Below are 59,550 nucleotides of genomic sequence, written 5' to 3' on the forward strand. Positions count from 1 at the left end.
GTTCCAGGCCCAGGACTCTATCCACTGTACTACCTAGCTGCCCTTGGCTTTTATTTTTCCATGAACTACCTATCCCATTTTTAAATTTTATTTTTCCAATTACATGTAAAAACAATTTTAACATTCTTTTTAAAAAAAAATTTGAGTTCCAAATTCTCTTCCTCTCTACCTCCCCTCTCCACTCCCTGAGACGGCAAGCATTTTGATATATATGTGCAGTCATGCAAAACGTGTTTCCGTGCTGATCATGTAAAACACAGATAAAAAAATCCCAACAAAAAGTAAAAAATAGTATGCTTCAATCTGTATTCAGACTAATTTCGTTAGTTCTTCCTCTGGCAGTGGATAGCATTTTTCATTATAGGCCCTCAGAATTGTCTTAGATCTTTATATTGCTGAGAATAATTCAGTCATTCACAGCCAATCATCACACAATACTGCTGTCACTGTGTATGATGTTTTGATTCTGCTCACTTCAGTCTGCATCAGCTCTTGTAAGTTTTCTAAGTTTTTTTCAAAGCATTGTGCCTGTCATCTTATAGCACAATAGTATTCCCTCACAATCATATACCACAACTCGTTCTCGTTCAGCCATTCCCCAATTGATGGGCATCCTCTCAATTTCCAGTTCTCTGCCATCACAGAAAGAGCTGCTATAAATGTTTTTGTACATATGACTTTTCCTTTTTTTTTTTTTAAATCTCTTTGGCATGTAGACTTACTAATGTTATTGCAGGGTCAAAGGTTGTGCACAAATTTATAGTCCTTTGGCATAGTTTCATAGTGCTCTCTAGAGTGGTTGGATCAGTTCACAATTCCACCAACAATGTATTAGTGTCCCAGTTTAACCACATTCTCACCAACATTTGGTATTTTCCTTTTCTGTCATATTAACTAATCTGATAGTATGAGATCATTTTGATACCCCTACTCAACTTTTCTTCTTTTTTGTTAGGCAGTGGGGTTAAGTGACTTGCCCAGGGTCACACAGCTAGTGAGTGTTATATGTCTGAGTCCAGATTTGAACTCAGGTCCTCCAGAATCCAGGGCTGGTGCTCTATCTACTTCGACACCTAGCAGCCCCCACCCCTACTCAATTTAATCATTTTTTCAGTTCATTGTGATTTAATTGGTATCACTGATAGTGAATCAGAATTGAATTCAGTTTGAGTTAGTTATTTTAATTAATGCTGTTAGAATAAGTTATTAATTAATCCGCTCCGCTATCTATTGATGATTATTTTAATTGTATTGGATTTATTACATAGATTCTTACCATTTTAGTTAGGACTGTTAGGATTTGTACTACCTCTCCTCCACCCCCCTTCTAAATGTACTGTGCTTGAAATAAGGTTCATAAAAGCAATACTCCCTCACTCCTATGAATCACTGCTGCCACTTCTAAGTGACCCTTTGCTATAAAACCAACTTCCTTGGTGCTCTAGGATTACTGTTGCTCAAACATTAGTGTTTGATGGCCTATGAAAAGCCCCTGCTGAGATGGCCTGTAGCTGATGACCTGTGAAAGGCCTGCTGACAAAGTAGTTATGGTTGATGGACATTGTCCTTAGCCAATAATGGGAGCTCCCCTGTTCTGAAGATTAGCCAATCAGGAGCCTCCCCAGGACCAGGGGACCTTCCAGGGACTCCCCAAGGTCTATAAAACCATCTCAGCCACTGAGCATCGGGGTCCTTGACTACGAGGAAGGTCCAGGACACAATTGCTTAGGCACTACTGGTTTCCCCTAAGCATTATCTCTTGATCATGCTTAATACTCTACCTGTGACTTTTTTTGTAAGTTGGAATTTTGTGGCCCACAGAGGTGTTGAGGTGGTACCTCAGAGTTGTTTTAACCGCATTTCTCTAATCAGTAGTGATTTGGAGCTTTTTTTTTCCTTCTTATGACTATAGTTTCAATTTCTTCATCTGAAAATTGCCTGTTCACATCCAGGTTTGGTTTATAAGTCCTTCACGATTTGGCCCCTTCCTTTCCAATCTTCTTACACTTTACTCCCCTTTACACATCATGCAATCTTGGGCAAGTCACTTAACCTGTTTATCTTGGAGGCAGATAGGTGGCTCAATGGATAGCTTGTTGGGCCCAGAGTCAGGAAGACCAGAGTTCAAATCCAACCTCAGTCACTTACTAGCTGTATGATTCTGGGCAAGTCACTTAACCTGTTTGCCTTAATCCACTGGAGAAGGAAATGGAAAATTACTCCTGTATCTTTGCCAAGAACACCCCACAGATAGCGTGGTCCACTGGATCATGAAGTCAGACACGAACCACACCCTCTGTGATGCAGCATCACCTACCACATGACACTCCACTCCCCTGACTCCATGCATCGTCACTGTCCCCAGCTGGAGTTGCTCTCCCTCAATTCCTTCAGGTCTCAGCTCAAATCCCACCTTTTTGCAAGAGGCTTTTCCTGGCTCCTCTTCCTGTCCCCCCACCTCACAGCAGACAGTGCCTTTGAGACTACTTCCCATTTGTCCCAGGTATCTCACATGTACATAGCATTTCCCTGTTCGTCTACTCCATTAGGTGAGCCCCTTGATGTCAGGGACCTCGTAATTGCCTTTGTCTGCCCAGCATGTAGTACAATGCCTTGCACAAAGTATGTGCTCCTTGTTCAATTCTGATTAACACAATGACCACACAGTTTCAAAGGACTTAAAATAAAACACCTCCAGACAGAGAAGCAATGGACTAGGTGCAGATAGAAGTTTATGTTCCTTTACTTTTTTTTCTGGACAAGGCCAATGTGGGCATGTTTTGCATGACTACACCTACTTATAATGGGTTTTTGTTTTCCTTACCAATGGGTGAGGGAGAAAGGGAGAGAATCTGGAACCGAAAAGAAACATTTTTTTGTATGAATTTTTAAAAAGTGCATATGAACTAACCTGGCACTACCTGTTCTTGTCAAAGATGTGTTGGCTCTTAAGTAATGTTTCTCTCTACACACTCACAATCCATCCACATCTTAACAGTAATTGTAATGTTTTGGTAATGCTATATAAATATTAGCTGTAACTGTAATTGTGCTTGTAGATATTCAACAGTCTCTGTGCCTGATACACATCAGGGGCTCAGCAACCACATCTATCGGCACCCTCTGATGGAGCTTTCCTGGGCCCAATGTCTCAGAACTCACTGAGGACATGTTCCTTTGATCATTTTTTATTCATTCCTTCGGTTTAGCAGAGAAAACAGAAGCTAACAAATACTCTTTTGCCTTTTTGCTATGTTGCTGAGCTCCCTCTTACCCAACATAGATAAAAAACATGACGACCTTTTTGGTGTCTTTGGTGTTCATCACCAGCCTGGGGTTCTTCCGTGCTTTGGTATTCTTGCTTCTATTACAGAACTTGCCATTCCTTGGTATTCATTACCTGCCCTGCTACTTTCTTAATAGGTTAGTCCAAGTGTGAATCTATACTGATCTCTTCAGACATTTCATTTTCCTCCTAGGAACCATTTCTTTTCATATTTTAAAGTTTTATTTTTTGAGGGCTTCCCATCCTTTCTGGAATGAATTCCCCTATATATTTTTAGGGAGTGGGATTATCTCTCTCCAATCTGAGCCTTTTGAAAACTGCTTTCCCCCAAATTAAGACTAAGTTTGTCAGACACCACCAGCTGTGCTTGGCCTTGAAGTTTCTACCTTCCTCCTTGTTGGACATTGAAGATTTTCCTATCGTGTGTTTCCTATTAAAGTGTGGTTAAAAAGGCCTAGTTTACATTTTCATAACATGTTCACTTGTGTTTCAGGTCATCATATAACTCCTTGGTTTAGTCAGTCCATTAGGTATTTACTACCTATCTTCCTCTTCTTATGCAAAAATATCTTTTCCCTCTAGAAGGGGAAAATCTCCTTGTGATTTAATATAAAATAATTTCTTTAATAATGAAATACAAATCTGAAGAAACGAGAAAGTGTCAATTAGATCCCCTCACCCTCAGTTTTTGTAAAGGGAACAAGTGGACATCTGGGAATTGAGTTAAAATTTGTAAGAAGGACCCATACGGAAGAACCACCATCGAATGAATGACTTTTTTTTTTTAATTTTTAAAAAAGAGCACTTTCCACAGCACACTGCAAGAATGTCACACAGCAATGGTTTGCTGCTCTTTGTAAAACAGGGTATGTTATAAAACCAAAAATTTTTAAATGTTAAAGGTTTTCAGAATTAGATAGTTTTCTTAATTTATACAATGCATTAAATAATCAGTCATCTTGTCAGAGTACTAAAAACATGGTTTCAGAAGTAATGAATTATTTATCAAAGACTGTATCTCTCTAGAATTCAGCAAAAAGCAACACAAGGGATTTCTTTTACTAAGAAGGAAAAAGGAATCATCAAGTTCATTTTTCAAATGCAGTAGAGTTTTCAAGTCTAAATAGTTAATTTTTACTTTTTATTTCTAGAAAAATGTAATTTATGTTAACACAGAACCAATATGGGTTTTAGAAGGTGTTCCAATTTTACCTAAGTTCTGAGAAAATAACAAAGATGCAGATAATGAACTTCATTGTTAGCCCGGGTATACAATCAATTTTCTTAGAATCTGAAATTAGTCAGTGCTGAATGTTCTGTTGAAACTGAGGTCAAACAGTCTCCTAGTTTATGTAAATTGTGGTACCCCTGAGTTGCATTATACCTAGTTTACTCACATGATTACTTCCAACTGTCTTCCAGCTAGCTTGCTTAGAGCCACTTCAAATAAATGGCTTTCAACTTCACACAGTTACAACTGAGCAAAGTGTAAAATGTACTATATTCTTAAAATAAAAATTTCACCAAAATATGTAAAACATGGTTAAATCTCAAATTCTGTCATCCCAAGTAATTTAAATTTTAGTTCTAAATGTAAAATGCAGGTACATATTATCCTTATCAAACTAAGCCTAAAAGTAGAAAAACCAGAAGTTAAGAAATTTGTAAAACATTCAAATTAAACCTCTCGGATATAATGTGACTTGGAACTATTCAGGAACCTATGATGCCTTGCCTTGAACAGATATGGGCCTGAATCAGATTTTCAATTGTACCAATGGACACACAGTTAATGCCTCTTTCACACAAGTCATTCCAAAACAATTTTCATTCATCACTTTCACTAAGGAAGACCCACATTTCTCTTTAGAACCATGGCCAAGTACTTCATTTGGGGAAGAAAAATTGAGAAAACTGAGAAGAAAAATTGAGAACAAATTCTGCTAAAACTCTTTTTTTCCCCAAATATAGCTGTCCTTTTTTCATACTTAAGAAATATTACCTAAATTTAAAAAAGTATGCACCAAAACACATATGCCCTGAATCATGCAAAAATCATGTCTACTTCAGCTGCAATAACTTAATGCAGCTGAAGAATTAAATTAGCCCAATCATATAAGAGGTAGTGACATTCTATTCTTACAGTGCCAAGCTAAAAACCTCACACATCTGGCACATGGGTCAACAAGGGAAAAAAAAACACAGAAGCACCATTGTACACTCCTCGTGTTTCCTTTTTTGGTATTTCAAGTCACCCACAATTCCACTTGCCACTGGCAGGTGATAATCACCACTGCACCAACATAGTTAGAGGCAGCAAGTGTTGGTGTTATTCATCACATATTATTGGTGGGCCTCCATCATCTTTTAAAAATGAAGCAGATTTCCTTCCATTCTTCTGAACATGATCTTCATTCATCTTCTCCAAAGCTTCTATCTACAAAATTAAAATTTCAAATGTAAAAGAGACTTCTTAAAACACTACATTTGATGTTACAGTTCAAAACTACAAACACTTCAGACAGGCCAGCATTTATGTAGGGCCAATTCCAGGTCACGCCTAATTACAGGACAGTAAAGGCAGTAGGGGTGGAGTGGATAACTGGACTTCTTAAACTGTGGGTTGCCAAAAAATTTGGCCACAGTAAAGGGTTTCTGAACAATCAAAAATTAATTCAAAATGAAAAGTGTAATGAATCCAAGGTGTTTCTGGCAGCGCTTGCCCATGTTGCAGCATGCAACTTCACTGAAGCCTTGGCTCTGAACATGAAGCATTCACACTTTGCACTGTGTTATCCTTGCTGTCATGTCACTCAATGCCAACCAACACTGCCAAAATGCAAAAAGGGGTCAAAAGTGGAAAAAGTTTAAGAAGCCCTGGCCTAGAAGACCTCAATTCAAATCCAGCCCCTGACCCATGATGGCTGTGACCTCTGGCAAATCACAACCTCTCTGTGCCCCAAGCAACTCTCTTTTATTTTATTTTATTTTATTTTCCCCAAGCAACTCTCTAAAGCTGCACAGCTGCACAACAGCTGTTGATTCTCACCAGGAAAATAATTTTTTTCTAAAGCAAAGAAATCAGAGGTCCAGATCACCACACCTCACTGCACCTCCACCCACTCACCCCCCATGATAAAATAGATGCTTAATTACAGGCTAACAGACTAATTATAACTGGTTAATGAATAAGACTGCTTCGTTTAATTCCCAAAGACTATGTAACACCACTAATCTTGCCCTCCCTTTTAATGATGTTGGCAAATAAGCCCACCTACCCAGCTGTGTGCACTGTATATTGAAGGTGGTAAAGCATTATTTGTTCAGTGTAGGAACTAGGTGGGCTTGTAAATATAAACAGGTCAATACATACTCATGTATAATCAATCACTGCTAGAAGAAAACCTTCACAGGATCTTAGATCTATTGGTAGGAGGGATCTCAGAAGTTATGTGGAAGAGACTAGGCAATGTTAAGTGTCTTGTCCAAAATCATAAAAGTCGTAAACATCAGAGGTGGGATGTGAAGCTAGGTGTTTGGACTCCTGTCAGTATTCTTTCCCCCATACCATGCTGCCACTCTTAAAAAGGTGTTACTAAAACAAGCAGCTGATTTTTTTTTTGTTAATTCTTTAAATTTTGTTAATTTTGAGTTCCAAATATCTCCCTTCCCTAATTCCCTCTCCATCCATTGAGAAGGCAAGAAATGATACAAATTATACATATGAAGTCATGTAAAACATATTTCCACATTTGCCACATATGAAAAAAAAAAGAAAAAGAAAGTAAAAAAACATGCTCCAATCTAAAGAGTTCATCAGTTCTCTCTCTGGAGTTAGACTGGCAGCTGATATTTTGAATATTCACAACCTGTCTTCCAATAGCTAAGCTATGCTACCTAACATTTTACATATTTACATTACAACTTATGGGATTTTACAAAAAATAAATTTGCAGAACAATGGTTAATTAAGTTTTCCCCTTAAGATACAGCTCTCAATTATCTAGGAGTTGATGAATGAGTCCATATAATATTAATACAAATAGCTGAGTGCTTACTATTAACTAGAAATATTAAGATATCGTCCTAACTTACAGCTGACCATTTTTTGGCAGAGAACTTGAACTGGTTCTTCCCACACTGACACTCCACTGTCCTCCCTGCATTTTCTCTGGCTGTCTGTCCCTCAGGCCTGAAATTCTCTGTATCCCTCATCTCTGCCTTCTGGCTGCCCTCTCCTTTAAGTCTCAGTTAAAATACCACCTTCTTCAAAAAACCTTTCCTGATCCCTCGTACTGCTAGTGTTGCACTGAGATCATCTCCAATGCATTCTGTATATCTCCTTTGTACATGGCTGTCTGCATACTGTCCTCCCCATTCAACTGTTTTTACTCTCCTTTATATTCCTAGAACTTAGCACAGTGCCTGACACAGTAGGTGCTTATTAAATGCCTGATTTGATATAAAGACTGTGTAATCATTTGATATGTCTATAAACTTTGAAACTATAAAATTATACATGTGATCTATTATGTTGTTTTCAAGTATGTAGTAACAGAAACACTGACTATCCACCCTAAAATAAATAAAATGAAGCAGCTGACTAGCTAATGTCTAAGGTTTCTAGTTCTAACTCCTATGAAACCTATGAATAAATGAGGAAAGCCTGAACTAGGGTGATGCCATCAGAAACAGAAAAAGACAGACTTGAAAGCCACGACTACAAAAGAAATGTGTTAGAACTTCCTAACTGTTTGTTAAGGGTTTAACAGATGGTAGAGGAAGAATGAGTGGTAAAGGAGAAGGAAGAGTCAAAGATTCTACTGAAGGTGTGAATTTGTGTTACTGGTGGAACTAGCGGAATACCACAGTCCTCCCAATGCCTTCCTTTATCAAGGGCAGAAACTGGATTTTTAGGCTTACTCCACTCAACTCTGCTGCTCAGCCTGGTTTCAACTCCACAGAACAAGATGCCCCCATGCTGAGTCCCCCAACCTTCCTTCCCCCACTCCCAATCCCTGATTTTCTGCCTCCTTTTATGTGTTGTCTTCTCACATTAAACTGTAAGTTCTTTTGAGGGCAGGGACTGTCTTTTTGTGAACTGTATCCCCTGAACACATAGCAGGCACTTAATGTTTATTAGATCAGAACAGAATGACAATTACTTCTAATGGGGAAATCTGGAGGGGTAGGTGGTTTCTGAGAAGAGTTGTTTTAGACACACAAAGCTTAAAATGCCAGTGATAGCCAAGAAAATGATTTGCCAGGCAGCTAAAAATACTGAAAATTAGGGAACAGGGCAAGGTTGGATATATCCATTTCAATCAACAGCATAAAGGTTAGATGGCTGAAGATTTAAGTCTTGAGGGATAAATAATTTAGGGGGCAGAAAGAAGGGAAGTAGGAGGAAGGAAAGATAAATACAGTATCCTAGAAGCTTTAAGGGAAAAGAGTTTTGAGGAAAAGATATTTACCAGTAGCATCAAATATCACTGCTGGCTATGTTTTGGTTATTTAGTTTCTCAAGAGAGCATGTGTGGAAGATTAAAAAAAAAAAATCAAACTTTAGATTTCAGACATCAACTAGTCAAATCCCCTCAGGTGGAAATGAAATTTCAATTTTTGTTACTTGTTAGAGGTCTTGACGGAGACAAAGTTGAAATTAAAGGACAAAGTGAAGGTTTTAAATTATCTAGGGCCTGCAAATATCTGTTCTGCCCTTGCCTATCATGACAAATAATTGCACAGCCATTGAAAACACTCACCTCCGCCAGGAAATCAACTTCATTATCTGCTGTTATGTTTAAGCCTGACACAGCATTGAAGAGGTCTCGTTCACCAAGGGCTTCACTTACCCCTCCTTTCTGAAAAAACTAGTAGACAAAGTACAAGATCAATCACTGAGATATTAAAATCAGTTTTTCAAGATGAACACGTTGGGTTATATGTACCTTCACACTACAACTGTAATAGTAGTATATTATTCAAGCCATAATATTCCATAAAAATTTAATTTCCTTTAGGCCTTATTTTAAATCTTTCTTTTTCCATGTCTAAAATATTTAATTTGACATATTACCTCCTTCCATAAATTATAGAAGACAAGTTTAACACACAAAAAGGCTTTGCTTTTCTTGTTCCTTGTTTGTTTGAATTCAAAACCCGCTCCACTAAATAGTATGACTTTGACTGAACTGACTTATTCAACAACTATCTGAATCTATTATCAGGTGAATAGAACTAGTCACTTCACTCCTAAGACTGTGAGGAAAACATTACCCATTTTAAAATGCTTTATAATTACATTCATTGTGAATAACATTCTCCTTTAACCCTAACCCATCATTTAATTCTCACCTGTGATACATTTCTGCAATCTCGAAATAAGAACTCCAGACCGTGAGGATGGGTTGGCTCCACAGACTGACTAACGTCAATCAACCAGACCTAGTTCAAAGGCAAGGCACAAACAGATTTATTCATCTATATAGGAAGTTTCCATTACAACTGTGCAAATGACATTAATGCACTATGAACTCCTCACCTTTCCAGCATGCCACAGCATGTTGTACTCGCTCAAATCAGCATGGACAAGACTGCACTCCTTGTACAACTGCTGCATCATCTATGGGGGAAGGACAAGCACTTAGGGAAAGGTGTCAAATCAGTTCTGTAACTAAATGGGGGAAAAATAATTCTGATAACACTTTAATGTTCCTATTGTCTTGCTGTTCAATTGTTTTTTGGTCATGTCCCACTCTTCATGACCCCATTTGGGATTTTCTTGGCACAGATACTGGAGGGTTTGCCATTTCCTTCTTCAGCTCATTTAAAAAATGAGGAGCTGAGGCAAACAGGGTTAAGTGACTTGTCCAGGGTCACACAGCTAGTAAGTGTCTGAGGCCAGATTTGAACTTAGAAAGGAAGAAGAGTCTTCCTGACCCAAGGCCCAGAACCTTCTATCATCCTACTTTAACATGAAATCCATTCCCCAAGTGTGACAGGTACAATATCCTAAACTCCTACTCCCAGACCCATGCAAGTTAGGCAAATTTTTCTTTTAAAAGTATTGAGACCATCCTCAAGTCTTGACTGGCTCAGGGCACCAAAGGCTCAAGCTGCCGACATCCCTCCTGGCCACCTGAGTGGCCAAAGCAGCCATAAAAAGTTCCAAGAATTACTTGGTTGATGGATCCCTTAGGGCAACTCAGGCAAGGGAGCTTTCTTCAGCTGAATCAATTCAGGGTGTCCTCAATGCTGTTCCCCGTTGAATATCCTCCTCCTGCTATGGCTAAGTAAGACTCTTTCTGTTAACTCTTGAATGATCTCTTGATGTTTCACTTTGTTCCAGCATTGAACCTACTCTGACAGGTGACTGGCCTGAGCCACACCCAGCCCAGAACGCTGTGGGAAATGCAAAAACAAAAGTACTCCCCCTCATTATTCAATTAGAAAAGTAACTGATAAAAGAATGGAGCACTGAAACACATTCTAAGTTTTGTTCCCTCTTACCTATCCCCTAGCTAGCCATTTTAAAAAACATATATGTGCCAAGGGGGAAAATCTTTGGTTTTACAAAAAGAAATTTAAAGTACCCCTTCTAAAAGTATCTGCAAAAGTAAAAACATTTTTATATTTTTGAGCTGTAGCATTTCCAGTATAAACAAGGGAATGAGATACTACATTTTTATAAATATACAATAATATTAAATTTTATTTGGTTAAGTTTGGAGGATAGAATGAATATCAAATTATTGTATCTCATGTTTCTCTGATGATACTAATTGCTACTGATTGAAAGAAAATATAAAACCAAGTATTCATTTATCCAACAATTTAGAAACATACACATCTCTCTATAACTTCAGATACACGAGCAAAAAACTTCCTCAAAACTAGTTTAACATCAGTATGTCACCTCAAAATCTGAAAATGTAGAAATGTAAAAAGAAGTTTCTATAAAAATATTTTTAAAAATTTCAACTTACACGGAGGGTTTGATAGTAGGCCTCTTTCAAGTCTTCACTACTGAGTTTTACTTCCTTTAGTTTGGGAGCTGGGACTTGATCTTTGCCAATAAAAGACATGACCAAAATGTGTTTCTTAAGCATTACGACTTCTGGGCAAGAGATACCAGCCTTTTGCATTCTGGATATGGGGAAAAAACCATCAAGGGCAGTGTCTTTTTAAAAATCAGACAACTATGTCTCCACAAAAATGTATATTAAAACAACCCCCCCCAAAAAAAAACTGCTTGGGGCAGCTAGGTGATGCAGTGGATAGAGCCTGGAGTCAGAAGGACCTGAGTTCAAATGTGGCTCCAGACACCTGACACTAGCTGTGTGACCCTGGGCAAGTCACTTAACCCCAACTGCCTCACCAAAAAAAACAAAACCAAAAACAAAACAACCCCCCCCAAAATTCCCCATCTACTTAGTATTTATCATCTTGTGCCTCATAAATTTTATCTTCTAACTTTTGCATTTATGTAAATATATACTTCAAAAAGTGAAAACAAGTCCCAACAAGATGAGAAGTCATCATGAAACATATTACATTTACTTGAGATCTATTATAACTTGTAAACTGCCCTGAGAAGCAGCAGGGTAAAGCAGAAAGAACTGTCAACAGATGTGGGGCCTCATTCTGGCTCTGGCACAAAACTGAACCTCTCAGAGCCCTGGTTTTCTTAGCTATAAAATAAGGGAGTTGGATACATGATCTCCAAGGTTTCATCTACCTGTAAATTGTTCACTGAAACATAAATCTGAATTATAAATACAATGAAAATTAACACTAGCAAAATGAAAATATTCTGTCATAAAAGTTTACAAATATTTTGTATTATATCTAACACAAAAGCTTAAGAAAATCTTCAGTATCTAATTTGGTACCAATGTAAATGAAAACAGATTATTTAGCCTGTAGAAAAGCAAGCTGAATTTTAAAAAGTAGCTCAGTGATTCAAAAATAATAATAATAAAATAAAGGATTTATACATGGGTAAAATGCCCAGTTACTCTACATTTTCTCAATGTAAAGAGAAAATTTTTTCATTTGGGTTTTGGGAACATTACAACAAAGAGGAAAACATTTCACTGTGGTATTTAAAGACTCTTGTCAAGAGAGTCAGGAAGTTTCCTCATCTAGTAGTCTTTAAATTGACATTCAGGATGCCTAAAACAATGGTGACAGACACCCAAGATCCCTTTTGGCCTTCTGATTTTGTGTACCTTGTCAGATTGTGCATTTCTTTTTCTGCCCACATAGGGATGATCTTTCGTGGATTCAATTTACTGAAGCGATCTTTAAACCTGAAATCATCCTTAATGTATTTGTCGCGATTCTTGAATTCATTAAGAGTTGTTTTAAATACTTTTAGGGCACATTCTGCAGGTATAACCTTACTATCTTCTTTCCCATCTTCCATGCTGATATATAAAGGGGAAAAAAGAGTCAAGTCAGTGCATATTTCCAGATTCTAAGTAAGGCCTTTTCTAACTGAATATTCTAAGACAAAACAAGTCTTTGAGCAGAACAGAACTTCAAAAGAACGTGACTATTTTGAGAAACTATCAAACCTTTTTTTCCTCAAAAAGGTCCACAAATCTTGAATCATGAAAACTGTGGTTTTAATAGACAATTTTCAGCTGCATGACAGTAATTTTTCAGCAAGACTCAGTAATATAATTTCCCCCTTAACGGTTCTGATAATAAACCCAAGAAACAAATAAATGATGTTTTAAAAAGAGGCTAGATTCTCATCTATTTGTAGACTAGGTGTGATAGATATAAGAGGAAGACAAAATGAACTTTCCAGGTATCTTCCAAGTCTGATTATATGAGCAACTCATTATCTGGTGTACCTAAAACTGACAATCTGGACCCCCTCAAGTCCTTTTTCATATTATCATCAGACTGGTAGAGTGGAAGATGCTGTAAATATGTGTATCTTGATTTCAGATGGCCTGAAGTTTTTCATGACGTCTTCACAAGCAAGTAAGGAAAATGTGGCTTGGGTAAAAGTCCAGTCACATGATTAGGTTAAAAGAAAATTCAACTGACTGAAAGCCAGGTGGAATCAAAGCCTTATTCTCTGTGACTCCTCAGACTAAAACACTCCCTGGCTACCTCTTTTCTATATCTATCCCCATTAGAATATAAGCTCCTTGAGGTCAAGGACCAAGACTTACTTTTAAAATTTGTATCCCCAATACTTAGCACAGTACAGACCTGACACATGTAGTCAGCTTTTATTATGGTTTTGATCCATTAATGGCTGAATAATCATAACTAAAAAATGATGAGCAATGTCAACCAGAAAGGATTTGTCAATGGTGTGCTAGTAGACTTTGTATTTTGTCCCAAACTGGTCAATTCTTCCATCAACTACTTGTATAAAGACAAAAGGGGCATGGAACAATGGCCTAAAAATAAAAAATCTTGCACTTAAGACTGATAATGAACAAAATATGTTTTGAGGAGTCATGAAAATAGTTCCCATAAAAAAGAACTTAGCTGACTACAAGACAGTGTGCCGATAAAGTGACACGGCTGTCAAAAAAGCTTGTTCTATCTCACGTTCACAGAACAAGGAAAGTAACTGTCACGCTCATCTGCCATGGTAAGACCATGCCAGAAGCACTCTAAGCACTACATTTCAAGAGATCACCAGAGAGCCAAGGGTCTGGGAACATGTATGAGAAACTGTTGAAAGAACCGGGAAAGTTAGACTGAATAAATGCCAGGAGCAGGTGAAATAAGGAAGGTGGTGATGAGGGCAAGAAGAGAACATGATAGCTGTTGCCTTCCAATATATGTGAAGGGAGTTACCCTACAGGCCTCTAGAAGGGAGAAATGTGAAGTATCACCTTCAGGCTTCCCTAGTATTGTTCCCTTACCTGAAAGGCCCAATACTTCTGTGATTTTCCTGTCCATTTTTCTAGTTTTGAGGTCAAATTACCTCTCCTCTTCCATTAATTCTTCTTCCTCAAGTCCCATAATACTTAAACTCTGTATCACTGGATTCAAAGTTTTTCAGTTTATACTGGGCCTCAAACTCATTTCCTCCAACCATATCAAAATGTGATTGGAAAATGCTTAACAAAATAAATTAAAACATAATACAGACTGTTAATTTGTGGTTTTCTAAATCCCAAAGGGATCTGTTTCTATTGAGTTTGACAGCACTGATTTATACATTTCTTTAATTTCACTACACCTGTCTGTCTTAACTGTTAAGGTAATTATAGTCATCAGTAAAAAGTGACAAAAGGTTCTACAGAGCACCTCTTGAAGTGCCACTGGATTTGAGATACCTCAACTTTTATCACCCAATTAAACACCTTGTTATACTTAACCTTCTAAAAAGGTTGCCTCGTTAATAGTATCTTCATAATTAAATTTCATGGGCTAACTAAGCCCATATCTTAATCTCTTGTATCCTCAATAGCACCTATTGTAGTAATTGCTTTGAAAAAGACTGATTGGCCAACCTGGGAATATAAAACAGCATGTTCCTTGTGTTTAATATTCCTTTTCTCTTTAACGTGAAAACTAAGTATTCCCTGTCTCTATTTATACTGAGAAAAGCAATATATTTGGGGCAGGGGAGGGGCAGCAGCCATATAACAGAATCCTAGTGTATCCTCTCTACTTCTTGCTCTGAGGAACAATCAAACCAACGCTACCATTTCCTCTGGAAAGAGACTTCATGGACAGCCCTTTTTTCCCAGCTTTGTTACTTCTCAAACCGTTAACTCCCTCCCCTGGTTACCATTCCTCTCCATGTTCTCTCCCCCATTAGAATGCAAGCTTAGTGAGGTGAGAGACTGTCTCATTTTTGTATTGTACACCCAGCACTTAACAGTGTTTGGTATATTGCCAAATACTTAATAATTTTCTTTGTTCCTTCATAATGTAAGAATTACCTAACTCTCCATAGTCCACCATTATCAGATAAGTTTTATCTGCCTCTCCTAGGTGTCATACAATTTACAGCCAACTAACTCTTCCAAAACTACTCTACTCTTTCCCATGCTACAGGGGCAAAAGCATGCTCTAAGCCAATGCATCTCAAAATGAAGGTATTGAAAGCTGATCCACACATATAAAATAGATCAATACTAGGACCTCCTTCTATCTATTGCCCTAGCAACACTTTTCCTGGAACCGAAAAAAGGCCTCCTACAAAGTACACTTTTGCCCCCATTCCCCACCTGAAGAATCATAGAAGCTGTCAGTAGTCACCTTCCCCATTTAGAGTCCAGTGTCCTCCATCCCCCAAAAGGAAACCTTTTGGATTTATTGGATTTGCAAATCTGTCTGCACCTTTTGGTTCAAGTGAGTTTTTTGGGAGGGGTCTCTGTGTGTGTGTGTGTGTGTGTGTGTGTGTGTGTGTGTGTGTGTACATGTACATATAGCTTAATGAAGTCAGAAAAATTTTCTAGCAAAGGTATTATGAACTAAAAGAGTTTTATATGTAACAGAGGCTTTCAAATATTTCTCTTTCCTTCAGTTAAAAAAAAAAGATAGTTTCTTATGAACATTTCATTTAAAAAAGGGATTCTTCTACTTTTAAATGCCACTTCAATTTATCATCATAGCATGAAAGTGAGCCCAGGGTCTCAAAAGAGCCTGCCACATTGAGCAAATAGAAGTATTTAAAATATATAGAGCACAGCTTTATAAATAACTACTACTATAAGGGGGAAAAAGGTGTCCTTGACCCATACAGTCTCTCTGAAGATTTTTTTGGGAATATTTTGCTTATTTACCTCCCTCCATATGCATGAAAGACAACAGATTCCTTTCCTGTACTAATACAGCCAGTGATTGTCTCCAGAATTCCAGAATTGACCATCTTGTACATAAGTAAACGTGTTTTAGGATCTACTGCTTTTTCCTGTAAAAATAAAGGATTACACATGCAAAAGATTACTCAATCACACCCCCCCCAAAGTGGAAATATTTTCATACTCTTTCAAGTGTGGTTAGATTTTTCTCTCTCCCACAGTCTGACAACAAGTTTGGTCACTTAATTTTCTTGCTACTTAAATGTATCTCCAATGTAACTCATATGTACTACTGAAGTTTGATTATAAATATAAAAAGCATTAATCAAATAAATCTTTTTTTTGAATGAAAAATCCTGAAATATTCATCAGTATATAGACTATAGATTTTACTTTAACACTGAACATGTAAAAATTACAGTAAATTAGGGAATAATAATCTAGAAAGTTAAGTGTTTTTAAAAAATTATTTGCAGTTTTGATTTGAAAGGCCCAATGTTGTTAAAAATATTTTGGTCCAGTCCTTCGATTTTGTTCACATAGGAACACTAAATGAGCAAATTCCCTTTACCAATTCAAACTGCCACCAGCTCTGCAACGCAGAGTGTCTTAGAGTTGCCTGGGGCATTGAGAAGTTAAGTGACCTGCCCAGGTTCACACAGCTATTTTGTGTCAGGGGCAGGAAGTGAACCCAGGTCTTTCTGACTCAAGAGACAGCATATCTATGATATGCTGCCCCTCCTGTTACAAGATACCACCAAAAAAAGTAAATATCCTAAAACCAAAGTGAAGTGTTTAGCCTATGTCTTTTCACCCAGGACGCAAGAATCTGAGAGCACTTACTGCTGTAGAATGTTCCTTTTTCTCATGGACACGGGCACTCCGACGTTCCTCAGAGTAGGCATGTTGTTTTAAAGCATTAAAGACCTGATTTGGTAGTTTTAAATCCATCCCAATTCCATCTCCTACCTGGAATCCAGGTGCAAACTACCAATGGAAATTTAAAATGTTATTATTGTTATGCTACAATATAAAGGATCACTAAGGCTCAGCCCTAACTACTAAGAACTTAAAATGAGACAGAAGACCTAAATAATGCAAACATTTCTTACAGTTATTTCTAGGTTTTCCTATAATATTTCCTTGGTACTAGGGTTTACAAGACATTAGAACCCATAGACATGACACATAAAGAAACTAATATTCACTTACTACCAACTATAATAATTCTTTCCAGAAAACCAAAGTAACCAACTGTAGCATTTTTCAAACCAAGATGAAATTGGTTTTCAAACTGAAAAGCTTAAGGTATAGAATTATCTACCAAGATACTTGTGATCCCTTAGTTTAAGCAACAAATATATCATTTTGATCTAAAGTTCCCTAAAATTCTCATTTGCATTCAAATTTTTGCAAAAGTTTCTTCTGTCAATTGAAGTGTTTAAAATAAAAATTATACTTTTCCCAGAAGTATTCTATATTTCTTCTTATTCAATTAAACATGCTTTTAGAACATGGCACTTTTTTATTTGACAGCTTGAGAGCTAAGAATGGCTTTTACATTTTTAAATCTAAGTGGCCTGGAGACCATAGCCTTATGACCCAGACACATATTCCATAACTTACATTTTCCATTCGTGCTGTATTCTTTCTTCCACACACTACTTCATCATGTTTGGTGGTAATATCTTTTCCTTTTCCAATAAAACCCTTTTTGGGAGTAGGAACAGGTTTAGCTATAGGTGACCAAGGCAAGGGAAATAAATAATGAACAATAACCTGAGATATTCAATATTTTAAAGCTAAAAGACAGGTAAACTAAATGGTAAATTTTCAGTCACTCATTTCTAGTCGATGAATCCAATGACAAAACATAAAATGGAAGAAAATTGAAAAAAAAAGCAAGGAGAAAGAATGTAAGAAGCTAAAAGGAGGTCTCTCCCTCCTCCCTTTTCACTGATGATCTTCCACCCTCAACATACACAAAGGGAATATAAACCTGGTACCTGCTCTGTAGGGATCATGGCGAGTGTCCTGCCAGTCAACTTCATCTTCAGAGCTATCACTGTCCTCATAAGGATGCACCATTCGATAATTTTCAAAGGAAATGGAAACTTAAAGACATACAACATTTGAAGATTTATTTAGCAAAATGTTATTCACATTTTCTACCAGCCAATGGAGTTCATACAATACAACAGTACCTTTGCTATCTCCATTGAACTTCTTTTCTTCACGCCGAAGTTGGGCATCATATTCTCTGTCAAACTCCATCTGCAGCATCTGAGCCAGCATTAGATCACTAGAAGTATCAATATTTTCTCCAGTAACAAACGGTCCTTCAGCAACACTATCCAAAATAAGAAAATATAAAACTCATAAAATCCTTTAAGTACAAAGATGATCCAATGTCCCCAGGAAAACCATTTTCCAGGACATAGTTAGCAATGGTGAAAGGGTAAATCTAACCATTAAATACAGCTTCCACATCACAGGGTTAGGGATGCAGCACCCCTGCGGATCTGGAAAATCCACATAAAAATTTTTGGCTCTCCCTTCCTACCAGAGAAGAAGTCTGAATTTTTTCTTTTATGGGGTATTTACAGTACCTTCTTATAAAATTTGGGTTGATATTATACAATATTATACATATATTTTATGCATTTCTGAGTTTCTAAACTTTTTCGTCATCTGCTGGCCTTGATGTGTTGTCTGCGGCTTCTGCAAAACTCACAAAAAAGTTCCCATTTAATTTCTTATGCCAACCTGCAACATAACGAAAGCACTATGGGGAAAGTCAAGATATGGAAGAGATAACTGTATTACCACTCCCTGTTCCCCCTGTGACCAATGACATAACATTTAAGAGACAGTTGGTCAGTTTGGGAGTGCAATGATGGAACAAAAAGCAAAATGGCCCACACGGAAATCCAAAGAAATGACAGCTTCACTAGTCTCCTACTCACAAAGGGAAACAATGAGAAATAGATTCACTACACATATTTTGGCCATAATTTGGCTCTACTGCACTATTCAGTATATAAAACTGCTTTTTAGAAAAAGAAGTTCATTTTTTGCTCAATAAGATAAAGTCTAAAAAGAACTGTTTATATAGTCACTGATTTAGAGCTGGAAGGCATACAGGCACACGTGCATAACATGTGGTCCAACCCTTTCATTTTATAGATGAAGGAGCCCCCCAAAGTGGCTTTCCTCAGTGCTTAGAATGGTACTTGGCACATAGTAAGTGCTTAATAAATGCTGGCTTACTTTCTAAGTTTACATAGGTAGAAGGGTAGAACAGGAATGTGAATCTAGGTCCTTTAACAATTTAAATAGAAAATTAGGGTTCTTGGCAAATTTAACTTACGCAACAGCTTCTGGAAAAGCAGTGGCTTCATCTTCTAATTGTAACTCTTTAGCTAATTGTTCACTCATTACATCAGCCAAGGAACATGATATTGTGTTTTGAGGGGTACCCCAAGGACACTATAAGACAAATAAAGTTTAATTATATTTCACAATTTATAATTCATTCATAATTTATAATTTTGTTTCTACATCACAGTACACTTTGCCAAGTTACACCAAATGTAGATTTATATCTTGGAGATTGAACAATATTCACATTTAATAAGATAACTGATGAAATTAAACACCTGAGTCCAAAAGCAAAATATTGTCTCTTAAAAATCAATTACAAAGTGGAAAAAGTAGCACATAATGTAATCTCTGCTGCTGGGGAGTCTGATGCTAGTGGAACACTTGAACCCCAGAGTTCTGAGCTCCAGTGGACTATACCAATTTTCACTAAATCCATCATCTATGATGAACAGAGGGACTACCCAACTTCCAAAAGTGGGCTAAAATGGCCCAGGCTGAAAACATTAACAGGTCAAAGCTTCTGTGCCAATAGGCATAGACTGGAGTACCTGAGGGGCTAATGTACTTCCAGACTGAGCAAAATAGGGAGACCCAGTCTCAAATCAATCATAATATTCAGGAAAAAAGAAGAACGCCAAATATGGTAAACAAAGATATACTATTATAAGAGCTCTTCAAAAAAGGGACGCTTGTAGTTCTTGATGGCTCTACCATCAGTGTACTCTCATTTCCCACCTGCTACTTTGGACTTGGCTCTGCTCCCACGAACATCATCATCAGGAATCTTATCATACTGCAAGAGTGTATCACCTCGAAATGATCCAACCATTCTGGAGAACAATTTGGAACTATGCCCAAAGGGCTATAAAAATATGCATACCCTCTGACCCAGAAAAGCACTTCTAAGGCTATATCCCAAAGAAAGCATACAAATGGGAAAAGGACCCACATGTACAAAAATATTCACAGCAGCTCTTTTTGTGGTGGCAAAGAATTGGAAATTGAGAGGATGCCCATCAATTGGGGAATGGCTGAGCAAGTTGTGGTATATGAATGTAATGGAATACTATTGTGCTATAAGAAATGATGAACAGGCTGACTTCAGAAAAACCTGGAAAGACTTATATGGCCTGATGCTGAGTGAAATGAGCAGAACCAAGAGAACGTTGTACATAGTAACAGCCACGTTGTGTGATGACTAATATTGATAAATTTAACCCTTCCCAGCAATACAAGGATCTAAGACATCTCCGGAGGCCTTGTGATGGAAAATGCTATCCACATCCAAAGAAAGAACGACAGAAGTTGAATTGCTATTTTTTTTCTCTTCTGTTGAGTTTTGTTTCCTCTTTCTGATGGTTCCTCCTATTGGTTCTAATTTTTACTTACAACATCACTAATGTGAAAATATGTTTAATAGGAATGTAAATGTGAAAATATGTTTAATAGGAATGTAAATGTATAGCCTATTATCAGACTGTGCATTGTCTTGGGGAGAGTGGTGGAGAGGAAGGGGGAGAAAAATTTTAAACTCAAAAGCACATGGAAGTGATTATTGATAAATCAAAATAAATTAATAAAATAAATAGAAAAAAAAAAGAGCGTATTACCTCACCAGTACCCTTAGTACCCTCTTCCTCTCTGACTGGGTTCTGTGGAATGAAGAGCTCCTCCCCAAACTTCCAAGTAAAGAGGGAACCCAGATCAACCATCTCTTCATTTCCCACCTGGCTATGCAGCTCTGGACAGGTACCTTCCTCCTCCAATCCCTCCCCTTTTGGCTTCCTTTTGAATACTGTCCTTCCCCTATTAAATTGTAAGCTTCTTGGGGGCAGGAACTGTCTTTTCTTTTTTCTCCACATTCGTATCCCCCAGTGCTTACCACAGTGTCTGGCACACATAAGCACTTAATAAATGTTAACTGATTGACATGCCCATTTTTCCATAGAAGCCTAAATTTACCTCTGCAATTTCTACTCATTATTCTTAATTCCACCCTTTGAGGCCAAGTAGAGCAAGTCTAATAATCATTCTATATAACAGCCCTTCAAACACACAAAAGCTCTCATCTTCAATCATTACCTGCACCTCCCCCCCAATTCCCACCCCTTCATTCCTTTCTTATCTAAGCTAAGCATGACCATTTCCTTCAACTAGTCCTCTTATAGAATGATTTTGAGCCCTTTAACGGTCTTAGTCACCCTTTCCTGGCCACTTTCCAGTGTATCAATGTCTTTCCTAAAATAGGGCATCCAGCCATAACTGAAGAGAACACTCCAGATAGAGTGTGACTACAGCAAAGTAGAGAAGGTCTATTACTTCCTGTAATGAGTAAGAATAGTGGACTTGAAGACAAAAAAACCCAAGTTCAAATCCTGCCTCTTAATGACATTTAATGGGCAAGTCATTTGGCCTCAACATATCTCAAGTTTCCTCATCTGTAATACAGGGATAAAAATAGTGCCTACCTCCCAGGGTTGTCATGAGAATCAAATGAAATAATGTATGTACAGCTCTTTGCAAATCTTGAAGCACTAAGTGCTAATTATTATTATTATTTTTGCTATTGTCACTGCTACTCCTCCTTCCCACTCCCAGATAACCTTGTCTCTCTTTAATGCAACCTAAGATCATGTTAGTTCTTCTGGCTGCCTCAATCACTATTAACTCATTCTGAGCCTCAAGCCTACTAAGATCTTTTTCAGACAAACTGCTATCCTGATATATTTCCTCCATCCCTACTCAATACCATTTTATTATATTCTGGCCAATATGGTAGCCTGTCAAAACCCTTTTGGATCTTGACTCTAATGTAGGGGTTCTTAAGCTATAGTCCATAGATCTGAATTGATTTCAAGGGGCCTATGAACCTAAACGGAAAAAAAAGATTACTTTCATTTTCACCAATTTCTAACGATAATTTAGCATTTCCTTCAATTATGAATGTAGGCAAAAAACATGATTACAAGAAGTGGTCGATAGCTTCACTAGACTACCAAAAAGGTCTGTGATATACAAAATGGTTAAGAACCCCTAATTTAATGTGTCATCTGAGCAACTGATAAATTTATTAAAGTATATAAATACATATATATGTACGTATATAAAATCAGTCAAGTTGTTGCCTTGAGCTCTTTATGTCCCAAACTAAACTTATCTTTCCTGGCCTCTGCCCCTAATTGGCTCTTCATCTACCTCTGAATCACACTCAAGCATTTTTTGGACTTCAATAATCTTAAGAGAATCCCATGCCCATCAGTTGGGAAATGGCCAAAGAAGCTGCATATAAGAAATGAAAAGCAAGGATGATTTTCAGAAAAACCCGGAAAGACTTAATATGAACTGTTGCATAGAGAAGGGAACAGAACCGAACATTGTACATAGTAACAGCAACTGTAAATGACTTAGCTTACTCTCAGCAATACAATGATCTAAGAAAATCCCAAAGGACTAATGATGAAGAATATTATCTGCCTCCAGAGAAAGAAGTGATATTGACTGAATACAGACTGAAGCATGCTATTTTTCACTTTCTTTCATTTTTTCTTTTATTCTAGCCTTCTTGTACAACATGACTAATATGGAAATAAATTGCACACGTATAACCTATATCTGATTGCTTACTGTCTAAGGGGGGGGGAGGAAGGAAGGGATAAGCGTTTGGAACTCAAAACTTTAAAAAAAAATGTTAAAAAAACAAAAAGAGAATCCCAACTCTCTCTGAAAGGATTCCAGACTCCTCTGCCTCTGGCACTAGGGCTTTCACCTTTAAGGCTGTATTCTGCTGATCTCTAAACCCAGGCCCATCTTTCCATCTGCCCTGATGCTGATATTCTACTTCTTCTCACCTGAACTAGCACAGTCCAAACTAAGCTTCCAGGAGCTATGTTGCAAAACCCCAGAAACAATTCTTCACGTGCCATCCAGCTATCTCCCCAGGCTACCTTGCCATCCACTTCTGACCTGCTTCTCCTCAGCCAGGTCAGTACCCCTTTTCTCATTACTCATATCCAGATATACAATCTGTTAATGTTTTCTTAATACATGTCATCTTTGTTCCTTCTCCATCACAACCACTTAGTACATATGGTCCCTCAAGATCAGATGACAGTCTCACTGCTGGTCTAATTGCTATTCTTTCCCGTTTCCAACATGCTCTTCATACCCACCACCGAGATAATTCTTCAAAAACTAACAATTTAATTAGATATAGATCCCCTGCAATGCTAGGTACTACCTAAGTATGTGTTAATGACTTAATGCAAATATTAAAAAAATAGAAAAGAGATGATTTAGAGGGATTGCCAGACTGGTCCAAGGCAATGTTTGCTTTTGACATTCTTCCACATTCATTTTCTCTCTTCTGGTGCTTTCAGACATTTCTAGGAACTCATTTCTCTCATTCTTACAATTAGCCGATTATCAACTAATTCTGCTCAGGAATAATCAAGACATTAGCTTATAGACCCTAAAAGGGGAATACACATTGGGACAACACCATAGCCCAGGGATGGGCCTATGGAATCAAATCTAAACTCAAACTAGCATTCAAAGTCATCCACAACCTGACTTCCCCTTACCTTTACAAGGTTATCTAATAATACCAACATATCCACAATGTACTACTTTTTAGTCCCTCACTTCCTTCAAAAGCTCAGTAGAACACCACCTCCCCTTGCATGAGGCCTTTCCTGATCTCCCTTCTCCCCACCTTAGTGCTTCTCCCCCTAAATTACTTAGTATAGAGTCGTACAAACGTACACATTGTTTTTCACAACAGAATGTAAGCTTGAGACCAAGGGCTGTAAAATATTTGCTTCTGTATTCCTAAGTCGTTTAAATAAACCCATGATTTAGTGAATATTCTCCAAAAATCTCCCTACCAGCCAAGATTACTGCTTCATTGTTTCTAAATTTAATAAAAACATTAAACATAAAGTTCCTTACTAAGAAATATTCTTCCTACTCATTAAATGGTAAGGGTTATATCCTACTGTGTACCCCCCATCTTTTACCCTAGTACCTAAGCACGGAAACAGCCAGACTAAAATGTAATTTTATAGATGTGACTGGAGACAAATTCAAATACATCACCTCCACCCCTTTAACGCATCTTAAAAAAAAATATTTGCTCTAAAACTTAGAGCAAATTTTGCCTTTCTTCACATTCTTTGTCAGCTTCATTACAGCAATTGTCTGGTTTAACTAGTATTTATTAACACTACTATACTCAATTATTTTTAAAGTCAGTAACTTATCAAAAGAAATACACAAAATTAACACACTTAACCATAAGCAGAGATTAAGCAACAAAGGAACTTCTGCTGGGGGGGGGGATGGAGCCTGCTCTTCTGAATCACTTTCAGGAAAACCCTCCATCACAAGTTTTCATTTTAGTTCTTACCGTCCCCATCTCCTCCACAACCTTACCAACTATCTTGCTGGCTTGGGTACCCTTCCTTTCCTCTAGCCAGGTCTGGAATTATTAAAAAAAAAATCAATTCTGTCAGAGTTCCTGGATTGAGATGTGTCAATATACTCTCTATGGCTCACCTCACCATCCCTGTGACTTTCTGGACCAAAATGCCCTTCTTTGGACCCTACTTTCCTAGCTGTGCTGTGCCCCACCCACATAGTGGAGCCAACAACACCTAGCAACATAGTGCTTCACTTTGAAAAGCAGGAATCCTCGGCTTTTGATTTGTATCCCAACTGCTTAGCAGGAAGCAATGGGCTGCTTAAGCTGTAAGTGCTTTTTCAGTCATTCATTCAAGCTCATACATAATACGCTGGGATAATACCTTTTTCTTCCAAACACAGGAAAGTAATGTTTTATGTAAAATACAATATCTGAAAGGCTTAAGTGTTTAATTTTTCTTTATATTACTTAAAAGACCGTTAGTGCTTTCCTGAAAAATGTAAAATCATGAGACTAAAAATACCATCTAGTATCACTTCTATATTACTAGTGGCCTTGATGAATAGGTCCAGATACGTAATGTAAAACTCACTCTATCAGTCAGCAAACAAAAAAACTCACTAACATGGTTCAGATGAAGCTAAGGTGATTCTCATTACTTTAAAAAAAAATTCTATAGACATTTAAATGAATACAAACTTATTTTCTTTAAACTCACCTGTAGCTAAACGATTTTTTTTAGGAAGATATGTAACCTAAAGTCCCATATAAGATCCCCTAAGCGACTACGCACTCAAGGTAAAAAAAAAGCAACTTCTGAAACCAGAATTTTTATCTATTCATCTACTTGTTGGCAACAAAATTCTAGAAACAAAAGCAAGTTTCAGCAAACTAAAACACACACATCACAACCAATATGAGGACAGAAAGAAATGGCGATTCATTCTCCTATACAATGATTCATTCTGGCTTTATTTAATAAGCACGTCTGACAACGGATCATGAAAAGAGAAAACGTGAAATGTTAAGTATTAGGTTTCAGCTCATAAGTAGACCACTGATGTTGAAAACTAAGTGAAGTAAACCTCAGTACTTCTTTGGCCCTGGATGGGGAAAGCCTAGTGCTACCTTTACCACATCGATGTTTAAAAAGAATTGTGAGGGGCCCCTCACACTTGCTGGGAGAGAGGTAGGAATAATTCTAGCAACCACTGGCCACTACAAACACCAAACCGCCCTCGGGAGAGCTGGTTTATAATTACCAACGCTTCCAGCTCCTTTTTCAAAAAGACACAATGGAGGGGGTAGAGATCACCGAGAGCTTCAAAAAGGAAAAAGGTAAAGTTGGGAAAGCCCAGAAGCCATCGCTTCGCAGTTTCGAGGAGAGGAAAAAGCCCCCCCCCCTACAGGAACACGAGGACCTCGGGGAATCGCGGTTTTCTCTCCTCACTCCAGCTCATCTCCACCCCCCCATCCCCGTCCCGAAGGGAAAGCCCCTCCCCCATTAGCCTCCCCATCTTTTCTAAAGATCAAGGACCCCACACACACACCTCCGCCCGACGGAAGACTTCCGATTCAGCGTCTCAGAGCCTCGAAGAAGGGGCTGCTGTTTGGGGGAGGGTCGTCGCCACCACCCCCAGGCCTCCTAACCCTCTCGCCCCTCACCTTGTTTGGCCCCCAAGCCGACCCTGGCCTGGGCTCAGAAGTGGTGACACCGACCAGATCCATCTGCAAGGGATACAGGTACAGAGCAGCGAGAGACAGGAAGAGAGAGCGAGCACCGTAGAGGTGTAGGATGAGGAGGCCGAGACGGCGGCGAGACCCGGTCAAGACGGCGGCAGCGGGAGCCGGAGGCGGAGGTGACAGATGGCGACGGCGGCGTCCGGAACTGAACCTCTTCTCTCCCGCCCTCACTCCGGCGACGATCGCTTCCCATTGGCCCTCCCTCCAAGCGCTTCCGCTTACGTTAGCTCGCCTCCCCCGCCCCACCCACTCGGGAGCGTGACCTCACTTCCGGCTCAGACTCTGGGCTGAGGGCGTTTGCTCCCTTCTTGTTTTCTAATCCCCAGGACAGTCTTAGGGGGAGGGGAAACGGTACTGGGGAGGGGGAAGGGTGTGTCAACTCTTGGCAGCTGCGGCCTGATGTCGTTGCACTCCTCTCTGTAGGTTCCTGGTGAGGGATATTAGTGACACCATTAGACCTGCCTAAGCCACCCACTGAAATTGATCTGAAACTGATCAGTGACTCAACAGCATCTCATTTATCCCAGTATTGATTTGGGGAAATGGGCCTCTATTAGAAGAGTCAGGAGGAGCTTTGGAGGTGATGGTTGTCGACCTTTTTGTTAGTTAAAGACGCAACAGACTAGGTGATAAGTAAATTCATATTGTTTATCCCCTTAAATTAGCCACATGTACATGGAGCCAGAGCTTTAACTCTGACTGACTCAAGCAATTTTAGGAGGACATTTAAACCCTGACTCAGGATGTCTGTGTTACTCAATATATGTGTGTGTGTATATATGTATGGATATATGTGTATGTATCCTCCATATGTTTTTAACATATAGCATGAGAAAGGAAGTTTTTTAGTTGAATAGGTCTTAAACACAGTAAGACCAGAGAAGTAGTCAATTGAAATTACAGACCCAGGATATCAATGTTTTCCTTACATAACATATGTCCATAGGATACCAAATAAGAAAAGTCCCACTATTTAAGAGAGTGTCCATCCCAGGTATCCTGTACCTAGTGATCACAAACAGAAAGAATGCTGGTCAGTTTCATCTGGCCCTGTAGTTGCTGGCAGAGGAAGGGGGTGTTTTTAGTTCACTCAGAGAGAAAAGATTAATTCAGGTTTTTGGCCCTTATTGGATCACAATTGATCTTAAATGGTTTTCATGGTAGAACACATTAAAAAATATTCGGAGGGACTAGAGCTGGACAGGAGCTAGGTCTAAGTCTGCATTTTGCCAGGGTAACCATTGAACTCTTAGCATGTCCTAACCAGAATTCATTCACTTTCTTGCTAAACCCACACCTCCTCCAGACTATTTCACTTTAAGGCACCACTCTCAAGGCATCCAGGTTCTCGACCTAAAAGTCGTCCTTTGCCCTTTGCAGTCAGAAGTCCTGACTTCAAATCATTTGATTATAAATCCAAGTTTTTTCCTCTTCCTATATTTTTATATATATATAACTTCGAGTAAATCACTTAACTTCTAGGGGATTACAGGATGACCTTTCAGGTTCCCAGTGGTTCTGAAACCATGAAACTTCCTCTTGCCTCAATAACTAATCAGTTGCCAAGAATCTGGTCTGGTTCTCTCCTCATTCCACCTCCATATTATGTCTTGAACAGGTCCTTGAATATCTTCAATCCAACTCTCACCTGGAATATTGCAATATCCTCCTAATTGGACTACTTATGTGCAAACTCTTCTCTTCAATCCATCTAACACATAGCTGCCAAATCAGAATTTCTTTTTCTTTCTTTCTTTCTTTCTTCCTTCCTTCCTTCCTTCCTTCCTTCCTTCCTTCCTTCCTTTCTTTTTCTTTCTTTCTTTCTTTCTTTCTTTCTTTCTTTCTTTCTTTCTTTCTTTCTTTCTTTCTTTCTTCTTTCTTTCTTTCTTTCTTTCTTTCTTTCTTTCTTTCTTTCTTTCTTTCTTTCTTTCTTTCGACCGCATTTGAACTCAGGACCTCCTAGGCCACTGCTCACTCTAGCCACTGCACCATCTACCTGCCCCCAAATCAATATTTCTAAAGCACTAGTCCTTCTATTCTGAAAATCTCAAGTGGCTTCCATTTGCTTCAGATAAAATGCAAACTGCTTTGCCTGGCATTTGAAAATCTCCGCAATCTGGGGGCAGCTAGGTGGAGCACCGGCCCTGAAGTTAGGAGGACCTGAGTTCAAATCCAGCCTCAGACCAAATACTTGTCACTTACTAGCTGTGTGACCCTGGGCAAGTCACTTAACCCCAATTGCCTAAAAAAAAAATCTCCACAATCTGGCCTCCAATCTTATTTCATATTGTTCCCCTTCCCACTTTGTAATCCTAATCTAATTGACTTCTAATCCAATGTAACTGATTAATTCTAATCAAACTGGCCTGCTTGCTGCTCACCAAACTTGTGACTCTGTTGTACCTTCTATGCCTTTGCAAAAGCTGACTGCTATGCCTGCACTATACAGTACTTCCTTTCTCTCCTCTTTCTGAACCCTTAGCTTTCTATAATGCTCAGCTCAGCTGCCATCTCTTGTACAAAGCATTTCCTGAAATTTTCAGTTGTAAGTAACCTCTTATTCCTCAAACTATTTTGTATGTACTAAATATATATTCTATCAGGAGAATGTTGTCATTGAGGGTAGGCACTGTTTCAGAGATTTTACGATCTTTTGTATTCCAGCCCTTTAAATAATGGCTTGCACATATCATATGCTTAATAAATATTTGAACCCATTGAATTGAAACAGGTTGAATCATAAAGTTACCAGACCAGATTCTCATGGTTTATCGAGGTCCTCTCATATTGGACTGTCATTCTTTTCACTAATTGTTGAAACACAGAATTGAACCAGGGACCTTTGTCCCTTTGTCAACTTTGCGGAGAATAACAATAGTCAAATAGTCCCTGATGACTACTGGACTTTTCTACCCTAGGCTCCTCTGCTTCAGAATTTATTTCAAAATCTCCATACCAAAATGTTGTAGAATATCAGCCAAAGCAGGATGGGGGTGGGAGTGAGTGGGAGAACAAGCCTGATGAATCACATTCATGGATTTATGGGGAGTGGGAGTGGGATTCCCCTCACTATCCCCAAGCAGATTGGGTGTGAGAGGAATTAGGATTGAAAGACATAGGAAAGTTTAGGAAATGTGGGTGGAGCTAGAAATGAGATGAATCTTGGAAAGCCTAAGGAGAAGTAAAAGAAAAAAGATGATCAACCAGGTGAGGCTAGTGAATTTGGGATGGAATTCATGTAAAGGAGAAAAAAAAAAAGAAACAGAAAGAAGGAAGAGCCTAGGCAGAGTAAAGCACAAAATGTGCAGAGGAATGCTCAGAGAGCAAATTGGAAAGGGCAAGAAATTGGAAATCAGAATTAAGATAGTTCTGGACTTCAGACTCGAAAAATTATACTTTTCACATATTGTCTTGTCAGCTAAGATAGCATCTATTCATAATCGCTGCCTTTGAAAAGGAAAAAAATGAGTGTGTTAGAAGATGTTCTCACTCAAAGAGTCAATGATGGAGTAAAGGGCCATTGAGAATTTTGATGAACTCTCTCATGGACATCATTGACAAACTTTTTTTTTTTTTAACAAAGGGTAGGTCAAGAATCTGCTGCCTAAACAAATCAAGTCAGTGTGCCTTTTGGTCATTTCAGCTATGGTGGGAAATTTGAAAAGTCTCATTATCTCATCGGGGTTAAGAGTTTAGAACCTCTTCCATTCATTTATTTAATAAATATGTAATGCGTAATCTTAATTTAAAAAAAAAAATCGGCTGCCGAGACTTCCAGTGTTAAGATGGTGGAGTGAGGAAGGAACCCTCTGAAATTCTCAAATTCCCCTCCAAACAACTAGAAGGCTACCTCAGAATTGATCTAGGAGCAGGGAAGCAGCTGACCAGCCCAGAAGGAAAGGTCAGTCTCACTGGAGTGGGAAGGGATCGAGGTCCAACAGCAGCAGGCATCACAGCAGGGGGCCTGCAGCAAGGCAGTCCACCAGTGGCCCCACTCCTGCAAACCAGCAGCCCCTATGCAAATGAGCAGTCTGTACAGAGCAATGAGGCCCCACCCCCAGCACAAGCCACCAGCAAGGCCTTAACCCCATTGCTGAACAGCAGTGAAGCCAGCGTTGAGGCTGGCCAACAGTGAGACCCTGCTGCTAGGACCTACCAGCAGAGAAACCCTGCTTCCATAGCAACCCAACAGCAGAGTTCCACCCCTGGAGCAGGCCAGCAGCTAAAGCCAACAACCAAGGCCAACAGGGAGGTCCCACTCCCCAATGCAAGCCAAAAGGGAAGCCTGCCCTCCAGGAAAAGCAGACAGCTAAGCCCTGAATGAAGCCCAGTGAAAGCCAGCAGTAAGACCGAGGCCCAGCAAAAAAGCTTGGGACAGTGCCCAACTTTCACATAAAAACACTAAGTCACCAAAAAAGGCAGAAAAAATGAGCAAAAAATGAAAATAAAAACAAAACAACAACAACAAAAAAAGAATTTGACCATAGAAAGTTACTGTGGTGATAGGGAAGATCAAGGCATAAACTTAGAAAAGCACAATAGTGTCAAAATTACTATATGTGAAGCCTCAAAGAAAAATGTAATTTGTTCTCAACCAAGTAAGAGAAGTAGAAGAAAAATTGGGGAAAGACATGAGAATAATGCAAGAGAATCATTAAAAAAAGAGTCAATGGCATAGGAAAAGATATAAAAAAATTTACCAAGGAAAATAACTCCCTAAAAATAGTATTGGCCAAATGGAAAAGGAAGTACAAAAACTCATTGAAGAAAATAATTCCTTAAAAATTAAAATTGAAAAAGTAAAAACTAATGAGTGTATGAAACATCAAGAAATAAGACAAAAGCAGAAAAGTTTAAAAAAATAGAAGAAAGAAAATGTGAAATTTCTCTTTAGAAAAACAACTGACCTAGAAAATAGATCCAGGAGACATAGTATAAGAATTGTTGGACTTCCTGAAGGCAATGATTTAAAAAAAAAAAAAGCCTAGACAACATTTTTCAAGAAATTATCAAAGAAAACTGCCCTGATATACTAAAACCAGAGAGCAAAATTGAAATTGAAAGAATCCACCAATCATCTCCTGAAAGACATCCCAAAATGAAAACTCCCAGGGACATCATAGCCAAATTCCAGAGCTCACAGATCAAGGAGAAAGTATTGCAAGCAGCCAAAAAGAAACAATTCAAATATCGTGAAGCTACAGCCAAGATTACACAAGATTTTACAGCTTCCACATTAAAGAACCAGAAGGCTTAGAATATGATATATCAAAAGGCAAAGTAGTTAGGATTACAACCAAGAATCACCTACCCAATAAAATTGAATATAATCTTTCAGGGAAAATAAATTGAAATTTAATGAAATAGAGGACTTTCCAGCATTTCTAATTAAAAGACCACAGTTGAATAAAGAATTTGACCTCCAAATACAAGACTTAAGGGAAACATAAAAAGGTAAAAAAGAAACAGGAAAGAGAATATCCAATAAGGTTAAATTGTTTATATTTCCATATGGCAAGATAAAATCACTATAAGAGCAATTAGAAGGGATGTATTTAGACAGAGGGTGTGGATTTAAGGTGACTTTGGTGGGATGATACCCCAAACAACAAAATAAAGGGGTGAGAAAGAAAATTGCACTGTAAGGAGGAGAGGGGAGGTTGAATGGGGCAAATTATACCACATAAAAGAAGCATGAAAGAGCTATTATAATGGAGAGGAAGAGAGGAGGTGGGGGGTAGTGGGCAAAGCTAAATCTCACTCTCATCAAAATTGGCTCAAAGAATGAATAACATACACATTCAGTTGGATATAGAAATCTATCTTACCCTATAAGGAAGTAAAAAAGGACAGAGATAATGGAAGAGGGAGGATGGAACAGATAAAAGGGAGGTTATATTGAAGAAGGCAGTGATCAGAAATAAAACACTTGTGAGGAGGAGAAGGGTGAGGGTATAAGAGAACGAGAGAGGAATGAATAAACAAGCGAAAAATAGCATGGAAGGAAATACACAGTTATTATAACTATAAATGTGAATGGGATGAACTCACCCATAAAATGGAAGTGGATTGCAGAATGGATTCAAAACCAGAATCCTACAATCTGTTGTTTACAAGAAACACATCTGAAGCAGAGAGAAACACACAGGGTAAAGGTAAGGGGCTGGAGCTGAATCTATTATGCTTCAGCTGAAGCAAAGAAAGGAGGAATAGACAAAGCAAAAGCAAAAATAGATCTAATTAAAAGAGGTAAAGAAGAGAACTATATCTTGCTGAAAGGTGCCATAAACAATGAAGTCACAGCAATACTAGACATATATACACTAAATGGTATAGCATCTAGGTTTTTGAAGAAGTTCAGTGAGTTACAAAAGGAAATATATAATAAAACAATATTAGTGGGGTACCTCAACTTTCCCCTCTCAGAACTAGATAAATCTAACCAAAAAAATAAACAAGAAAGAAGTTAAGGATGTGAATAAAAATTTGGAAAAGTTAGATATGATAGATCTCTGGAGAAAATTTAATGGGAATAGAAAGGAATATACCTTTTCTCAGCAGGACATAGCAACAACAAAGAAATTGACCATGCATTAGGACATAAAAACCTTAAAACCAAATGCAGAAAAGCAGAAACAGTAAATACATCCTTTTCATTACATTCTATAATGGACAATGGAAAGACAGATTTAAAATTAATTGGAAATTAAATAATCTAATCCTAAAAAACAAGTGGGTCAAAGAACAAATCACAGAAACAATCTGTAATTTCATTAAAGAAAATGACAACAATGAGACAACATCCCAAAATTAATGCTAAATGGTAATAAGTATCAAATATACCATAAATGGTACTAAATGTTACTAAGTACCAGCCAAAGAGGTACTTAGGGGAAAATTCATATCTCTAACTGCTTACATCAATAAAATAGAGAAAAAACAGATCAATGAATTGGACATGCAAGTAAAAAAAATTAGAAAAAGAACAAATTAAAAATTTCCAATTAAATACCAAATCAGAAATCCTGAAAATCAAAGGAAAGAGTAATAAAATGGAAAGTAAGAAAACCATTGAACTAATAAATAAAACTGGAAGCTGGTTTCATGAAAAAACCAATAAAACTGATAAACCATTGGTTAATTTGATTTGAAAAAGGAAAGAAGAAAATCAGATTACTAGTATCAAAAAACAAAGAGGTGAACTCATCACCAATGAAGAGAAAATTAAGGCAATTGTTAGGAGCTATATTGACCAATTACATGCCAATAAATTTGACAATCTACATGAAATCAATGAATATCTACAAAAATATAAATTACCCAGATGAACAGAAGAAGAAATAAAATACTTAAAAACCCCAATCTTAGAAAAAGAAATTGAACAAGCCATCAATGAACTTCCTAAGAAAAAATCCCCAGAACCAGATGGATTCACAAGCGATTTCTACCAAACATTTAAAGAACAGTTAATCCCAGCACTACATAAACTATTTGGGGAAACAGGCAAAGAAGGAGTCCTTACTAAATTCCTCTTATGACACAAATATGGTGCTGATACCCAAACCAGGAAGAGCCAAAACAGAGAAAGAAAATTATAGACCAATTTCCTAACAAATATTGATGCAAAAATTTTAAATGAAACACTAGCAAAACAATTATAGCAATATATAACAATTCATACCAGGAATGCAGGGGGGCTCAATATTATGAAAAGTATTAGCATAATTGACTATATTAATAACAAAACCAACAGAAATCATATGATTATTTCAATGGATGCAGAAAAAGCCTTTGACAAAATACAGCACCCATTCCTATTAAAAACACTAGAGAGGATAGGACTAAATGGAGCTTACTTTAAAATGATAAGTAATATTTATCTAAAACCATAAGCAAGCATTATCTGTAAGGGAGATAATCTAGAAGCCTTCCCAATACAATCAGGGGTGAAACAAGGAAGCCCATTATCACCGCTATTATTTAATATTATACTAGAAATGTTAACTATAGCAATAAGAGAAAAAAAAGAAATTAAAGGAATTAAAATAGCTAATGAGGGGACAAAACTATCACTCTTTGCAGATGATATGATGTTATACTTAGAAGATCTAGAGAATCAATTAAAAACCTACTTGAAATTATTAACAATTTTAGCAGTTGCAGGATACAAAATAAACCCACATAAATCATCAGCATTTCTATATATTACCAACAAATCCAGCAGTAAGAGATAGAAAGAGAAATTTCCTTTAAAATAACTGTAGATAATATAAAATTTATTTGGGAGTCTATCTGCCAAGACAAACCCAGGAACTATATGAACACAACTATAAAACACTTTTTGCACAAATAGTCAGATCTAAACAATTGGAAAAATATTAATTGCTCAGGGTAGGCCTAGCCAATATAATAAAAATGACAATTCTACCTAAATTAATCTGTTTTTTCAGTGCCGTACCAATCAAATTATCAAAAAATATTTTATGGAGCTAGAAAAATAGTAACAAAATTCATCTGGAAGAACAAAAGCTCAAGGATATCAAGGGAATCAATGAAAAAAAATGTGAAAAAATGTGGTCTAGCCATACCAGATTGCAAATTATATTATAAAGTGATAATTATCAAAATGATCTGGTACTGGCTAAGAAATAGAGTGGTAGATTAGTGGAATAGATAGGTACAAATTATATTATAGTAAATGACCTAGTATATGATAAACCCAAAGATCCAAGCTTTTGAACAAAAACTCATTTGACAAAAACTGCTGGGGAAACTGGAAAGTAGTATGGCAGAAACTAGGTGTAGACCAACATCTCACACTGTGCCAAGATAAGGTGAAAATGGGTACATGATTTACACATAAAGTGTGTTGCCGTAAGCAAATTAAGAGAGCATGGAATAGTTTATCAGGTTTATGGATAAGGAAAGAATTTAGGACCAAAGAAGATATAAAGAGCATTATAAAATGTAAAGTAGATAATTTTGATTATATAAAATTTAAAAAGTTTTACACAAACAAAACCAATGCAACCAAAATGATAAGGAAAGCAGAAAACTGGCGTGGGAGGTGGTTTACAAGTATCTCTGATCTCAAATACATAGAGAACAGAGTCAAATTTCTAAAAATACAAGTCATTCCCAATTGATAAATGGTCAAAGGATTTGAACAGGCAGTTTTCAGACAAAGAAATCAAAGCTATCTATAGTTATATGAAAAAAATGCTCTAAATCACTATTGATCAGAAAAATGCAAATTAAAACAACTCTGAGGAGCTATTATGACAAAAAAGAAAAATGCTGGATGTTGGAGTGGGTATGTGAAAACTGGGACACTAATGCAATGTTGGTGGAGTTCTGCACTGATCCAACTATTCTGGAGAACAATTTGGAACTATGCCCAAAGGGCTATAAAACTGTGCATACCCTTCAATCCAGCAATACTATTGCTAGGTCTATATCCCAAAGACATTCAAAAAAAGGAGAAAGGATCTATTTATACAAAAATATTTATAACAGCTCTTTATATGGTGGCTAAGAATTAGAAATCAAAGGGATATTCATCAATTGGGGAGTGGCTAAACAACCTGTGGTATATGATTGTAATGGAATATTATTGTGCTATAAGAAATGACAAGCAAGATGATTTCAGAAAAAACTGGAAAGACTTACATGAACAATAATTAGGAATTATTTTGCCCAACTATATGCCAACAAATTTGACAATCTTAGTGAAATGGATACATATTTACAAAAATATAAATTGCTCAGATTAACAGAAGAGGAAGTAAAATACTTAAATAACCCCATCTCAGAAAAAGAAATTGAACAAGCCATTGATGAACTCCCTAGGAAAAAATCTCCAGGGCCAGATGGATTTACATGCGAATTCTATCAAACATTTAAAGAACAATTAATTCCAATACTATATAGACTATTTGGGAAAATAGGTGAAGAAGGAGTCTTACCAAATTCTTTTTATGATACAAATATGGTGTTGATACCTAAACCAGGAAGAGTCAAAATAGAGAAAGAAAATTATAGACCAATTTCTCTAATGAATATAGATGCAAAAATTTTAAACAAAATATTAGCAAGTAGATTACAGCAACTTATCACAAGAATAATACACTATGACCAGGTAGGATTTATACCAGGAATGCAGGGTTGGTTCAATATTAGGAAAACTATCAGTCATTGAGCATATCAACACAAAACCAACAGAAACCACATGATCATCTCAATAGATGCAGAAAAAGCTTTTGATAAAATACAACACCCATTCCTATTAAAAACACTAGAAAGCATAGGTATAAATGGAGTCTTCCTTAAAATAATAAATAGCTATATCTAAAACCTTCAGCAAGCATTATATGTAATGGGGACAGGCTAGAAGCATTTCCAATAAGATGGGGTGAAACAAGGATGTCCATTATCACCACTGTTATTCAATATTGTACTGGAAACCTTAGCTTTAGCAATAAGAGAAGAAAAAGAAATTGAAGGCATTAGAATAGGCAAAGAAGAAACAAAGCTATCACTCTTTGCAGATGACATGATGATATACTTAGAGAATCCTAGAGAATCAAGTAAAAAACTACTTGAAATAATAAACAACTTTAGCAAAGTTGCAGGCTATAAAATAAACCCACATAAATCATCAGCATTTCTATATATTACCAACAAAGCCCAACAGCAAGAGATAGAAAGAGAAATCCCATTTAAACTTACTGTAGACATTATAAAATATTTAGGAGTCTACCTCCCAAAACAAACCCAGGAACTCTATGAACACAATTACAAAACACTTTTCACACAAATAAAATCAGATCTAAATAATTGGAAAAACATCAGTTGCTCATGGGTAGGCCGAGCTAATATAATAAAAATGACAATCCTACCTAAGCTAATTTACTTATTCAGTGCCATACCAATCAAACTACCAAAAAATTATTTTATAGAGTTAGAAAAAATAATAACAAGATTCATTTGGAAAAACAAAAGGTCCAGAATATCAAAGGAACTAATGAAAAGAAATGCAGGGGAAGGTGGCCTAGCAATTCCAGATCTTAAATTGTATTATAAAGCAGCAATCATCAAAACTGCTTGGTACTGGCTAAGAAATAGGGAGGTGGATCAGTGGAATAGGTTAAATATGCAAGACACAGTAGTCAATGACTATAGTAATCTATTATTTGATAAACCCAAAGACCCCAGCTTCTGGGATAAGAACCCACTCTTTGAAAAAAACTGCTGGGAAAACTGGAAAAGAGTATGGCAGAAACTAGGCATAGACCCAAATCTCACACCATATACCAAAATAAAGTCAAAATGGGTTCATGACTTAGATATAAAGGCTGATACCATAAGTAAACTGGGAGAACAAGGAATAGTTTACCTATCAGATCTATGGAGAACAGAAGAATTCATGACCAAACAGGAGATAGAGAACATTATGAAAAGCAAAATGGATAATTTTGATTACATTAAATTGAAAAGTTTTTGCACAAACAAAGCCAATGCAACTAAGATTAGAAGGAAGGTAGAAAATTGGGAAAGAATTTTTACAACCAGTCTCTCTGATAAAGGCCTCATTTCTAAAATATATAGAGAATTAGGACAAATTTATAAGAACACAAGCCATTCCCCAATTGATAAATGGTCAAAGGATATGAACAGACAGTTCTCAGATGAAGAAATTAAAGCCATCTATAGTCATATGAAAAAATGCTCTAAATCGTTATTGATTAGAGAAATGCAAATCAAAACAACTCTGAGGTACCACATCACACCTATCAGATTGGCCAACATGACAAAACAGGAAAATGATAAATGTTGGAGAAGATGTGGGAAAATTGGAACACTGATACATTGTTGGTGGAGTTGTGAAATGATCCAACCATTTTGGAGAACAATTTGGAACTATGCCCAAAGGGCTACAAAAATGTGCATACCCTTTGATCCAGCAATAGCACTTCTAGGGCTATATCCCAAAGAGATCAAACAAATGGGAAAAGGACCCACATGTACAAAAATATACATAGCAGCTCTTTTTGTGGTGGCAAAGAATTGGAAATTGAGAGGATGCCCATTAATTGGGGAATGGCTGAGCAAGTTGTGGTATATGAATGTAATGGAATACTATTGTGCTATAAGAAATGATGAACAGGCTGACTTCAGAAAAATCTGGAAAGACTTATATGGTCTGATGCTAAGTGAAGTGAGCAGAACCAAGAGGACTTTGTGCACAATAACAGCCATGTTATGCAATGACTAAGATTGTTAAACTGAACCTTTCTCAGCATTGTGAAGATCTAAGACATCTCCAGAGGCCTCGGGATGGAAAATGCTGTTCACATCCAAAGGAAGAACTATGGAAGTAGAATTGCTATCACTTATTTTTACCTTCTGTTGAGTTTTGTTTCACCTTTCTGATGGTTCCTCCTATTGGTTTTAATTTTTACTTACAACTTCACTAATGTGAAAATATGTTGAATGGGTATGTAAATGTAAAGCCTATATCAGATTGTGTGCTGTCTTGGGGAGGGTGGGGGGGAGAAAAAGGGAGAAAAATTTTCAACTCAAAAGCATATGGAAAAAATAAAAATTTTTAAAAAAACAGAAGAAAAAGAAAGATTTACATGAACAGATGCATAGTGCAGTGAACAGAACCAGGAGAATATTGTACACAGTAACAGCAACATTGTGTGATGAAGAATTGTGAATGACTTAGCTATTCTCAGCAATACAACGATCCAAGACAATCCCAAAGGACTAATGATGAAGCATGCTGTCTGAGAAAGAACTGATATTGATTGAATACAGACTGAAGAATGCTATTTTTCGCCTTCTTTCTTTTTTCTTTTATTAGAATCTTCTTGTACAACATGAATAATATGGAAATGTTTTACCTAATTGCACCTATCTGATTATTTACCATCTCAGGGAGGGGAGAGAGGAAGGAGAGAGGGAGGGATAGAATATGGAACTCAAAACTTGAAATAAAAATGTTTTTAAAAATTGAGAAAAAATCAGCTGCCAACAGATTTGTGCTTGCTGAATTTCCATAGATATGTAACCAAACTGTAATGTATTTATATTTTGTCATTTGGCTCCAGGATTTCAAGGAACAGAGACAGAGCCATCCACTCAGTTGAATTGCAGGTTTATTGTTTTGTTCCTTTGTTGTTTCAGTTGTGTCTGACTTTTCATGACGCCATTTGGGGTTTTCTTGGCAAGAGATACTGGAATGGTTTGCCATTTTCTTCTCCAGCTCATTTTATAGATGAGGAAAGTAAGGCAAACTTAGTTAACTGCCCAGGGTCATGCAGCTAGTGTCTGAGGCCAGATTTGAACTCAGGAAGATGAGTCTTCCTGATTCCAGGCGAGGTACTCTATCCACTATGCTAGGTAGCTGCCCACAGGTTTATTGTTATGATAGCATAAAAACTGATCTGGTGGACAAAAAATACTGAAGATACATGTTCCTCAAATGTTTTATAGATTTCAGATGTCTGGTTCTTATTCTTAGCTCAAACATTTCACAACTGTATTTGGAGAAAAAAATACATACGTGCATAAAGATTAAATAACAATACAAGACTTGGATTATAATACAAGAGATATCACAAGACTGAAAAAGGAAAAGGTTTAAGACGAAAGCAAGTTTGTTACATGTTCAGCTGGACTTCCATAGTGGAAGGGGAGACAGCCTGTGGTGGTGGTAGTGGAGGGAATGGGTTGAGAGAAATGGGAATAAGGGAGCAGTCAGTGGAGGATGGAGAGGAAATCCAGGGAGTCAGAATTTCCTCACTCTTGTCTCCCTGGCAGCTTTCTGTATGCATATACCCACTTTCTCTACAGATACTGAATACTTTAGTGGTTGAATGTGACCCAGGTTAGATGTAGGTTTTGACATATTTATTATTTATATATTTGCTTAAATATATGAGTACTTGTAATATTATTTTTTGTTGTTGTTAAGGAAATATGATGTTTAAGATCTGAAAGTGTCATTGCAATGAGTGGCTGGTTAGAAACTCATTGGTGGGAGCTTCAGAGCTAGAGGAGTAAATATTTCCCTTCAACAAAGTTACCCTGAGAATATGAGTATAATGTAACCATACGTAGTGGTGCTTTTCTGAGAGACTAGACCAGATAGCATAAGAGCAAGTTAGAGTGAGCCGTCCAATGCAGCCAGTAATCAGGTGTCCACGTGCCCAGGTGAGAGCTACCAGTGGGAGTAGCTACCTCATAACCCCTTGCCTATGATATTAAAAAGATGATTAATGAATGGTGAAAAAAAAAGGAAGTGGAGATTACAAAGAGCCAGCATAGCTTCACCAAGAATAGGCTGCTCCAGACTAAATTCACTTGCTTCTTTTTTGAGACAGTTACATTTCTGATCAGGAGAGTGGCTGTTGACGTACTTTGATTTTGTCAAAGTCTCTGATACTATTCTTGTGGAAAATATGGAGAGATGTGCAGTAGATGATAGCATAATTGTAAGGATTCAGGATTGGCTAAATGGCCAGACCAAGGGAGATTTAGCCTGAAGAAGAGGAGGCTTTGCTGGCACAATGTCTGTCTTCAGATATTTGAAAAGTGGACACATGGAAGAAGCATTGAACATATTCTGTTTGGTCCCAGAAGGCACAACTATGAGTTGTGTAGTAATGTACAAGTGGCAAAGAGGCAAATTAAGCTTGAAAAATCTTCCGCAGAGCAAGTCTGGCCTGCCTTGGAAGAAGTAGTCCTCCCTTCTTGGAGGTATCCAAGTCAATGTTGGATAACCATTTGTCAGGAAGGTTGTAGAAGGGATTCTTGTTCAGGAACAGGTTGGATTAGATGGCTTTTGGGGTCTCTGCTGTGATTTTTCATGCTTCTGCTAATGCAGCCTAAGACTACATTAGCTTTTTTGGTTGCCAAATCACATTGTTGGCTATCTTATCAAGCAGTATGGTGTAGAACAATTTTGTTGTTGTTCATTTCAATCCTGTCTGACTCTTCTAGACTCCAATTGGGGTTTTCTTGGCAAAGATACTAGAATGGTTCACCATTTCCTTCTCCAACTTATTTTACAGAGGAGGAACTGAAGACAGATTTGAACTCAGGAAGACAGTCTTCCTGACTCCAGGCCCAGCACTCTATCTGCTGTGCCACCTACCTACCGCAATGATATAGTACAAGTGATACCACTAATTAGCTGTATTGGGAGCAGCTAGGTGGTGCCATATTGCACAGAGGCCTGAAGTCAGAAAGACTCATCTTCCTGAATTCAAATCCAGCCTCAGACATTTACTAGCTTTGTGACCCTGGGCAAGTCACTTAACCCTGTTTGCTTCACTTCCTTGCCTGTAAAATGATCTGGAAAAGGAAATGGCAAACTACTCCAGTATCTCTATCAAGAAAACCCAGATGGAGTTACAAAAAGTTGGATACGACTGAAAAAAGACTGAACAACAAAAATTAACTGTATTTTGAATAAGTTACTGAAACTCTTCAAACCTCAGTTTCCTCTGGTATAAAATAGTGATAATAATACTTGTACTACCTACCTCACAATTTTGTTCTAAGGAAAATGCTTTGCTCATAATCAGAGCAATCACAGTAGGGTGACCAGCCAAACTTTTAGAGGGTGCTAATTAACACTCATTTACTTCAACAATTGGAAACCACAGAGTTTAGCACAAGAATAATGAGTAAAATAGAGAGGTAGTAGATGGTGTGCTTCCTTCCCCTGACAGCTCTACCTTAGCTGAGCTCTTTCCTGATCCAACCCCATAGCCCTTTAACGGCAGACGTTCAGCTGCTGTGGGGGTGATGATATGGGGCCTCTTTTCCCTTTCTTCTGCCAAGAGGGCTGTGTCTCAGGGCCTCTTCCCCATGGGACTTTATGTCCTGAGGCCTGAGGCCTGAGATCTCCCCTTAGGGTTCCTCTCTTAACTCCTGTCCAGCTTAACTCAAAAAGTTGATTTGAAGACATGTTGCTTTCTCTGAGCATGTACTGTGCTTTCCCTGGGTTCCCAGAATGGCTATGGGATTGAGAGCTAGAAGGAAATCTTAAAGCTCATCCAGTTGAATGCTATTATTTACAGATGAGAAAAGACTCTCAGAGCTTTACCTTTAAAGAAGAACTTTAAGTTCTATATAAATATTAGTTATTATTATTGTTGTTGGTACTGAAATCTTGTTATGCCTTGTCTTTGGCATTCTTCTGGCCTACTAATCTAGTAACTCCATCAAGAAAGGAAATTTGTTTAGACTGGTATGACCTGTTCTTGACGAATGCAAGCTGGATTTTTGCATAGGAATGCGTTGAGCTTGGGTGTGGTGGAGTTTCAAACCCTATGGCGTCATTCCCATCCACCTCTTCCAGGATTTCAAACAGTCCTCGATGGTATGCTGGCCTATGATTTATGCACCCCTATGCCTCTTGGTGATCATGTTTCCCTTTCATTTTTTTTTTATGCAATTGGGGTTAAGTGACTTGCCCAGGGTCACATAGCTAGTAAGTGTCAAGTGTTTGGTCTGAGGCCAAATTTGAACTCAGGTTCTCCTGACTTCAGGGCTGGTGCTCTATCCCCTGCACCACCTAGCTGCCCCTATGTTTTGTTTTGTTTTAAACGAGGCAATGGGGTGAAGTGACTTGCCCAGGGTCACAGAGCTACTAAGTGTCAGGTGTCTGAGGCCAGATTTGAACTCAGGCCTTCTCGAATCCAGGGCTGGTGCTCTATCCACTGCGCCATCTAGCTGCCCGAAGTTGGGATTTTCTTGGGAAAGATACTGGAGTGGCTTGCCATTTCCTTCTCTAGCTCATTTTACAGGTGAGGAAACTGAAGCAAACAGGGTTAAGTGACTTGACCAGTTCACATAGCTAGTAAGTGCCTGAGATTGGATTTGAGCTCAGAACTTCTTGTTTCCAGGCCTAGGTCTCTATCCACTGCATTACCTCGCTAGCTACCCCAGGAGACTTCTATGTAATGAAACTCTGGACTCGATCTTCCAATCCTAACTAATACTGCCTGTCAGGTCCTGAGAGTGAAGTTACTACATCTTCACCTTAGAGTGTGCCCCTGAGGGACAGTGGCATTTTAAGGCTATTCGTTCAAGCCCTTGTTCTGCTATATTCCCCTCAATGTCATTTGACCAGTTAATTTCTCCCTTATATAATATAGTCAGTGATTAGCACTCCAATGTAATTTTAACCAACTGATATCTCCTTGGCATCATATTGATAAACAATGTCAATTAATTTTTACAAAGGGATTTTTATTGTGAAGATACAGCAAAGCCAAAAATACAAAACCCTCCAGATCTGGGAGCACCCTCTCCTCTTTCCCCCCGTCCCTGGGAGGAGTGCAGCCAAGCTTAAAGTGATTGCTACAAAAACTTTCCTCCCAACAAGTTCACTTCTGGAGTTAGCATAGCTCCCTTGCTTGCTAAAAATGGCATCTCAGTCACCAGCTGGATCAGTTGCTGGGCCAGGTCAAGCAGGTCCTCTTCACTTTGCAGTTTCTGGACCTCTGGCTACTCTTCTGACTTTTTAAAGTTCATGACGTCCTAGGTTATGTCACCTGTGCTTAGTATAAGACTAAAACACCACAGACAAAAAAGCTGGGAGACCCAACAGTCTGACCTCCCCGCTGGAAATTCACTAGGGAAGGACAGAGGTTGAGTTCCTCCATGGAAACGTTGGGTATACATGCTTAGTTCTGGCTCAGCAGCCGATTAAAAGATTTTTCTTCACCACACAGTGAGAAGCCATGAAACAGTCACAGACCAATTCATGCCCCAAAGTGGAGGGCAGAGCCTTCCATTTTGCATGCTCAGAAGCAGGCTCACCAAGCCCTCCATGGGAGCTGGCAGAGTACACTGAACATACTCCAGGGACAGGGCCCCTGGTGTCCAGTTCCCCACTACATATAGGTTGAAGAAGCCATTTGTATTTTTGTCCTGGATTCTTTTCACTTTGTATAGATGTTCATGGCGGAAAAACAGGGTTTAAATAACAATACTGACTTTAAAATAATTTTCAAGAATTGGGTAAGAAGTCAGATCAAACTGGAATATACTTAGCAATATATTCTTTATTTTTTCTTTTATATTTAACCCAAACCAGTGATCCTTTATGCTGTGATAATAAACAGAGTACTAATAATTATGCTTGCTTTTCAAAAACATGAAGTAGAAAGCAGTATCTATTTCACAACATATGGGTCAATCTGTTAGCAGGATGTTAAAATATCTTATTTTGCTTGTAATTAATTATACTTCTTTAAAATTAACTTCTTTTTAATTTTTTTTTAGGCAATTGGGGTTAAATGACTTGCCCAGAGTCACACAGCTATTAAGTGTCAAGTGTTTGGTCAAGGTCAGACTTGAACTCAGGTCCTCCTGACTTTAGGGCTGGTGCTTTATCCACTGCACCACCTAGCTGCCCATAATCTAACTTTTGTAAAATAGACTGTGCTGGAGGGAAAATTGGGTTAGGAATACTGCTGAATAATCAGGGTTTATTCACATAATTTCCATTCTCTTAAAGTTTTTTCTACAGTGAAATTTGTGTACACCTAAAATTATTTGAACCTTATTACTCAGATGCTAGTGGTTTGTTTTCAGGGTAGGGTATTATATTATGTGGCACTTTTAAAATACACCATGAGCAAAATACTAGTGAAAATTCCCAAAGTGTAATGCACTCGAGACTTCTTCCACTATCCAAAGAGAAATAAATAAAACAACTGTTGATTTGCTCTTGATAATACCTACTGTTTCTATTTTTTGTACATAATAAAGAGCAGAACCCAAGTCTTAGGTAATAACGACTGACTGTGTTGCAATGACGAACCTGCTGGTTTGGCTCCCACTTTGGTGCTCAGGTTGGCTTTGTGAAACAGGAAACTCTGGGCTGTCGAAACAGTGCAAGACTTCTGGTTGGATGAATCAGAATCATTACCTTTAAAATTGACTTCTGTTTTCTGGGTACTTCAATTTTCCAGTTGTTCTGGTTTTCTAAGTGAATTCTGCCAAAAAAAAAAAAGATAGCAGCAAAGGCTTGGGAAAATTACGATGTCTGAGATCCACTCATCAACTAACCAAAGGAACTGAAAGAAATTTCAGGTGAATATTGACAGTTTGCTGTGGGCAAATTTCAGTGAACAGAAATTTTCTGAAGTTGTAACAGACCTATGTAACACTGAGGTAAGTCACACTTAAACTTTAAAGGAAGTAAATATATAGATTTGTGAATCATCTTCATAGAGATGATAATTAAATTAATGAATGCTGATGAAGTTACCAAGAGAGTACGGCAGATAGAGAAGAGACCTGAGAAGAGGGCTTATGACAGAATACAGATCCTCTGTGCCTTTGGCTCTCTAGACATTACTTTAGTTGTTGCAAGTAGAGGAATTCAGTAGTTCATTTGTAATCATTCATCAATCAATAAGCATTTATTAAATGCCTACTGTGTGCCAGGAACTGTGCTAAATGTTGGAGATACAAAGAATGGCAAAACATAGTCCCTAGTTTCAAGGAATTTGCATTCTAACCAAGGTAGCTGGGTTCCAGTTTTTTAAAATCACCTTCCAAAGGAAACCAAGAGTCTACTTGGGCAATATATTTTTAAAAAGGTTCAAATTTTTTGACTTATTCTTGCTTTCCTGTAATTTTGCTTTTATTTACCAATCTACAGAATTGCAAATTCCAGATCTGGTAAATAAAAGAAGTCTGGAAGAAATTTAAAGAGAAAAGCAAGTATATAGATCTGTGAATCATCTGCTTAGAGACAATAATTAAATCCATGGCTACCTATGAGGTTACCAAGAGAGTACTGTTTATGGTGAAGAGAGAAAAAAAGAGGGGGCCTAGGACAGAATACAGATCCTGTCTGCCTTTTTCTGTCTGAACATGAAACTTAAAAATTAGTCCCATGGCACCTAATGCTTCATTTTTCACTTATAAAGCACAAAATGCTTTATTTTTAAATAATTATTTCTTTTATTTAGTTATCTCAAAGCACTTTATGGCTGTAAATTCTTACTCCGTACTTTTACTGACTGCGTTTTCATGGACTCCAATTATATTGAATAATGTCACTTTGGAATGGGAAGAGATCTTAGAGATTATCAACCATACTGGAATTAGTTTCTAACCTATGGGTAGCCAGAGCTGAATAAAGCAGACTAGAGACAGGAGAGTCAGGAATCAAAGACAAGTTTAATTTCAAAGTGAGGAAAACATTTGCAAGCAGAAGTTCTTCTGAGAAGGAGGGCTTATGGCTTATGGCAGGGGTAGGGTTTTTATGCATGAAAACCACAAAAGGCAGGACTATAATATAGTCATTCTTAGGTCTTGAGTAAACAGTTTCCGTGGTTGGCATTTTTGGGGACAATACAGGCATTCTTGGGTCCTGTGGGAACTGTCTCTAAGTTATTAGAATCACTGAGCCTTGTGATCCTCTCAGGTCAGGGTTGGTGAACCTTGTGATCATTCAGTGGGGTACAGAACCAGAGTTAGTGTGGCGGGAGCAGGAGTGAAGTGCTTGGTTTGGTTCACTTAGCATGCCAGGAGATTTGATTGATCACTTTCTGCTGCAGCATGTGGGCTGCAGTGGGCCAGCTCCCCTGGGATCCTATGGGAAATAGAGATCAAAGCAATGCGAAAATTATGTGATTTTGCCAGAGGGTGAGATCAGCCAGAGAGTGAGAGCAAAGGATTGTTGTTATGCCAAGCTCAGGGTACTGCTTGCTTGCTGGACCGTAGCTCTGGAAAACAGCGTATCTCCTAATATCTTGACAAGATCACATAGACCACCACCAGTTCATTTAACAGATGAGGAAATGGAGGTCCAAAGAAATTACGTGACCCGTCCAAGATCACCCAGCTAGTTAGTGGTAAAATCAAGACTACAACCTCAATTTCACCAATTCCCAATTCTCATTCCAATCCAATGCAACCCAAGAAACACCCACTATGTGCAAGGGAGCTACAAGGTGCTAAAAGACAAAATGGAAAACACTCCTAAGTCTCATGCAGCTTATGTTGTATTGGGGAGAATCTATTCTGGCTACGATTATCCAGAGAGAATAACAACAAATTAATTTGTTTTCCCTCCTCTTTCCAAACAGCACAGGTTGTAAAGATGATCTGGGGATTGTTTTTGCTGCTCTTTGGAAATGCTCTCGCCCAGTTTAGCTGCCCCCAGAACTGCCTCTGCCATCTTTTGCTGACAGATTGTCGCTTTGCCAACCTCTCTGATATTCCCCAGGGAATAGCTCCAGAAACAGAGACACTCTTTCTGAATGAGAATCACTTAACTCAAGTTCCACCTGGAGTCCTTCTGCCCTTTGTCAACCTAACTTTTCTTGGCTTGTCCTACAACAAACTCTCCTTGCAGAATGATACCTTCAATGATATCAGCAAAAACATCCTTGCTCTGGATCTCGCTGGCAACAATTTGACAGACCTTCCACCTGCCTTGTTTCAAAATACAAAACAACTTGTTTGGCTAAACTTGGCTGAAAACAGACTGAGTGTGCTCAGTGGAAAGATCTTTGCCTCCTTGGAAAGACTTACTTACTTGGACCTCTCTCAAAACAGGCTACAGTTGACAGTAAATATATTCATGGGCCTTTCTCAGCTAAATACCTTAATGATGCCTGGTAATCATCTTGACTCAGTCCCTGCCGGAATTTTTGATCCTATTCCTAACCTGAAAATCCTTGATATTTCCAATAATGAAATAAGCAGTTTACCAGATAATTTGTTTGAAAACTTGACAAATCTTGATGACTTGCTCCTTGACAACAATAGTTTCAAGAAGATTCCATTTTCTGCATTCACTATCCTCTCTACCTTAAAACATTTCTCAATTTCTGGGAACAGGATCCAAAATATTCCTCCCCTCTCATTCATTGGCAATTCTAGCTTAAGGAGGCTTGATCTATCAAATAATTTAGTGTCTGACCTTCCCTTGAATTTCTTCTCAGTGTTAAAGCTGCTGGAATTTCTTAATCTTTCTGGAAATAATATAAATACTCTTCCAGGAGATATATTTGTAAATAACACTCAGCTTGCATTTCTGCATTTGGACAGAAACCAGTTTCACAACCTGCCCATTTTTTCCGGTCTTCAAAGACTGACAGAATTAACATTGTGTTGCAATGGTATAGAAAACCTGCCCAGAAACTTCACAGACAAAATGTATGAATTAGAAAGACTGGATCTCTCCAACAACAATATAACAGAGGCCAAAGGGCTGAATTCTGATGTAACACGAGTAATTTTGACTGGAAATCCAGTCTGTACAAACTCAGTGGTTTTCAAAACACATTGTTAAAAACCCAGACTATGGCAAGGCAAAAATAAAGGGGATGAGAATGGCTATGCTAATTAGGTATTTATTTTTGCTAACAAAAATAAAAGTTTAATGTATAATTATTTGTATCATGTTAGTAAACTCAGCAAGAGCAATGTCCAGGAGTATTATAGGTTTGGTGTTTGTATGACATAATTTAATTTCATTTTGCATCATGCCTTTCAAGCTTCTTTGCCACAAACATATCTATGTGTCCTGCAGTTCAATCAAACAAACATTTATTAAATGTCTACTACGTACAAGGTACTAGAGATAATAAAGACAAAAAAAAATTAAACAGTCTCAGCCCTGAAGAAACTTATATTTTAATAGGTTGGCCTGGGGCTGAATGGTGGAGGGGAATAAGCATTTATATAGCACCTTCTATGTGCCAAGTACTGTATTAAGTGCTTTTTACAAATATTATCTCATTTGACAACCCTTTGAGATGAAGGAAGTTTGTTGAGGAAAAGTTTGTTTGCTTAAGGACTTTTTATAAATATTATTTAATTTGATCTTCACAACAACTCTGGGAGATAGGTGCTATTATTATCCCCATTTTGCAGATGAGGAAACTGAAGTGAAGTGACATTCCCAGGATTACACAACTAGTAAGTGTCTGAAGCTGAATTTTAACTCAGGTTTTCCTGAATAAGTTGGATGGGGCAGCGATGTAGAGCAGTGGATAGAGTACTGGGCCTGGAATCAGGAAGATTATCTTCCTGAGTTCAAATCTGGCCACAAACACTAGCTGTGTGACCCTGGGCCAGTTACTTAAGCCTGTTTGCCTCAGCTTCCTCATCTGTAAAATGAGCTGGAGAAGGAAGTGGCAAACCATTTTAGTATCTTTGCCAAGAAAACCTCAAATGGGGGTCACAAAGAGTTGGACTCACCAGAACAATAGCAACAAAAACAAAATGGAGATAATAATAACACCTACCTTCCAGGGTCAAGTTCTTGTCACTACTACTGCAGCTGCTGCTACTACTAATACTGTTGCTGCGACTACTGCTGTTGCTATTGCTGTTGCTGCTTCTACTATTACTACTATTAGCTAACATTTACATAGTGCTTACTATGTGGTAGGCACTGTGCTAAGTGCTTTACAATTATTATCTCATTTTATTCTCACAACAACACTAGGAGGTAGGTGCTACTATCTCCATTGTGCAAATTCTAGCTGCCCCCATTAATAAATGTTTGTTTCCTCTCTCATCCTTTTTAAAGTTCTATTTTTGTGTAAGTTTTATAAGGTAAATATTTATTGGTATAGTAGTATACTTATACAATTTATAAATGAGTAAATATACATATATTGGGCTATGTACTAAGATGGAGATGCACAATCAAAAAAAGTTTGCGAACCACTATTAGAGGCGATTGAAGCCATTGAAGATTTTTTTGAGCGAGGGAGTGACACAGTCAGACCCCTTAGGTAAGAAGGTTATTGTGGCAACAGTGTAACAGATAGTGGGTATTGTGATCAGTGCCTGGTCATATTTAGCAATCACGACCCTGGAATTATGGTTGCCGCTCAGGTGCCCAGCCTGCCTGTCATACACACCACCCAACACCAGAAGGGAGACTCTTTCTTGTATGCCTCTAATACTGTTATCTGCCATTCTCTCCTTCGTTCCTATATGAATGTGGCTGCTTTTCTTTCCTTAGAGATTGGTATGGATTATCCAATCAAATCAAGAGATTGAAGCTTTCATACTGTTTCCTAATTACTGAAGAATCTATGTATAGGTAGAATAAATGTTTAATCAAATTAATAAAAACATAATGAAACGATCAATTGGGGTCAGCTTCCATTTTCATTAACCCATTCACATAACCACAAGCTTTAATCTCCCCTCCCCCCAAGCCACCGTATACCACCCAACTACCACACATTGATGAGAGGGAAAAGTTGTAGCCAGAAAGTTGGGCAATTCACTTATTCTCTTACCATAGGAGATACAGTGTCTAACACTGCAAGAAATAACATGTGAAGAATTCAGAGAAATGTGGGAAGAATTATATGAACTGATGAGGAATGAAGTATGTAAAATTAAGAAAAAAAATAAGCACCATATCTGCAACAATGTTAACAGAAAAAACAGTCAAAACAAAACTGAATGCTGGGTAATCATAATGGCCATGCTAGGCCCCAGAGAAAAGTTGAGATAATGTACCTCCTTCCCTTTATTGCATGGGTGGGGGACTATCAGTGTGGAATACTATATATACCGTCATTTGGGGATAACTTTTGAAAAAAAAATTTATTACAAAGAAAGGCTGTCTGGGTAGGAAATGGAAAAAAGGATATGATTGAAAATGAATGTGGTGTAAAAATAAAAGGCATTAATTTAAAAAATAGTTCAAGTCAGAAGTGAGGAATAGTAACAGTAATAGCTAACATTTATATAGTGCTTACTGAAGAAAGTTGATTCTAGGGCATTGTCAGCATAAGTGCAGAATTGGGGACAAATGCAAGAGATGTTATAAAGGTCAAATTGATAGTACGTGGCAGCTAACTGAACATGGCAGGTAAAGGAGACAGAAAGCTAACCCATAACTCTAAGGTTTCAAAACTAACTAATCAACAGAAAAAGGAAAGTTGGGAGTAGGGGCAAGAATAAGAGGAAAGATACCTGAAATTGAAAAGTTTTTGCACAAACAAAACCAATGTAGCCAAAATTAAAAGGAAAGCAGGAAACTGGGGGGGAAATTTTACAGCAATTTTCTCTGACAAAGGTTTCATTTCTCAAATAAATAGGAAACTGGGACAAATTTATGAAAAAAAAAGAGCCATTCCCCAGTTGATAAATGGTCAAAGGATATGAACAGGCAGTTTTCTAAAGAAGAAATCAAAGCTAGTAAATAGTCACAGAAAAAAAAATGCTCTTAATCATTATTGATTAGAGAAAGATAAATTAAAATAACTTTGAGATGCACCTCACATCTATTAGATTGGCTCACGTGACAGAAAAGGAAAATTATAAATTCTAGAGGGGATATGGGAAAATAGGTATACTAATGCACAGTTAGTGGAGTTGTGAATTGATCCAACCATTCTGGAGAACAATTTGGAACTAGGCCCCAAAATCTATAAAACTGTGCAAATCCTTTGACCCAGCTGTGACACCACTATGTCTGTATCCCTAAGAGATCAAAGAGAGAGAGAGAGAGAGAGAGAGAGAGAGAGAGAGAGAGAGAGAGAGAGAAAAGGACATATTTGTACAAAAATATTTATAGCAGCTCTTTTTATGGTGGCAAAGAATTGAAAATAGAGAGGATGCCCATCAATTGGTGAATGGCTGAACAAGTTGTGGTATGTAATTGTGATGGAATACTGTTGTGCCATAAGAAATGAGGAGCAGAATGCTTTCAGAAAAACCAGGAAGACTTATGTAAAGTGAAGTCAGAAGAACCAAGACAACATTGTATACAGTAACAGCAATATTGTAACAATGATCAGCTGTGACAGTCTTAACTACTCTGATCAAGATAATGATTTAAGACAATTTTAAAGGGCCTGTGATAAAAAATGATATTTGCCTACATAGAGAGAACTGATGAACTGAGTGCTGATTGAAGGATACTTTTTTCACTTTCTTTATGTTTCTTGCTTTTAATTGTATTTTTTTTTTTGCAACATGGCTAATATGGAAATATATTCTGCATCATTTTATGTGTATAATTGATATCATATTACTTGCCTTCTCAGTTGATGGGAGAGGGGTAGGACACAGGGAGAGAATTTGGAGCTCAAAATAAAAAAAGATTAATAATAAATAAATTTAAAACATTAATAAAAGAATGGGGAAAAGATAATTCACTTTTGAACATGTTGAGTTTGAGGGGCTAGGGGGAATATCTAGAAGGAATTATCCCTTGTGAAGTTGGCCATGTGGGATTGGAGTTCAGGGGAATTAGGGATTAGGAGACATTTAGATACAGCAAGGGCCAATATATTTTTTCCTTCCTCCTCCCTTTCTTTTTTGAATAATTAATGCAAATCAAATATATCTACCCCTCAGGTAGTGACTGGTGGTAACTGGAGTGAGTGGCCCCAGCCGAGAAGAGAGGAAAGGCCCACAGAATGAGAATGGGGGCAAGAGGAAAAGACAATTCAAGTTTTTGCCCTCATTGTATGAAGGGGAGATGACACCAAAATACCTGACTCTAGAGAATTGGTTCAGTTTGTCCTGAGAAGCTGATCTACTGTGTTACAGAGCAATTAAGATTATCAAGAATAGCAGCAGCTGGCATTCAAAGAGTTTTAAGGTTTGCACAGTACATATATTATCTCATTTCAACCTACTCATCCCTATGGCCATTCTACCATGTCTTTTGGAACTCCTGCTCTGTCCTCAGTGGATTCACTTACATCCTTAATATGTTCACCAAATACTCCTTCTGTTTCTTTACTTTAAATAACACCTAAATTTCCCCTAAAGACTACACATCCCTCGAAAACCTCTCTGTGGGAGGCCATTGCACCCACCACTTTATAGTAGTCAACCTATTTGCTGATTCCAGATCAATCCTTCACTTTCATCCTATCTCACAGGGTTGTTATAAGAATCAAATGAGATAATATTTGTAAAGTGCTTACCATAGTGCTTGGCACATAGTAGGTGCTTAATAAATGCTTATTCCCTTCCTAATCTCTTTGTCAGATTTACCACGTCTTTTAGGCTCTTTTCATGTGAAAATGGCAGGAAGAATTTTTTTGTCAATGGAAGAGAGAAGTATTAATTGTCAAAGAGTGTAAGGTATTGCCACTGTTATGGATGAACACTTTGGTTAGAAAAAGAATTTTGTTTTAATATAAACTGCTAAAAATATATGTATAAAGAATCACAGCTGTCAGATGGGAGTTTACACAGTTTTGGAGAGAAAATGATCTGTGGAATACATTTGAAGGCTCAGATTTCTTTGTTAGTAATATGGAGTAAAGCCTCACTTGTCTGGAAGCATTTAAATGTTATAGAGAGGCAGGGAAAGAGCTCTTATTTATTAAAAAAAAAAACTAAAGAAATGTGAATATAAAGAAACAGTTTCAAGGGCATAATAGAGATTGAGGACCTCATCAAGAATTCCAGAGCTAAGACATGAGTACCTCTCTCAATTTGCATATTCATATTTTATGACTAAAGAGGGTAAAACTGAGAGCATGAGAAATCTTGTAAACATTTGGAGAATGGGTTATGATTGAAAAAGGACTCTCTGTTTGATAGCAGAAATTTGAGAAGTTGTGACTTTTAAAGTGAAAGGTGAGTCATTAAAGGTCAGAAGGCTCTCATTTAAGTAACTGCACTTGGAGTAAGGAGGGCAAGACCAGAAGCAGTGCAGCAGCAAAGGAAGATGAAGTGATGACATCTGCCAGGAGAAGCTATAGCACAGAGATTCCCAAACTTATTTGACCTCCCACCCCCTTTTTAAAAAAATTATTTAGCCCCCCCAATCTACTTTCTTTAATTCTTTAACTATGTTTTTTTTAATTTGCATCATTTTAAAAAGTACAAAATAAATTTTTTAAAAATGACACATCGTAAATTTAATAATTTATTATAAATTTGTTTTTCTTCCTGCATTGAAATTTTGATGACACATGTAGTCGTATTGTAAACAAGTCATTGCATGCACATATTTCTGCTGATGCATGCTGGACTTCCCAACAATATGTGACACATTTTCACCCACCAACACTTGCCTAAGCCCAAGCCTAACCCCCCATTGTCTATTACCTCCCGATGCTTCCCCCCAACTTCCCACCCTTAATCCCATCTAGGCTCCATTCTCCCTTGGCCACATGGTTCAGGTTCCTGGCATTCCAGTCACTCCAGAGTACTTGGCCACTCCTGGAATCCTCCCACAGTCTTTCTATATATAAGGTCCATCTGGTCTCCATTAAGGTGCTCAGATTCTTTGAGAAACTAGCCAATGCTCAGATTCTTTAAGAGTCTAGTCAAGGACTCAGATTCTTATAATCTAGCCAATAGCTCACTAATGTTCAGATTCCTTAAGAGTCTGGCCAATATGGTGGATGTTGTAATACATCTTGTCTTTGGCTGAAAGAAGGCTTTGGTCAAATTCATTTGGGCAGGACCTTCGTGTTGTGATTTTGGGGTCCTGCACCCCTAAAACCCTAAAACTCAATACCATCAACTCTCTCCTCAATCCAGAATATCAGAATCACAGCATTGGAGGGGATTTTAGCAGCCTTCTAATCTTGACCCCTCAACAACATTCTTAACAAGTAGTCCTTTTAGCCATTGTTAGTGAGGGGAAATCCACTGTCCTCTGAGGTAACCTTTGCCACACTCAGGATCTTTTTCTTACAATGAGCTAGAAGCAACTTTCACCGACTATTGCCCTGTGGGCCCAAGCAGAACGATCTTAGAGTCTCTTTCAAGTGACAGCCTATGAATCTTTGTGAACAGCTATAACGAAGATGTAAAGGAAGTGTAAAGAAGTCACATTTTTGTTGCTTTAGGACATATGCAGAAGTTCCTCCATCAAACTTGATGAATGTATTGGGTGGTTTCCCACCTGATGACTGAAGGATTAACCATGCCACCCGGTGACCTTTAAAAAAGCAAACTGTCTCCCAGTGACTTCCTAAATAATTATTATTTGTCCTTCGTTCTGGAAGAGGACATCAGGGAGTTGATGACATGACTTGCAATTGACTTTGATTTGAGTGAAGGAGGGCTTATGCAAAATTATCAGTCTCACTTTCTTCTCCAGGACCATCTGGTCCAGTGGTGAGTATAGATCAGGACAACTGGAGATGGCCCAGATGAAGTGGGAGTACCTGGCCCTTTTAAGCTAAGGTATTTTCGGGTCTTTCACTTTGAGTGAGGTAACACCCATTTACTTAATAGGCTTCTTTAAGGAGTGAGTCAAGGGATGGCCACTTTATTAAAAAAAAAAATCCAAAATCCAACTGGGAGGGGAAGACCCTCAGGGTTGCTCGCCAAAAGAAAAAGAGTTTCTATTTACATTGGCCCTGAGTGAGTTCCAGAGTGAGTTGGTTTTAAGGCTTGGTCTTTGAGAGGAAAATATAGCCAGAAAACCCCAAGTTAAGTAGGCAGCTTCCGCCGTCAAAATTTACCTTCCTTTGGGCAGAACATCCTCAGGTAAGGGAACAGGGAAAGGGAAAGAGGAGAGGAGAGGAGAACTCATAGGTGCAAAGCTCATAGATTGGACAACAGGTCCCTGCCCAAGCACCACTTAATGGTTATTTTTTGGGCCCTCCTGGCTCAGAGAGAATGAAATAGAAACTCTTTCTCTTTTGGTGAGCAACCCTGAGGGTCTTCCCCTCCCAGTTTGATCCCAAATAATTAACACAAAAGGAAAGAGAAAAAGGATGCAGTATATATACATGTTCTCTAGGCTCTTTTACAAGCCCACCACATTTCACGGCATTATCATTGCAGATTTTATGCCAAATTCTTTGCAAAAAGTGGTCTGTGACCATTATGTGAAGCTTTAAAATTGTGCCAGTATTACTTTAAAATCATTAATTACTAAACTGTCTTTGGTGCAAGTTTAGGCTGCACGGAATATTCATGAATATACATAAAATTGGGAAAATGCAAGTCTTACCATATCACCTGACTTACACGTGATAGCTTCACGCCAGCTCCCCTTGAGCCTACAATTCTTCTCTGGGTTGAGTAACGATATCATTTGTACTGAAGCACTCTAACAAACCACACAAGGATTTCTGAAACATATTGACAATGTGCTTGGGCTGAGAATTCTAAGCTCTTGGCTACCAATGCCAGAGAGATAAATTTTTATCCATATGCCACTGGTGAATACATTGCTGCTCTGTTTACTTTTTAAGTTGAACGAGAAACAGAATTATACCATGCAATGATTATGCAAGGAAAGGTTACAAATCAATCTTGGACTGGAAAAAAACCATGCTACAATTATGCAGTGATGATGATTATACGGTGAAATACGGTAGTACTGTCCTTTTGGCTACATAGATGTGAATCTGTAGGAAGGATGGTATTCTAGATATGGGTACAGTGCAGGAGGAAATGCTCCATAACTATCACCATGGCAAGATGGGATGGGTCTTTAGTGTTACTCAGGCACTGTTGGAGGCATTGTTGTAAACAATGTTATAAACAAACAAATTAAGGGTAAGACTCTAGCCCCAAGATTCAAGTTCCAGATAAAATCCCACCTTCTATGGGACGACTTTCCTGACCTCTTTTAATTCTTGTGCCTTCTCTCTATTGATTATTTTCCATTTATCCTCTCTATAGCTTATTTGTATGGAGTTATTTACATGCTGTCATTCCCATTAGACTATGAACTCATTGAAGGCAAGGATTATATTTTCCCTTTCCTTGCATCCTCAATGCTTAGCACAGAGACCATTAATATATGCTTATTGACTGACCGACTTACTGACTAGCCAAGAGAGTTAAGGCTCATGGTAAGCATATTGAACATCCTAAGAGTAGAAAGAGCTTCCTGAAGCATGTGAAAGAAAATGATCAGAAGAAAAAGATATGTGGGTTCACAGGAAGTGTTAACCTGCTCCATTAAGAGACACTCATTTTGTGAGAACCAATAGCAATGAACTTTAACTCTCAGAACCAATCACTGGCACAAATAAAACTGTAAAATGATGAAAATTTTTGAATTAAAAAATGTGAACTTCTCAACTCTGAAGTCAGTCAGAATAAAAGTAGCTCTACCAGTCAAGAGATCATTGATTGTCAAAAATAGAATTAATTGTGGAGAAAGAGCCCAGCTCTTGAGAGGGAATCATTTTCAATCATTCTTGATGGGTTTGTACCTTTTGCAAGTAATGGATTTTCCATAGTGGAACAGGGGGTAGGACAGACAGGAATAGGATTTCTCTGTCTTTCATTGTCTACTCCACTCCCCTCACCCTCACCCCTTCCCCAATGCAATGTCCTCTCATAGGAACAAATCAGGAGATGCCCCACTTCAAAGTAGACAGCAGGTCCCAAGAGTCCATCGATCAGTTAGGGCAGCATAGTGAATAAAGCCCTGAGTTTGGAGTCAGGAGGAACTGAGTTCCAATGCTGCCTCAGACACTTACTAGCTGTGTGACCCTGGGCAAGTCATTTAAATTCATTAGGCCTCAGTTTTCTCATCTGTAAAATGAGGGGATTGAACTTAATGGCTTCTAAGGGCCCTTCCAGGTCTAAGTCTGTGACCTTATCAGTAGACCTACTGTGCCAATTGATGACCAAGGCAAAGTGATCCCAAAGGAGTGATGTGCTCAGCAAAGAGAAACTTCATGTAGGCAGAGCAACAGAGGATTCCAGCAGAAGGAAAAAGCAATGCCATGCTGAAGATGAGAGTTATCCTGGTACTTCATGTATAACATTTCCTAACGTCAGTTGAATACAATGCTTTGTACCCATTTCATAAATGTTTGTTTAATTGGATTGGCTGACTCAGGAGGGTCCTCCTTGCAGAACGTCTGTGAAAAAAAGCAGACCTCAGGAAGTGGTAGAGAAAGAAAATGGCACATGTGCCCACCAATAGTGTAATGAAAAAAAACCCCAAAGAGACAGAGTTTCTGGGTAATTAATAATTTATTAATTAGGCTAATGGGCAATCTATAAATTGATGGTCAGTGGTTTCTCTTGGTAACCAAAGACAAAGACAAGGAGAGCCTGAAAGCCTTATTTTTTTTTTTGAAAGGAAATGCCTCTCACAAGTGAGAATCAACCTTGATAGGTGGATGTTTAATGAGGAGATAGGCTAGAACTCTTCAGCTCTTCCTGCTGAGAACGTACCTCTGTTATGAGACTCAGCTATCTCCAGCAGGCTGGATAGGGGAATCCATCTTCATCCAGACTGCTCTGGTTTTTTTTTTTTACGTTATGAGCTGGGTCGCCCTAAATTCTAATGAAGGGGTACGAGGACAGGAACTCATTTTCACTGGGATAAGAACTCGCCCAGACTGGATTCTGTTTACACTCTAAACAGAAGCTGGGTCTCCTGGTTGAGTGGGGTCCCCCCCAGGATTGAAGAGCATGATCCTTGAGGGCTAGGGATAATCTGATCAATTAGTCATGTCTTTCAGAGACTGACTTTTTACTGGGGCTGGGCCTTAAGTGAGGAAATAAAAGAGAAAAGCCTGGATCCCAACTTAATAATTTTTTATTAATACAATGGTAAAATAATGTCTCTCAATAAAGAGTCGAAGGTGCAGTACCCGTGGAGAGACTCACATGAGAAAAGGCCAATACCCTCAAAACGATCTGTCAGGTCACAAGGGGTTTTGCTATCAAGAGAAGCTTATGTCCATGAGAGATTTGCTACTGGAAAAAGGCAGTGGACAGAGTAATGTTAATGGTCTCTGATCCTAGTACTGACAGTGAATGACCTTGCGGAGTACCCAAAAGGCAGCTAGGTGGCCCACTGGAGAGGGTGCTGGGTCTCCTGGAGTTTGAGTTTGGCCTCAGACATTTATTAGCTATGCTACATTGGGCAAGTAACTTAACCTGTGTTTACCTCAGTTTCTTCAACTGTGAAATGGAGATAATAATAGCACCTATGATGAGAT

General features: G+C 38.0%; 2 protein-coding genes across 4 annotated transcripts; one reads left to right on the forward strand and one right to left on the reverse strand.

Moving 5' to 3' along the window:
- Positions 1-4,048: 4,048 nt before the first annotated feature.
- On the reverse strand, positions 4,049-26,791 carry RIOK3 (RIO kinase 3). Of its 2 annotated transcripts, XM_020968695.2 has the most exons (13): positions 26,549-26,791; positions 19,451-19,569; positions 18,285-18,430; positions 18,087-18,194; positions 17,707-17,816; positions 16,924-17,067; positions 16,063-16,190; positions 12,520-12,717; positions 11,275-11,434; positions 9,831-9,911; positions 9,644-9,733; positions 9,052-9,159; positions 4,049-5,723 (listed from the first exon to the last, which is right to left on the reverse strand). In XM_020968695.2, the coding sequence occupies exons 1-13, from the start codon at positions 26,609-26,611 to the stop codon at positions 5,616-5,618; spliced, it is 1,563 nt and encodes a 520-aa protein (XP_020824354.1). In that variant the 5' UTR covers positions 26,612-26,791; the 3' UTR covers positions 4,049-5,615. The 2 variants fall into 2 exon arrangements, with proteins under 2 accessions (XP_020824354.1, XP_020824356.1); XM_020968697.1 differs by lacking the exons at positions 19,451-19,569; positions 26,549-26,791 and having other exon boundaries at positions 17,707-17,790; positions 18,285-18,424.
- An 18,784-nt stretch (positions 26,792-45,575) lies between these two features.
- On the forward strand, positions 45,576-50,781 carry LOC110195792 (uncharacterized). 2 transcript variants are annotated; one of them, XM_020968698.2, is made up of 2 exons: positions 45,576-45,826; positions 47,755-50,781. In XM_020968698.2, the coding sequence occupies exon 2, from the start codon at positions 47,769-47,771 to the stop codon at positions 48,963-48,965; it is 1,197 nt and encodes a 398-aa protein (XP_020824357.1). In that variant the 5' UTR covers positions 45,576-45,826; positions 47,755-47,768; the 3' UTR covers positions 48,966-50,781. The 2 variants fall into 2 exon arrangements, with proteins under 2 accessions (XP_020824357.1, XP_020824358.1); XM_020968699.2 differs by having other exon boundaries at positions 45,576-45,745.
- The last annotated feature ends 8,769 nt before the right edge of the window (positions 50,782-59,550 follow it).

The sequence above is a fragment of the Phascolarctos cinereus genome, unplaced genomic scaffold (genome assembly GCF_003287225.1).
Source record: "Phascolarctos cinereus isolate Bilbo 61053 unplaced genomic scaffold, phaCin_HiC Scaffold_4;HRSCAF=312, whole genome shotgun sequence".
NCBI lineage: Eukaryota > Metazoa > Chordata > Mammalia > Diprotodontia > Phascolarctidae > Phascolarctos > Phascolarctos cinereus.

Excerpts from the sequence above, each read along its gene's own strand:
- RIOK3 (XM_020968695.2), bottom strand. The coding sequence starts at position 26,611 with ATGGATCTGGTCGGTGTCACCACTTCTGAGCCCAGGCCAGGGTCGGCT. Across the intron at positions 9,912-11,274 it reads CCTACTATCAAACCCTCCGT|ATGATGCAGCAGTTGTACAA; the intron begins GTAAGTTGAAAT and ends CTTCCCCCATAG. Across the intron at positions 9,160-9,643 it reads ATTGCAGAAATGTATCACAG|TTTTTTCAGAAAGGAGGGGT; the intron begins GTGAGAATTAAA and ends TTTGTCTACTAG.
- LOC110195792 (XM_020968698.2), top strand. The coding sequence starts at position 47,769 with ATGATCTGGGGATTGTTTTTGCTGCTCTTTGGAAATGCTCTCGCCCAG.